Source organism: Oncorhynchus tshawytscha, linkage group LG21, assembly GCF_018296145.1.
Source record: "Oncorhynchus tshawytscha isolate Ot180627B linkage group LG21, Otsh_v2.0, whole genome shotgun sequence".
Classification (NCBI taxonomy): Eukaryota; Metazoa; Chordata; class Actinopteri; order Salmoniformes; family Salmonidae; genus Oncorhynchus; species Oncorhynchus tshawytscha.
Genome location: NC_056449.1, coordinates 12,539,328 through 12,591,073, shown reverse-complemented (window position 1 = coordinate 12,591,073; position 51,746 = coordinate 12,539,328). Strand labels below are relative to the sequence as shown.

Here is a 51,746-nt window from a genome sequence, read left to right as displayed (position 1 = left end):
TAGAGACAGTTGGGCGACAGCTATTCATCACAACTTTTCATCACTGTATTTCATGTGACACAGTTGGCGAATATGTGAATTGTATTTGTGTATGTGTGTGTGATAGGGCATTTTGCTAGCTTCGATCATAAGCTGTTATTCCTCTCCTCTGTAGCTGTAGGCTTACCTAAAGATTTGAGGGCAATAAAAAACAATGTAATATTTTATTTATTGATATTATATTTGGAGGCTCCAGAGTATGACGCAAAATGTGTTTAGGTCCAGCTAAGGAGGCTGTTTGGCTTTCTGTAACACATTTGTTGTTGTGTAAATATAGTCATCAATACAATGCTAAGAGTTTGCTGCACTTACTGTCAGGGTACAGAAGTTCAAGAGGCTATGCATTGGGGACAGGACAATACTTGAGTACTGTGTGTTTTCCCGTTCCCTGTTCACTGTAGTACACATAACACTAAAACACACACATGTACATATGTTGATAGTCACATGCTACAGTGAGGACACCATGAACCATGTCCAACCCTCCCAGCTATTTGGTCGATATTTGGCAGAATGTGTTTGTCCTGGAATAATATCAAACAAGGACACGCACACACACGCACACGCACGCAACGCACGCACACACACGCACGCACGCAGCACGCACGCACGCACGCACGCACGCACGCACGCACGCACGCACGCACGCACACACACACACACACACACACACACACACACACACACACACAGGAGAGCAGGTGCAGCAGAAGCCAAAAGCATGAGGCCCATCGTCACACCTCATCTCTGCATGGTCATATGGGGCATGTCTGTGTGTGTGTGTGTTTGTGCACTTAGTCATGCTGAATCTCTGCTCAGCCAGAGGGTTTTCATGGTTCAGGCGGTGAAACTGTAAACTGATCAAAGTGACAGAAGGCCATACAGCCCTGCAATCTGCCCCTGACAAACACACACATTTATCTTCTCTCTATACCAGGTGAACTCCTCAGTCTTTGTCTGTCTGTTTGCTATTCAAATGAAGTAATTTAATGCATCTGCAGTGAACTCATTGACAGGATGTAGTCTCCCATGACTGGAAATGGTTTGTCTGAGAACTAATGTGTGTGTGTGAGCCTGTGGGTCTGTATGTGGCATGCACAAGTGTGAGTGGTGAACTACAGTATTTTTTTTTATTTCACCTTTATTTAACCAGGTAGGCCAGTTGAGAACAAGTTCTCATTTGCAACTGCGACCTGGCCAAGATAAAGCATAGCAGTGTGAGCAGACAACACAGAGTTACACATGGAATAAACAATTAACAAGTCAATAACACAGTAGAAACAAAGGGGGGAGTCTATATACAATGTATGCAAAAGGCATGAGGAGGTAGGCGAATAATTACAATTTTGCAGATTAACACTGGAGTGATAAATGATCAGATGGTCATGTACAGGTAGAGATATTGGTGTGCAAAAGAGCAAGTAAATAAATAAAAACAGTATGGGGATGAGGTAGGTGAAAATGGGTGGGCTATTTACCAATAGACTATGTACAGCAGCAGCGATCGGTTAGCTGCTCAGATAGCTGATGTTTGAAGTTGGTGAGGGAGATAAAAGTCTCCAACTTCAGCGATTTTTGCAATTCGTTCCAGTCACAGGCAGCAGAGTACTGGAACGAAAGGCGGCCAAATGAGGTGTTGGCTTTAGGGATGATCAGTGAGATACACCTGCTGGAGCGCGTGCTACGGATGGGTGTTGCCATCGTGACCAGTGAACTGAGATAAGGCGGAGCTTTACCTAGCATGGACTTGTAGATGACCTGGAGCCAGTGGGTCTGGCGACGAATATGTAATGAGGGCCAGCCGACTAGAGCATACAGGTCGCAGTGGTGGGTGGTATAAGGTGCTTTAGTGACAAAACGGATGGCACTGTGATAGACTGCATCCAGTTTGCTGAGTAGAGTGTTGGAAGCCATTTTGTAGATGACATCGCCGAAGTCGAGGATCGGAAGGGCAGTCAGTTTTACTAGGGTAAGCTTGGCGGCGTGAGTGAAGGAGGCTTTGTTGCGGAATAGAAAGCCGACTTGATTTGATTTTCGATTGGAGATGTTTGATATGAGTCTGGAAGGAGAGTTTGCAGTCTAGCCAGACACCTAGGTACTTATAGATGTCCACATATTCAATGTCGGAACCATCCAGGGTGGTGATGCTAGTCGGGCATGCGGGTGCAGGCAGCGATCGGTTGAAAAGCATGCATTTGGTTTTACTAGCGTTTAAGAGCAGTTGGAGGCCACGGAAGGAGTGTTGTATGGCATTGAAGCTTGTTTGGAGGTTAGATAGCACAGTGTCCAATGACAGGCCGAAAGTATATAGAATGGTGTCGTCTGCGTAGAGGTGGATCAGGGAATCGCCCGCAGCAAGAGCAACGTCATTGATATATACAGAGAAAAGAGTCGGCCCGAGAATTGAACCCTGTGGCACCCCCATAGAGACTGCCAGAGGACCGGACAGCATGCCCTCCGATTTGACACACTGAACTCTGTCTGCAAAGTAATTGGTGAACCAGGCAAGGCAGTCATCCAAAAAACCGAGGCTACTGAGTCTGCCGATAAGAATATGGTGATTGACAGAGTCGAAAGCCTTGGCAAGGTCAATGAAGACGGCTGCACAGTACTGTCTTTTATCGATGGCGGTTATGATATCGTTTAGTACCTTGAGTGTTGCTGAGGTGCACCCGTGACCGGCTCGGAAACCAGATTGCACAGCGGAGAAGGTACGGTGGGATTCGAGATGGTCAGTGACCTGTTTGTTGACTTGGCTTTCGAAGACCTTAGATAGGCAGGGCAGGATGGATATAGGTCTGTAACAGTTTGGGTCCAGGGTGTCTCCCCCTTTGAAGAGGGGGATGACTGCGGCAGCTTTCAATCCTTGGGGATCTCAGACGATATGAAAGAGAGGTTGAATAGGCTGGTAATAGGGGTTGCGACAATGGCAGCGGAAAGTTTCAGAAATAGGGGTCCAGATTGTCAAGCCCAGCTGATTTGTACGGGTCCAGGTTTTGCAGCTCTTTCAGAACATCTGCTATCTGGATTTGGGTAAAGGAGAACCTGGAGAGGCTTGGGCGAGGAGCTGCCGGGGGGGCAGAGCTGTTGGCCGAGGTTGGAGTAGCCAGGCGGAAGGCATGGCCAGCCGTTGAGAAATGCTTATTGAAGTTTTCGATAATCATGGATTTATCGGTGGTGACCGTGTTACCTAGTATCTGTCTTGATTCTCTTTCTGAATGATTCTCTTTCTGTTTTTCAGTTGACCCCAGGGCATAAGTCTGAGGGGGAATTTAAAAAACTCTGTTTTCTTTCTTTCTTCCTCCCTTTCTCTCCTTCTCTGCTAATGAAGTGCCGATCCAGCGAGCAACAAACGTTCCCAGAACATTGCCTTCAGAGTCTCATTGGGTCATTATCTAACGTTTTCATGGGAATGTTCCTGTGATGTACAAGGACTGTTTCCAAGAGACCATTCCCTTAATGTCAAACAGAACGTCCCCAGAGTATGATTGCCATGTTCTCATTTAAGATGATAATGTTCTAGACATGTTTCATGGGAACGTTGCAAGAACATTCCATTGTCCAAAGACATTTAAAACATAGGACATTCTGTTATGGTCCCCTGGTGTTTTTTGTCTAGTTCTCAGCTTGTTCCGGGGACGTCCTTAAAGATGTTTTGAGGACGTTGCCAGACTTTTTTGTTGTTGTTGATTTTTTATTTTTTTAACTCAACAACTCTTATTACTGTTGCTGAGTCCATTGAGGCCCTGATTAGTGAACCACTGATCCATTCATAGCTCTTTGTCTTTGTCCCAATGCCAGGGACTCCCACACACACGAACAGTGCTTTCAACATGCAATATATTCAACTTATATATTTGACACACTTAGACATACATGATTACATTGTTCATGTTAAATGTATACAGTAATTACTATTCAGCATGTCTTCACCTGGGATTTAAACTCACGGCATTCCGACCTTCCTGCTACGCCACCATGTCTATGTCAGTTATCGGTCAATCTCACTATTTTCAAAATTGATTGGATTTACTTACACTGTATATACAAAAGCATGTGGACACCCATTCAAATGAGTGGATTCGGCTATTTCAGCCACACACGTTGCTGACAGGTGTTTAAAATCGAGCACACAGCCATGCAATCTCCATAGACAAACATTGGCAGTAGAATGGCCTTACTGAAGAGCTCTGTGATTTTCACTGTCATAGGATGCCACCTTCAACAAGTCAGTTCGTCAAAATGTCTGCCCTGCTAGATCTACCTCAGTTAACTGTAAGTGCTGTAATTGTGAAGTAGAAATGTTTAGTAGCAACAACGGCTCAGCCACGAAGTGGTAGGCCACACAAGCTCACAGAATGGGACAGCGTGTTGAAGCAACTCGTAAAAATCATCAGTCCTTGGTTGCAACACTCACTACCGAGTTCCGAACTGCCTCTGGAAGGAACATTTGTCAGGAGCTTAATGAAAAGGGTTTGCATGGCTGAGCAGCTGCACACAAGCCTAAGATCACCATGCGCAATGCCAAGCGTCGGCTGGAGTGGTTCGCCGCCATTGGACTCTGGAGCAGTGGAAACACGTTCTCTGGAGTGATTAATCACGCTTCACCATCTGGCAGTTAGATAAACTAATCTAGGTTTGGCGGATGCCAGGAGAACGCTACCTGCCCCAATGCATAGTGCCAACTGTAAAGTTTGGTGGAGGAGGAATCATGGTCTGGTACTTTTTCATGGTTTATGTTAGGCCCCTTAGTTCCTGTTTAGGGAAATCTCAATGCTACAGCATATAATGACATTCTAGACAATTCTGTGCTTCCAACTTTGTGGCAACAGTTTGGGCACTTTCCTGTTTCAGCATGACAATGCCACCATGCACAAAGCAAGGTCCATATGGAAATGGTTTGTCGAGATCGGTTTGGAAGAACCTGACTGGCCTGCACAGAGCCCTGATCTCAACCCTATCGAACACCTTTGGGATGAATTGGAAAGCCGACTACGAGTGGGGGTGTATGTTTCATGATTAACGACTCATGGTGCAATTGTAACAACATACAGGAACTCAAGTCCTTTTGTTCACCTGACCTAGAATTCCTCACATTCAAATGCCGACTGCATTATCTCCCAAGAGAATTCTCTTCGGTTATTGTCACAGCCGTGTATATCCCCCTCAAGCCGATACCACGACGGCTCTCAAGGAACTTCACTGGACTTTATACAAACTGGAAACCATATATCCTGAGGCTGCATTTATTGTAGCTGGAGATTTAAAAAAAAGCTCATTTGAGAAGAAGGCTCCCTAAATTCTCAGCATATTGATTGTTAGCATTTTGATTGTAGCACTGGCGTTGGAAAAACACTGGACATTTGTTACTCTAACTTCGGCGATGCATACAAGGCCCTCCCCCGCTCCATTTTGCTCCTACCTTCCTATAGGCAGAAACTCAAACAGGAATGAGGGGACTAAGCACACACCCCTGAGGGGTCCCTGTGTTGAGGGTCAGCACGGCAGAGGTGTTGTTGCCTACACTCACCACCTGGGGCTAGCCCATCAGGAAGTCCAGGATCCAGTTGCAGAGGGAGGTTTTCAGTCCCAGGGTCTTGAGATTTGTGATGAGATTGGAGGGGACTAAGGTATTGAATGCTGAGCAGTGGTATGAACAGCATTCTCATATAGTTATTTCCCCTCTTGTCCAGGTGGGAGAGAGCAGTTTGAAGTGCAATTGAAATTGCGTCATCTGTGGATCTATTGGGGCGGTATGCGAATTAGAGTGGGTCCAGGGTGTCTGGGATGATGGTGTTGATGTGTGTCATGACCAGCCTTCAAAGCAATTCATAATTACAGAAGTGAGTGCTATGGGACAATAGTAATTTAGGCAGGCTACCTTGGAGTTACTAGCAATAGGGATAATGGTGATCAGTTTGAAATATGTTGGGATTATAGACTGGGACAAGGAGAGATTGTCCATGAAGACACTTGCCAGCTGGTCTGCACATGCTCTGAGAACACGTTCTGGTATTTGCGGCCTTGCCAGTGTTAACCTGTTGAAAGGTTTTACTCACTTCGTCCACAGAGAGCGAGATCACACAGTCATCAGGAACAACAGGGGCTGCATGCAAGATTATGTGTTGTTTTCCTCGATGTGAGAGTGCATCACTGGGCATCTCATGGCTGGGTTTCTTGTATGCGTCCACGTCCATGTGCTGTTCCTGGTAAGCCGCCTTTAGCCCAGCACGGATACTGCCTGTAATCCATGGTTTTTGGTTTGGATACATTCATATTGGTCACTGTGTGGACGACGTCGTCTATGGACTTATTGATGAAGCCAGTAACTGATGTGGTAAACTCCTCAATGTTATTGGGTGAATCCCGGAACATATGTACTAGCAAAACAGTCTTGTAGTCTCTCGCCTGCTTCATCGGACCACTTCTGTTTTGAGCGAGTCACTGGTTCTCCCTGAGATTTTGTTTGTAAACAGGAAGCAGGAGGATAGAGTCATGGTAAGTTTACCCAAATGGATAGCGAGGGAGGGCCTTGTATGCATTTCTGTGGGTATAATAAAAGTAGTCTCGAATTGTAGCGTCCCTTGTGGAGCAGGAGACGTGTTGGTAGAAGACATAGAACGGGTTTAAGTCTCCCTGCGTTAAAGTCTCCGCCCAGAAGAAACGCTGCCTCTGGGTATGCGGTTTCTTGTCTGTTTATGGCTCCATACAGTTCGTTGAGTGCCAAAGTGGTATTGGCTTGTGATGGGATGTAGACAGCCGTGATAATTAAGGATGAGAACTCTCTTGGTAAATAAAAAATTCTGCAGCTTACCATGAGGTATTATATATCAGGTGAGCAAAAGCTAGAGATTTCCTTCACACTGCAAGCAGCATACCAGTTGTTGTTTATGAAGAGGATCACCCCTCCCCATTTGGACTTGTCTGAGGCAAATCCCAGGTGAGGACATGTTGAATAATAATTACTGTATAAATAAACATACACAATGTCATCATGTGTGCCAAAATGTTCCCAAATATATAACTTGAAAACACTGTATGTTGAAAGCGCTGTTTGTGTGTGTGAGTGTCCTTAAACTTGCCAACAGGCAAAGAGCTTTGAATGGATGTGTCACGTATACTCCCTCTCCGGCGCTCTAGGTCACCAGGCTGCTCGTTATTACGCACACCTGTCACCATCGTTACACGCACCAGCGCCTCATCAGACTCACCTGGACTTCGTCACCTTCCCGACGACCTTCTCTATATCTGTCACTCCCTTTGGTTCCTTCCCCAGGCATTATTGTTTCTGTTTCTAGTCTGTACACTGCTCGTGTTTCTTGTTTTGTCCATGTTCCTTTAGTTATTAAATACACTCCCTGAACTTGCTTCCCGACTCTCAGCATCTACGTTACAGGATGAGTGGCTCACCAATCAGGACCTTGAAGTACTTGTCAATAGTAACAAGGGATGATGTGCAATGAAACACATTACATCAGGCCGACGTCCTAAAAATGTCTTTAGGGACATCCCAGGAAAAAGCCGGGAAGTAGACAAAAACCTCCCGGGGTCCATGGCAGAATGTCCTATGTTTTAAACGTCCTTGGAACAGGAATATTCTTAAAACATTCCAATGAAACGTGTCTAGAACATTTACATCTTATATTCTGAGAACGTGGCAACCATGTTTTGTGTAAGTTCTGTTTGACAAGGCAATGTTCTCTTAACTTTAACCCCAAAACATGCTAAATAGGTTCTCAGGAGGTTTTTGCTAATGTACATAGAATCTTCCCCAACTAACGTAAAACTGGACACTCGAACGTCAGGGGAATATTACGGGTGTCATTACAAAAACGTTCTCTCTCCCTCGCTAGAACTGTTAGCCCGGGTATGCCTTTATGCTCATGTTCACTCATTTGAGTGAAGAACAAATTGGCTTTATCTTTATATCCGACCACTCTCACCCTCTTTCTGGGTATTTGGAATGTTCTGCCAGTGTTATCCGTAAGGAGCAGAAGAGTATACCGTAGACAGGGGATGAAGCGAAATCTGTGTGTGTGTACGTGTGTGTGTTGGGTTAAAATGCTGATTCACCGGTGTAATCGAGTGTAAATGAAGAGGAGGAGGATGAAGAGTAGAGCCAATCCTTATAACCGGGCTCATCAGCACTGAGCAGATATTCATAGCATAATGACAACATCAAAATAAAGGGGATACCACTTATATAAGTTAAATAACTTTCAACAATGTGGGAAGCCAACAATATAAATGTATAAAGCTCATTAACTTGACCTGGGGAATGGAGGCAGATTCTGAAATATTACAGTCTAGAATCCCGAATTGCATAAGGTACATACTGGAAGGATAAACTCAAAGTCTATGCAATAGCCAGTAAGTTGGCTGAGTGAGTTTATAGGAGATTTAATGGAGGTAATTCTTGAGAAACAGAATGAATAAATAATATTTGGAGAGAGCAAGACTGCTTCACAGTAAGGATTCAGCATGTAATGTTTCAGTCTCTCTCTCCCCCCCCTCTCTCTCTACTTTTAAACCTTTATCTGTATAACTTTCCCCCCCTCTCTCTCTCTACTTTTAAACCTTTATCTGTATAACTTTCCCCCCCTCTCTCTCTCTCTACTTTTAAACCTTTATCTGTATAACTTTCCCCCCCCCCCTCTCTCTCTCTCTACTTTTAAACCTTTATCTGTATAACTTTCCCCCCTCTCTCTCTCTACTTTTAAACCTTTATCTGTATAACTTTCCCCCCCCCTCTCTCTCTCTACTTTTAAACCTTTATCTGTATAACTTTCCCCCCCTCTCTCTCTACTTTTAAACCTTTATCTGTATAACTTTCCCCCCCTCTCTCTCTACTTTTAAACCTTTATCTGTATAACTTTCCCCCCTCTCTCTCTCTACTTTTAAACCTTTATCTGTATAACTTCCCCCCTCTCTCTACTTTTAAACCTTTATCTGTATAACTTTCCCCCCTCTCTCTCTCTCTACTTTTAAACCTTTATCTGTATAACTTTCCCCCCCTCTCTCTCTACTTTTAAACCTTTATCTGTATAACTTTCCCCCCCTCTCTCTCTACTTTTAAACCTTTATCTGTATAACTTTCCCCCCCTCTCTCTACTTTTAAACCTTTATCTGTATAACTTTCCCCCCCTCTCTCTCTCTACTTTTAAACCTTTATCTGTATAACTTTCCCCCCTCTCTCTCTACTTTTAAACCTTTATCTGTATAACTTTCCCCCCTCTCTCTACTTTTAAACCTTTATCTGTATAACTTTCCCCCCCCTCTCTCTCTACTTTTAAACCTTTATCTGTATAACTTTCCCCCCTCTCTCTCTACTTTTAAACCTTTATCTGTATAACTTCCCCCCCTCTCTCTCTCTCTACTTTTAAACCTTTATCTGTATAACTTTCCCCCTCTCTCTCTCTCTCTTTTAAACCTTTATCTGTATAACTTTCCCCCCTCTCTCTCTCTACTTTTAAACCTTTATCTGTATAACTTTCCCCCCCCTCTCTCTCTACTTTTAAACCTTTATCTGTATAACTTTCCCCCCTCTCTCTCTACTTTTAAACCTTTATCTGTATAACTTTCCCCCCTCTCTCTCTCTACTTTTAAACCTTTATCTGTATAACTTTCCCCCCTCTCTCTCTCTACTTTTAAACCTTTATCTGTATAACTTTCCCCCTCTCTCTCTCTCTACTTTTAAACCTTTATCTGTATAACTTTCCCCCCTCTCTCTACTTTTAAACCTTTATCTGTATAACTTTCCCCCCTCTCTCTCTACTTTTAAACCTTTATCTGTATAACTTTCCCCCCTCTCTCTCTCTACTTTTAAACCTTTATCTGTATAACTTTCCCCCCTCTCTCTCTCTCTACTTTTAAACCTTTATCTGTATAACTTTCCCCCTCTCTCTCTCTACTTTTAAACCTTTATCTGTATAACTTTCCCCCCCTCTCTCTCTCTACTTTTAAACCTTTATCTGTATAACTTTCCCCCCTCTCTCTCTCTACTTTTAAACCTTTATCTGTATAACTTTCCCCCCTCTCTCTCTACTTTTAAACCTTTATCTGTATAACTTTCCCCCTCTCTCTACTTTTAAACCTTTATCTGTATAACTTTCCCCCCTCTCTCTCTCTACTTTTAAACCTTTATCTGTATAACTTTCCCCCCCCTCTCTCTCTACTTTTAAACCTTTATCTGTATAACTTTCCCCCTCTCTCTCTCTACTTTTAAACCTTTATCTGTATAACTTTCCCCCCTCTCTCTCTCTACTTTTAAACCTTTATCTGTATAACTTCCCCCCTCCCCCCCTCTCTCTACTTTTAAACCTTTATCTGTATAACTTTCCCACCATCTCTACTCTCTCCTCCTGAGAATCCCTCATTTTTCTACCCATCTCACCCCCTCCTCTTTCATCCTTTTATCCCCTTTTCCTTTTCTCCTATTTTTGCTCTGTCTCATTGCTATTGTTCTCTGTGGCTTCGTTTCAAGTGTTAATGTGTTTATTTTATGTGCCCTTCCTGCACTCCTATTTCTATGATCTCTGGTTGTTTTCATCATATTGATCAGAATCTGTTTCCTTGTTCTTAATGGGCCTGTGCTGGGAAATGGGCATAGACATATAGACATAGTATTATCAGACTGGTCCAGTGGGACCAATAATAGTCAAGGTTTAAAAAACTTAAAGCCTTGAGCTTTACTTCTCAACTCAAGTCCAGCAGGGCCATCTCAGACTCTGAGCCAGATAGCCATCATTTTAACTTTAAGGGCAAAAACTTGTATGAACTTAATCAATTCTCTTTCACATTTAAATGAAACTGCTTTAGCCTCCCTCCCAAGTGCTCTGATGTTGAAAGGACCAACTTTTTTGTTAGTAATTTCAAATGGTCTTAATTTTAAAAAGAAGCTTCCAGGGTCTCCCAGTAGATGGATAGAGGAAAGGACACCATCAGAACACAAGCCTGGTGGAACAAGGACAAAGAACACACTGATTATTTTGGCCCTAATCCTATGTTTGTGTGTGTGTTTCTGTCTGTGTGTTTCTGTGTCTATGTGTCTGTCCGTGTGCATGTGTGTGTGTAGATAAGAGAAGGAGGCGGTTGTTGAGAGTTGAGAGGGAGGTGTTCTTGTTAGATGCAGTAGGGAGTATGAAGAGTGCCTGAAGGTAGGAGCAAAGTGGGAGATGTTCTTGGTAGATGCAATAGGGTGTATGAAGAGTGACTGTGAAGATGTTCTTGGTAGATGCAGTAGGGTGTTTGAAAAGTGACTGTGAAGGTAGGAGCAGAGTCACAGGATGCAGCCTTGTTTGTCTTTTTGTCCCGTCGGCTTTGATTCGCTCTAATTGGTCAGTTTGATCCCGGCCACAGTAAACAGGCATCTGTGGACGCCAGTGGCCTGTACTGTTCATAGTCTGTTAGAGAGATAAAAACAGAAACAACAGCAAGGATGATGGGAAAATGTAAAAATGTGAGGAAAGAAAAAGCAGAAGTCTCAGAGGAGACCTCAAAAATCATGACCATCTGTGTACTCGTTTGAGAGAGTCTGTAAGGACGGGTCACGCTGTGTGTGTGTGTGTCTGTGTGTCTAGCTGCAAATCGGTGTTTGTTGGCGCATTAGAAAGTCTGTTAGAGAAAGCTTGTGTTTGTGTTTTGTTTGAGATGGTGATTAAGGACAAGGTTTGTGTGTGTCTGCATGCGCCTGCGTGTGTGCCCATGCATGCGTGTGTTTGTGTGGGTATGTGCATATGTGTGTGTGTGTGTGTGTGTGTGTGTGTGTGTGTGTGTGTGTGTGTGTGTGTGTGTGTGTGTGTGTGTGTGTGTGTGTGTGTGTGTGTGTGTGTGTGTGTGTGTGTGTGTGGATGAAGTGTTGGCGCTGGGCTATGGTGCAGTCTGAGTCAGGTGTGTACTGTCTGGCTGGGGACACAGTACAGTACGAATCATGATGACATAATCCTGCTCCAGACGCACAGTCCTCTCTATAGGAGCCATCCCTATAGGAGCCATCAACAGACACACAGTCCTCCCTATAGGAGCCATCAACAGACACACAGTCCTCCCTATATGAGTCATCAACAGACACACAGTCCTCCCTATATGAGTCATCAACAGACACACAGTCCTCCCTATAGGAGTCAACAACAGACGCACAGTCCTCCCTATAGGAGCCATAAACAGACACACAGTCTCCCTATAGGAGTCATCAACAGACACACAGTCCTCCCTATAAGAGTCATCAACAGACACACAGTCCTCCCTATAGGAGTCCTCAACAGACACACAGTCCTCCCTATATGAGTCATAAACTGACACAAGGTCCTCCATATAGAAGTCATCAACAGACACACAGTTCTCCCTATATGAGTCATCAACAGACACACAGTTCTCCCTATATGAGTCATCAACAGACATCGTCCTCCCTAAAGGAGTCAACAACAGACACACAGTCCTCCATATAGGAGTGAACAACAGACACACAGTCCTCCCTATATGAGTCATCAACAGACAGAGTCCTCCTTATGGGAGTCAACAACTGTGTCGTGACTTTACTTTCATTAATCTGATGACTGTTATTTATCGAATCAACTAACTATGTTTAATTGTTACCCTGTTAAATTAATCATGTGACAATTAACTCATTAGGAATTTGGGGCACCACGAAAAGGTTGTTTAAAAGTTACCATCTCCCGAATTAAACTCTATAAAATCTATTACGTCGATAAGCAGTCTTCTTATTAACTTTACCTCATCATGTCATCATTCTAAACAGTCGTAACCTTTTGGATCTGCAAAAACCCCAGCCTTAGTCATGATTCAGTACTACAGAAATGTATTTAATTATTTATTTACTAGCTAACTAAATAATAACACAGAATAAACATACACACTTAAAACATGATAAAAAGTTCTCTAGCGGACTGACACAACATGCTGTCTTTTTATACAACAACATGGAAAGGGAGAGAGAGGAAACACTTTTCTTCTATACATTCCGAAACTATTCTCACAGTAATCATATACTTGCACACAAACCGCCCCCTGTTTGGAATAATAAATCATGAATGTATTTATGCGTGAATGTCTTTGTCCATTGTGAAGTCCTGAACAGAACTACGGAGTTCACTCTGTTCCACTCGGTCCTGAAGCTGCTTATTTGAAGATAGGCTAGCCAGACGTGCCGATGGCTGTGTTACTTCCGGCGCCGACAGAGATGGCCGCCTCGCTTCGCGTTCCTAGGAAACTATGCAGTTTTTTGTTTTTTTACGTGTTATTTCTTACACTAGTACCCCAGGTCATCTTAGGTTTCTTTACATACAGCCGAGAAGAACTACTGAATATAAGATCAGCGTCAACTCACCATCAGTACGACCAAGAATATGTTTTTCGCGATGCGGATCCTGTGTTCTGCCTTACAACCAGTGTAACCGAGTGATCACATGCAGCGACCCAAAAAAAAAAAACGACTCAGAAAAAGAGGGAAACGAAGCGGTCTTCTGGTCAGACTCCGGAGACGGGCACATCGTGCACCACTCCCTAGCATTCTTCTTGCCAATGTCCAGTCTCTTGACAACAAGGTTGATGAAATCCGAGCAAGGGTAGCATTCCAGAGGGACATCAGAGACTGTAACGTTCTTTGCTTCACGGAAACATGGCTAACTGGAGAGACGCAATCCGATCATGCGGTGCAGCCAACGGGTTTCTCCACGCATCGCGCCGACACACACACACGCACCAGCGACTCCTGTGGCGGGCCGGGCGCAGTGTGCGCTAACCAAGGTTGCCAGGTGCACGCACGGTGTACCCTCCGACACATTGGTGCGGCTGGCTTCCGGGTTGGATGCGCGCTGTGTTAAGAAGCAGTACGGCTGGTTGGGTTGTGTATCGGAGGACGCATGACTTTCAACCTTCGTCTCTCCCGAGCCCGTACGGGAGTTGTACAGAAAATAACCTCACACTCAACGGGGAGATGAGTGGACTGAGAGCCGGGGGGCAAAACCTGCCCTCCAGGACATTCAAGGCCATCAGCCACCCGATGCCCATGATCATCAAGGACATCAACCACCCAAGCCACTGCCTGTTCACCCCGCTGCCATCCAGAAGGCGAGGTCAGTACAGGTGCATCAAAGCTGGGACCGAGAGACTGAAAACAGCTTCTATCTCAAGAGACAAGATAGTAGCTACTACAACAATTGGATACCACGAAATTGGGGAGAAAAAGGGGTCAAATTTTAAAAAATTAAAAAATAAATAAATAAATCATAACAACAATATGTTCATCATTTTTTATATTTCATACACAACATTAAGAATGGAGACTTCATACCTGTGGTGTAAATACCTTTCAAGGTACAGTATTTCCTTCATAAGCTTTTTAATGACATCACAAAATAAAAACCAATATGACATTAGTTTTCTACAGATCATCTCTGACCATTCCCCATGGTCTTATGTTAGAAATATTGTTCCAGTATTCACTTTTTGAACGTGTTAGAGTTTTGGCGAGGAGAAGTCTGTTAACAAAGAACATTCCTTGGGTTAAATACTGGAGGGGGAGAGAAAGTGCCTTTCTCCTGTAATTTATGACAGGGTGTGAACTGTCAACCCTCTGTGGGTGAGAGAGTGCCTGGTTATTGTCATTCATTGCCAAGCTGATCTGATGCATTTAGATCCTCACAGGACAGTCATGACAACTGTGTGTCTGTTGTTGACTCCTACAGGGAGGACTGTGTGTCTGTTGTTGACTCCTATAGGGAGGACTGTGTGTCTTTTGTTGACTCCTTAGGGAGGACTGTGTGTCTATTGTTGACTCCTTAGGGAGGACTGTGTGTCTATTGTTGACTCCTATAGGGAGGACTGTGTGTCTATTGTTGACTCCTTAGGGATGACTGTGTCTATTGTTGACTCCTTAGGGATGACTGTGTCCATTGTTGACTCCTATAGGGAGGACTGTGTCCATTGTTGACTCCTATAGGGAAGAGGTGTAGGGAGGACTAGAGAAGAGGGCAAGGGGGAGATATACAGAGGAGAGAGAGGGGGGAAGGGAGATGGAGAAAAGGGAGAGGAGAGATGGAGAAAAGAGAGAGAGGGATATAATAAAAGAAGGGGAGAGAGAAAGGAGGAGAGTGAGGGAGAGAGGAGAACAATAGTAGAGGATTTGTCAGGGGAGGGGGACTACCAGTATGAGGTCCCGTCCAGAGACTGAGCCATCAGGGTGAGTTGTAGTCATCAGAGTAGGACAGTGTCTGGTTGTGACAGACCACCATTCTGGAATTAGGGAAATCCCTGTCTCTGCCTATCATATGGGAGCACAAATGTCCCACAGTCATATGAACTGATTATATTACACTTTCACCAACTGAATTTCAATGGGAAATGCCTCCTACATAATGGCATGGTCGATGAGCACTTGAAGGTAAAGAAACAGGATTTAAACCTACAAACAGGCCAATAGTGTGACAAAGGAATGAGTAGAGAAGTGTGGGATTCTCCCCAGAATGGAGTCTGGGAAGAAAAGAGTTATCTGAAGCTAGGAGAGGTGTGAGAGTTAGGGGTTTAGGAGTGTGGCAAGAGACAGGAAGGTAGATATTGCCAGGGTAGGTTGGTGGGGAATGTGTTGACAAGGCTGAGGAGAGAGTTGGCGCTGGTGTTGAAATACTACTTTAGGCGGTGTGTGGATAAGTAGTAATTAAACTGTCATTGCCACACGTCGGGGAGAAAAGTCATAGTTTCCATCTTGTGTCATTAATGCCGGTGTTTGGAGAGAGGAGGACAAAGTGCTATGGATATTCTGTTTTTTTTTGCTTGCTTGTTTGTTTTCTTGCTGTCGGAGGCTGCTCATCTCAGGGGCCTGGTCTCAGTCTCTCTTGGCACAGCCCTCAGTGAGCTCTAAGTAGCTCTGATTAGATTTATGCTGTTTCCACTCTCCCTCGGCCCTCCACCTCCCTCCACCCTCCACACACACACACACACACACACACACACACACACACACACACACACACACACACACACACACACACACACACACACACACACACACACACACACACACACACACACACACACACAGCTTTTACAAGCAGGCCTACTGGTCTGAGGGGTGGGGTGAGCGGGGCCAAGGGGGGCGTGTATGGGGTGATGGATGTTAATTTGATTAGGTCATCAGCAGAGATGTGGCTCTGTTATGGCATACCCACTTTAACGGGCAAGGTGGAACTGAGATATCCTGCTGTTAAGGTAACTGGATATCTATACTGTTATCCTGTGAATGTATGTGTTATGTTGGCAAGTGTGGAGTTAGGGTTGGAGTTGATGAGAGGAGAGTGGGTAGCTGTGTCTCCTCCCTCTCATCCCTCTCCTCCTCTCTCTATTTACCACCCCCTTTCTCTAGGAGAACCCCCCCTCCCCCCGCCTTCCTCCTCTTCCTTTGACTCCATCCCCCCAAACCCTCCATCCCTCCCCCCTCTTCCCTTCTGTCAACTTTACAGAAGTATCCCTGGGTAGTTAGCATGGGTCTCAGAGTGTAGCGCATTGGGAGGGGGAGGGGGGGGATTTGAACCGTTAATTAAGTTCACACAGAGTTAATTGCATAATCTCCCTCTGTAATTATTACGGAGCCCATGGTTACCAGCTGGGGCCGCCACGCGAGGCTGAGGTAGTTGTGTTTATTCTCAGGTAATGAAATGAAACACCTTGCATGGTTTCAGCATTGACCTATTTCCTTATTTCCCTATCCAGCATACTGCATACTCATACAGTCAGAGTCGTGCATGGGCCTGAGCTTCGTGTTATAGAGATGTTCACTACACTCACAATTGGCTTGACTCAAGTGGGCCTGCTCTTTCTGTGTAAAATGATATATTACATATGTATGTGTCACTGTAGGCCTATGCTCAGTGCTAAGGGCCACATTCACTTTTGGGATATACTACAACACAGACCTTGTCCAGAGTAAGGGTTGACCTTCAACCAGAGTAAGGGTTGACCTTCAACCAGACTGGGGGTTGACCTTTCAACCAGACTGGGACCAGAACACAGTGAGTCAACTTTTCAACAAGGACTCTAAATGGCCCCGTTTTGGGCCCTTGAATATCCACCTCAGTGAAGCGCCCATAAACGTTTAACCTGCTTATTTTTCTTAGATAACCATTCATTTATCAGACATCTCTGTTATGGGTTGAAGATTATTCCACACCCAAAGCCCTGCCCCATGATGCACACCTCTCCCCAACCAGCATCTCTCTTCAGGCTAGAGGGATGGGACTGCTCCATGTGGTGCATCGGGGTCTAATGTGTTTAATGCTGATAACTATGATATCATGCATCATGGCACCAGCATGGTTATTCTGCATGCGCTATCAATCTCTCTCTACTTAGATCTTTAAGGGCACGAGGTGTTTTTCTCTGCCATGATCATGTGTTATGGTGATGACTGCTTGTGAAGCCTGAAAAGTCAAGTTTATTATTTTATTTTTCACATTAAAAGCGTGTTTTGTTTTTGTTTTTGAGTGGAGACCCATTGGGTTTTACTTAAAAACAAAATGTGTTTTTCGAAGGATTAATCCCCATTCAATTAAAATAAGTAAATGCAGTCTATTAGAATAGCCGATCGCCTCGGGGATCTCTACTGTAATTGCTTCCTATTTGTTGTCACAAATAGCAACTGTGTAGGCTAGATCAAAACTGAGCGATAGAGACCGGAACCTTCCGCAGCCCGACGGAGAGCGCACCAGACTGGCATGCGCAAAGTGAGGACGACCGCTTTAATATTTTATCTACAGTAGGCAATGGCTGGACAGTCTACCATCAACGGGATTACTTTATCTCCCGTAACTCGCCATCCATCTTCATAGCCGCAACATTTTTGGAAAAATAACATTTTAATACTCAAGTGTAATTATGGACTCCGTTTCTGCACCCCCGGTTTGCCGTGCTCTTGCAGTTCCATGACTGGCGGGGATTGGACACGTAGCCCCACTCAGACGCGCTGTGACAGAAACAAGTCTCCTCATCTGGGAAGACTCAACAACCCTCGCCTAGTAACGAGATTTGAAGCCTCCCCCTTTATCAAACTAACGGGATCGTCGGATACCAATGACTTAAAATGACACCTTAAGTTACCCTCTTATTACGCGCTGGTGTGTGCTGTCTCTGGTATTATTTTTCATTTTCACAGTGGGAGCGAAAGAGCGGGGAAACAGGAAACTCGTCCATCTCCAAGTTTTTCGGATCTCAGGGGCGCAGTGGAGGGAGCGAGCGGCGATGGCAGCCCGGATGACAGCAGCGTTCGCTCTCCTGGTTCTCACAGTGGCAAGTGAGTAATCCTATACTTAGACAGGCCCATATAGCAATAGCCTACCATGGCTTCTCGATATTGTAATTTGACCGCGACACACCCTGCATGTCCATGATGCTTACAGTTGGAGAGTGAATCATACGTTCTTGTGAATTTGAACACCTAGAGGATACATAATGACAAATATTCTCATTCATGTCTGGATATAGGCTATGCGTAACGGGGGTTATGTGTATTATTGTTTCTATGATATTGTTGGAAGTGATTGTGATGTTGTAATTGTTTCCCTGGTTTGATAACATGATATATTTTCAACGGGCCATTATAGTCCAGTGAGGAAAGTCGTTTTCCGTGCGTCAGATTGTGTTAAGCACGTGATTTTTAACATGGCTCGATTAACTAACGTGCATTATTTTACACAACTAATGCACGCTGGCTGTTATGCACTACGCATAAATGTGCCATATACACACACAGGCTTAGAGAGAAGTCTCCGAATTTCACACAGGAGGCCTACAGTAGGCCTAGCCAACTTTATTAGGCCGAATTGATTAAATTATAAAACGTACTCACTTCACGTATCTTTGAAATCTTGTGACATTATATACATTTTATGACAGCCTTTTAATCGACAGGGAATTTCCATTTAGTGTCTAATTGAATTCTCACAATGCCAATTAAACATGCTTGATTAGGCTATTATGATTTCATTATGGCTAATTGTGCTTAATGGTTTGGTTTGCGCAAAGCCCACTGCTGCTGATGATGATGATTATTTTATTTTGAGTTATCCCTACAACATATATATGTACATATGTGCGTCAGTGTGTCACCTTTTTAGTTTCTTTATTGTCCCTAGGCCTTCTTTATCAAGCCCTTTCATTCTGCATTTGTCAGTCACGAGCTGGTCAGCTACTGTATAGCAACCTAGCGGTGTCAAAAGCCCTGGTCTGCCCTTGACTGACGCTATCCATGGTGCTGAATTAGGGCCCCCTTGACCGACACTATCCATGATGCTGAATTATGGCCCCCTTGACTGATGCTGTCCATGCTGCTGAATTAGAGCCCCTTGACTGACGCTGTCCATGGTGCTGAATTAGGGACCATTGACCTACACTGTTCATGGTGCCGAATTAGGGCCTCTTGACCAACGCTTTCCATGGTGCTGAATTAGGATACATTTCAGTATAGTCACGCTTTTCAGCTCAGCCTACTGGATTGTAGATTGTACCATGGTTTCAATTAATCTAGGATTAGAGCTAATCAAGGTTTTGTAAATCTAGGTTTGTAATTAATCAGAGATGTGTTGTACCAATTAATTTTAAATCTGGATCAGTAAATCTATGACTAACGGTTTTAAACTGTGATTAGTGACATGTTACACCAATTTATGAGGTATTTCATAAGTTGAAATGAAGTAGCTAGCCTACTTGACAAATGAGGCCACAAAGTTTCTGTTCCTTGATAAAATAATAACAACGTAACGTTAGAACTACTTCAACTCCATCTGAAAGGTTCTCATGTGTTGCCTGATTTGAAATAAAATCCGTTATTTGCCAGTACTAGACAGAAAACTAATTTGCTAGCTAACGTAGCTAGGTAGTTTATACATCAAGATAGCTAGCATACAATATTGTTTATTATAGTCGTTACTTAAAGTTATTTAGCAACTGTATTATTTGTCCTCTAGCCACCTGATCATGGCACGTCAAAGAAGTAAACATAATATTCCCGGAGCTGATGGAGAAATTTAGTAACGTACTGGAGGATAAAAAGAAAGACAACACGACTGTCAAAAAAGAAGGAAGACACCTGGGCCACTTTTTGCGACAAATGTAATAGATCAACACGGATTAAAGAGAAGAGGGACCCAAATCGGATGGGAAAAACTTCAAAGCGAAAGCCAAAAAGGATGCGGCAGAGGAGAGGCGGGGGCTATTTCAGACGGGAGCCTCTGTCCAAGGGAATTCATCCTATCACCCAGAAGATATGCGATATGATTATCCAGCAGTTTGCTCCTCTTCATAACCCATATGATGACGACGGACAATTTGACCCACCAATATTCAGTAAGCACAAATAATTGGTAAATATCAATGCCTATAATGTGTTAATGCTAACGTTACTTCACTACAATCAGGCCGTTATCAGGCCCGTTACAGCATGTTGCATAATCATTATCAGCTGAGGAACTCGTTTTGGTCTCTCCACAGTAGGTATGCTGCCATTTTATCAGTTAAACCACCTCAAGTGGCAGTTTAGAATTCATCTCCAATCTAAGTTTATATTCATTGAGCAAAAGGATTAACTTTAATCTATGTTCAACGTGAAAACTAAACTTAGATTAGTGGAAGGATTTCATTTAACTAGGATTTATTTAAAACTAGGTTTAAAATTTGGTGCAACAAGATTAATAGATAAACCTTGATTTAACCCAATTTCAGAGTTCATCCATGTTGGTGCAACCCACCCTGGGTCTTTTAAAATATACTATTTCAAATCAAATTGGATTTGATTAGTGTGTTTGGACCATGATAGTTTGTTGGTGATGTGGACACCAAGGAACTTGAAACTCTCAACCTGCTCCACTACAGCCCGGTCGATGAGAATGGGGGCGTGTTCGTCTTTTTCCTGGGCACAGAGACTATGGTGGTCTGCTTGAAACATGTTGGTATTACAGACTCAGTCAGGGACAGGTTGAAAATGTAAGTGAAGACAATTGCCAGTTGGTCAGAGCATGTTTATAGTACACGTCCTGGTAATCCATCTGGGCCTTGTGAAAGTTGACCTGTTTAAAGGTCTTACTCACGTCAACTACGAAGAGCGTGATCACACAGTCGTCCGGAACATCTGATGCTCTCATGCATGTTTCAGTGTTACTTGCCTCGAAGAGGGCATAGAAGTAATTTAGCTCATCTGGTAGGCTCATGTCACTGGGCAGCTCATGGCTGTGCTTCCCTTCGTAGTCTGTAATAGTTTGCAAGCCCTGCCACATCCGACAAACGTCGGAGCCGGTGTAGTGCGATTCAGTCTAGGTCCTGTATTGACGCTTTACCTGTTTGATGGTTCGTCAGAGGGCATAGCGGGATTTCTTTTAAGCTTCCGGGTTAGAGTCCTGCTCCTTGAAAGTGGCAGCTCTACCCTTTAGCTCAGTGCGGATGTTGCCTGTAATCCATGGCTTCTGGTTGGGAAATGTATGTACGGTCACTGTGGGGATGACATCATCAATGGGCTTATTGATGAAGCCAGTGACTGATGTGGTGTACTCCTCGTTGTTCTATCCTGCCGAAAAATCTTAAAACCCACCAGCTGTGTTATTCATGTCGTCGTTCAGCCACGACTCGGTGAAACATAAGATATTACAGTTTTTAATGTCCCGTTGGTAGGATATACGTGATCGTAGTTCATCTATTTTTATTTTCCATTGATTGTACGCTGGCTAATAGGACCAATGGTAAAGGGAGATTATCCGCTCGCCATCGGCTCCATACAAGGCACCAAGACCTTCGTCCCTGATATCTCTGTCTCTTTCTCATGCGAATGACAGGGATGAGGGCCTTGTCAGACATCTGAAGTAAATCCTTCGGTCCGACACGTTAAAGAAAAATATTTTCACCAGTGTGGGGTGAGTAGTTGCTGTCCTGATTATCTAGAAGCTCTTTTTGGTCATAAGACACTGTGACAGAAACATTATGCACAATATAATTTACGAATAACGCAAAAAAACACACACAATAGCACAATTGGTTAGGGGATCGTAAAACGGCAGCCATCTCCTCCGGCACCAGATGGTCACACCAAAAGCATATGTCTCCCAAGACTAGATACTTGGATTCTCAGGTAGGCCTAAAGAGTGGTCATCATGTCAGGTCAGGTGAGGTTGCATTGAAAAGTTGGTTTGTAACTCTTACATTTTCTTTGATAAAATGACATAAATATAAACTTTCATGACACATGGTGTCATTTTAAGGTGGGCTGGTAACACATGGTTGATATGAAGATGTAAAATGTCTAACTTCCAGTGCAGTAGGCTGCTTAATGTGTTTTTTCTAACGTGGCTAATCTTCCTCCTGCGGACGTGTAGTGAGCACCTGTAGACTAGGCACTCTGCCTGTCCTCTGAGAGCTGTCTAGGAAGACAACATAGAGTGACTGTGTCACTGTCACCTCTCGTCTCACTCTGTCTGGAAACAGCTAAATCTGACAACTGCCTCACTGGAGTTTAGCTTAATGTTCTCACTGTCTGGCACTCTATCTCAGTCTTTCTTCTGTCTAGATCTCTTGCTTTTTACCTGGCTGCTCAATGCTGGTCTGCTCAATGTTGGGCTGCTCAATTCTGGTCTGCTCAATGTTGGGCTGCTCAATGCTGGGGCTGCTCAATGCTGGGCTGCTCAATGCTGGGGCTGCTCAATGATGGGCTGCTCACTGCTGGGCTGCTCAATGCCCAGGAGTGCAGGAAGGGCAATCACATGCTAGCAGTCTTTAGCTTGCTGCACGCATGCAAATCAAGTCACATTTTATTTGTCACATGCGCAGAATACAACTCATGTAGACTTTACCATGAAATCTTTGCTTATGAGCCCTTCCCAACAATGCAGAGTTTAAAAATAATAATGCCAATAAAATATTAACACAAGAGGAATAAAATAAAATACACAGAATGGAGCTCTATACAGGATGTACCAGTACCAGATCAATGTGGAGCTCTATACAGGATGTACCAGTACCAGATCAATGTGGAGCTCTATACAGGATGTACCAGTACCAGATCAATGTGGAGCTCTATACAGGACGTACCAGTACCAGATCAATGTGGAGCTCTATACAGGATGTACCAGTACCAGATCAATGTGGAGCTCTATATAGGACGTACCAGTACCAGATCAATGTACAGAGGTACGAGATATTTGAGGTAGACATGTACTTGAAGGGTCAAGTGACTAGGCACCACGATAGAAAATAATAAGAGTAAAATAAAGAACAGAGTAGCAGCAGCAAATTATGAGTGTAGAAGTGTGTGTGTGAGAGTGTGCGTATGTGTGTGTTTGTGTTGTGTCAGTATGCATATGTGTGTTAAGTGTCTGTGTGCATATGTAGTGTACATTATGTGAATGTGTGTGGGTTTTGAGTGGGAGTGTCAATGTAGTGTGCATAGGGTAAGCGCAAGATAGTCAGCAGAGCTACTTTGGGTAGCATTAATTGACTATTTAGCAGTCTGCATCCCCACAACCCCCCACCCTCCCCCACATCCCGCCGGGCTATGGAAATCAGCTCTCTTTTGTGTTAAAAACATAGTTTGTGGGCCTTTGGAGCTGCGTAAGGCTTTTACGTTTTGTTGTGTGTTTGTTCTATTATGTGTGGCTGTTATTATGTTGATGTTTTCCACTTGACAAAGTCTACAGTGTAGACGTGCGTACTCACTGACAGGCAATGCTAGTGATTCAAATTAACATTGTAGGTGTCCTACAGTATCACTTGTTTGAATGTGTTATTTTTTAAAAGAGAATCGTTAGTGCATCACTGTGGTCTTGATCCCGTCCATTCCTGAGGTGATATTTTAAATATTTCAGAAACACTGTTTAGGAAAGAGTTGGCACAATACCTCAACGAATAATCTGGAGACCATATTCAGAAAGCAGAAGAAAATGCGATAGAGTGATCGAGAGGGAGAAAAAGGGGAGAGAGAGAGAGATAGAAAGTGAGAGATTATACTCTTTTCAGACAGAATATTTGGTATATTACCAGTAAAAAATATAATTCAATGTTTACATGACCTCCTTTCAAACAGCCCCTTATTTACATATCCGTGGGAAACTGGAAAATTGGGAGGGGTTGGGGGGTGTTGTTAAACCATGGGAGCTGTATTCATTTAAAAGGAGGGATGTGTTAAATATTGGAGGTATTCATGAATTTACCTGCAAAAAAGTAGTGAACCAGTCACACAGACCCGATACCTGTATTGTGGTTACAGGGTCTGTGAAAATGCAGGAATCATGACCAGGTCTTTAGGTGGCTTTTAATTTACAATGTTTTTTTTTTTTTACCGCCTACCCCTTTAAGATACACCAAAATGCTGGTATAAAAAAAGCAGGCATTGTAAATTATTGGGATTTTGGTCTCTTTGTGAAAGGGATAGACAGAAAGATAGAGAGAGAAAGAGAGAAAAGGAAAGAGAGAGAGACGTCGAGGGGTCTCTTATCTAGATGACGTTCTGTGAGAGCCAGCAGCAGGAGTTGAATCAGTTGGTTTTAGAAACCAGGCTCCGCTCCCTCTCCTGCTCCAGGCCACATTGGTTGATGTGAGAATGACACACAGGGAGAAGAGAACAGGAGAAAACCAGTCTCCCTCTCCTGCCTTCGCTCCGCTCGACCTGCACTTGTAACCTGTTACTGTCGCTGGAGAGGAGAGCGGAGCAGGGGAGGGAAAGGGAAGAGGAGAGGAAGGGAAGAGAAGAGATGTGGGAGGAGAGTAAGGGAAGGGAGGGGGAGTAGAGGAGAGGAGAGCAGAGGAAGGCAATGGAGGAGTGGAAAGGGGAGAAGAGAGCAAGGGAATAAAGGAGATGGGGGATGAGAGAGCAAAGGAAGAGAGGAGAGGAGGACAAAAGGGGAGAGGAGAGGGGGAGGAGAGCAAGGGAAGAGAAGAGAGAGAGGAGGGGGGGGTGAGGGGAAGAGAGGAGATGAGTAGGCTGGAGGAGGGCTGGGTATAGTTATTCTCAGCGTGGGAGTGTAATGTCGCCTGCAACACAAGTGCTACTGTCACAGCTGAGACTGGGAGCACACGCACACACACACACACACACACACACACACACACACACACACACACACACACACACACACACACACACACACACACACACACACACACACACACACACACACACACACACACACACACACACACACACACACACACGCACACAAACACACACACCACCACCACCAACAACAACAGTTCTAACACAACCTACCACAGCCTAGGACAGCCAGCGCAGGAAATTTACAAACTGCATAGTTATGGCAATGATCCCAGTCAACACAATTATCACCTTCACAAGAATCATGATCAGAGCAGACAAATCACACCCACAAAACAAGGTTAACAGTCAGAGCAGCCAAATCACAATGTTAACATTCCGATCAGCCAAAACACACCCACAAAACAAGGTTAACAGTCAGAGCAGCCAAATCACAATGCTAACATTCAGATCAGCCAAAACCCACCCACAAAACAAGGTTAACAGTCAGAGCAACCAAATCACACCTACAACACAAGGTTAACAGTCAGCACAGCCAAAACACACCCACAACACAAGGTTAACAGTCAGAGAAGACAAAACACACAGCTACAGTATCTGAGCTATCATAACCAGACCAATTTACAGAATATTTATATATATATATATTGTTTGTATATTATATATACAGTACCAGTCAAAAGTTTATTTGTTTTACTATTTTCTACATTGTAGAATAATAGTGAAATCATAAAACTATGAAATAACACATATAGAATCATGTAGTAACCAAAAAAGTGTTAAACATATCAAAATCTATTTTATATTTGAGATTCTTCAAAGTAGCTACCCTTTGCCTGGATGACAGCTTTACACACTCTTGGCATTCTCTCAACCAGCTTCATGAGGTAGTCATTTCAATTAACAGGTGTGCCTTGTTAAAAGTTCATTTGTGGAATTTCTTTCCTTCTTAATGCATTTGAGCCAATCAGTTGTGTTGTGACAAGGTAGGGGTGGTACACAGAACATTGCCCTATTTGGTAAAAGACCAAGTCCACATTATGGCAAGAACAGCTCAAATAAGAGAAACGACAGTCCATCATTACTTTAAGACATAAAGGTCAGTCAATCCGGAAAAGTTTCTTAAAGTGCAGATGCAAAAACCATCAAGCGCTATGATGAAACTGGCTCTCATGAGGACCGCCACAGGAAAGGAAAACCCAGAGTTACCTCTGCTGCAGAGGACAAGTTCAATAGAGTTAACTGCGACTCAGACTGCAGGCCTCAATAAATGCTTCACAGAGTTCAACCAACAGACACATCTCAACATCAACTGTTCAGAGGAGACTGTGTGAATCAGGCCTTCATTATCACGACTCAGGATATGACCCAGACACAGACACAGGAGGTTGATGGTTAAGTTCTCAGATCATTTATTATAACACAGGGGGCAGGCAAAGGGCAGGTCGAGGACAGGCAGAGGTTCGTAACCAGGTCAGAGTCCGACAGGTGCAGGACGGCAGGTAGGCTCAAGACAGGCTGGAAACAGGAGACAAAGGGCTGTGAGACAGAGGTTGGATCCTAGACACATGAAAAGTGGGATGTGTACGGAGGGTTTGGGGCAACAGAAGACAAACAGCAGAGGGGCTAAGAATCTTGGAGATGGGGAAGGTTTACTGGACTCCACCCAGAGGGGCAGATCCCGAGTGGTCAGCCATACCCTCTGCCTGAGACTATAGCGGGGAGCAGGAGTCTGGTGGCGGCTCGCCTGTTGCCGATAACTGGAGGTGGTCTTTGGAAGGGCGGACCGGGCTCTCTTCCAGGTACGGCTACAGTGGCGGACGAACATCTGGGCCGAGGGTATGCTGACCTCTTCCTCTTGCTCAGGAAAGAGTGGAGGCTGATATCCCAAAGAACACTCGAAAGGCGAGAGACCAGTGGCCGAGCAGGGATGGGTGTTGCGAGCATATTCCACCCATAAGAGTTGCTGGCTCCAGGTGGTGGGGTTGGCGGAGACGAGGCAGCAAAGAGCCGTCTCCAAGATTGGCTCGCTCTGACTGGCCGTTGGCCTGGGGTTGACGACCCATTGAGGGTGCAGAACGCATTCCAGAACTGGGACAAGAACTGAGGACCGTGATCAGAGACCATGTCCACTGGAAGACGTGCTGCACCATGAGCTGGGCCGACTACTTGGCTGAGGGTAACTTGGGAAGGGGAATGAAATGGGCGACCTTGGAAAACCTATCTACCACCGTAAGGATAGTGGTGTTGCCATCTGATGGAGGGAGACCTGTGATGAAGTCCAGGGATATATGGGACCTGGGGTGGTGAGGGACAAAGAGTAGTTGAAGGAAGCCAGCCGGAGCTTGCTGCGGGGTAGAATTCTGAGCACACACAGTGCAGGCGGCAACAAACGCGGAGACATCAGGAACCATGGTGTACCACCAGGATGGCAGGCCAGTCTGGAGGAATGAGACCATTTCAGGATTGGGGAATGAGTCCGGGACAAACATTGGGTTAGCCGGGCACTCCCCAGGGTCCAGATGAGAATGCTGTGCCTCACGGACCTGGTTCTCTATACCCCAGTTGAGTGCAGCCGCAAGACAAGAGATAGGGAGGATGGACTCGGGGTCCGACGGTGTAGCAGCGGGGCTATAGAGGTGTGAGAGCGCATCTGGCTTCACCTTCTTGGACCCCGGGTGGTAGGAGATGGTAAAGTTGAACCGAGTGAATAGCAGGTCCCATCGAGCTTGCCTAGAGTTGAGGTACTTGGCAGTGCAGAGACATTCCAGGTTTTTGTGATCAGACCACACTATGAATGGATGTTCTACCCCCTCTAACCAGTGCCTCCACTCCTTCAACACCATCTTCACTGCGAGTAGTTCTCGATTGCCCATGTAGTAGTTCCTCTCAGCGGGGTTAAGACAATTGGGAAAGGAAAGCGAAGGGATGCAGCCTTTGGTCCTGGGAAGAACGCTGGGACAGGATGGACCCAACTCAGATGCCCGAGGTGTGGACTTCCACCATAAACTGACGGGTCCAGATGGATTAAGATAGAAGCTGTAGTGAACTGATTCTTGAGGTGCGAGAATGCCCGGTCAGCTGCTGGAGACCAAGTGAATGGAACCTTGGGAGAGGTGAGTGCTGAGAGGGGGGAAGCTTGGGTGCTGTAACCCCGAATGAAGTGGCGGTAGAAATGAGCAAACCCCAGGAAACGTTGAAGCTGCAACTCTGGATGTGGGTTGAGGCCAATTTACCTCCGCTCTCACCTTGTCAGAGTCCATCGGAATATTTCCAGCAGCATTGACGTACCCTAGGAAGAAGATGGTGGAGCGATGGAATTCACCATTTTCTGCTTTAACAAAAAGCTGGAGACGTTGAATGATCTGTCGGACGTGAAGGACGTGTTCTTGAGCTGACTGGGAAAAAACGAGGATGTCGTCAAGGTAGACAAACACAAACCATTTCAACATGTCACGGAGCACACGTTGACCAGGGCCCGGAACACTGCGGGAGTGTTGGTCAGTCCAAATGGCATAACAAGGTACTTGTCGTGCCCGCTAGCCGTGTTAAAAAATGTTTTTATCATTTGTCTCCTTCCCATATCCGAACCAGATGGTAGGCAGTCCAACTTTGAGAAGATCGTCGTCCCCTGGAGAGGCTCGAAAGCCGAGGAGATGAGTGGCACTGTGACAAAACTGCACATTTTAAAGTGGCCTTTTATTGTCCCCAGCAGAAGGTGAACCTGTGTAATGATCATGCTGTTTATTCAGCTTCTTGATATGCCACACCTGTCACGTGGATGGATTCTCTTGGCAAATGAGTCTCACTAACAGGAATGTAAACACATAAGCTTTTTGGGATCTTTTAATTCAGCTCATGGAACATGGGACCGACACTTTACATGTTGCGTTTATATTTCTGTTCAGTAAAAATAGAGAGATGTCAATATATGGCTCTGGTCATAACTAAGACATAGGGTGCTGCTGCAGTACGTAGCTAAACCAGTTGAATGCTGGGAGATATAGGGGCAGGGAAGAGGCAGACGCAGCGGTAGTAGTTGGCCATGACAAGGCAAGGCCACCATACTGTAGATGGTGGGTCATTAAATAATTTACTGACTGGATACTTCTGCCCGTGAAGAAGTAGAATATGTGTTGGATGGTGTCTTTTCCCATAAGAAACCAAAATATGTTGCTCTGAGCATTTGTCTGAAGTCTAATCAAGTGTGTTTGTGCATTGTGGAAGAGACTGTTGTTGTTCCCGGTTGGAAATAAAAGCGTCAGAGTATAACCTTTGATTTTGTTTCATACTTTCTGCATGTGAGATGATGCTGTTTTTTAAAATTTGAGATCAGATTAATTATTGAAGCAGTTAGAGTGCAGTGGGTGGGAGGAAGAGGATGAAGAGGTGGAGAGGGATATTATGCATTGGTCTGAAACAAAGTCCTCATGCTCTTTGTCTGTCTCTGTTTCTGCTCTGCCATGCCTCTGCCTCTCAAAATGAAGACCTACAGTGTAAATCTTACATACTCCCACTTCTGTCAATCATTTTGTAAGCCAGTAGATCTTTGAAGTAGAGTCAAGAGCGCCCATAGGATTATAAGAATGATCAGTGTTAGAGAGCAGTGTGTCCTGTTCTGGGTTAAAGGGCTGTGTGTCCTGTTCTGGGTAAGAGATCTGTGTGTCCTGTTCTGTGTTAGAGAGCTGTGTGTTCTGTTCTGGGTTAGAGGGCTGTGTGTCCTGTTCTGGGTTATTGGGCTGTGTGTCCTGATCTTGGTTAGAAAGCTGTGTGTCCTGTTCTGGGTTAGAGAGCTGTGTGTCCTGTTATGGGTTAGAGAGCTGTGTGTCCTATTCTGGGTTAGAGAGCTGTGTGTCCTGTTCTGGGTTAGAGAGCTGTGTGTCCTGTTCTGGGTTAGAGAGCTGTGTGTCCTGTTCTGGGTTAGAGAGCTGTGTGTCCTGTTCTGGGTTAGAGAGCTGTGTGTCCTGTTTAGAGGTACAGACCTATATGTGTGTAAGAGTCAAGGATTTGATGTGTGGTCTGGATGAGAGGTGGGCTGCATCACAAATGGCACCTGATCGATTCCTATAGGCCCTGGTCAAAAGTAGTGCACTATATAGGGAATAGGGTGCCACTTTGGGAAGTAATAGTGGTGCCAGTCTCAGTGAGTGGGGGTTCATCAGTGGGGCATCTGAGGTGCCTGACCTTCAGGTGACATTCTTCCTGAGAATCGCTAACCAGCCAGACAACTTACTTCACTCCTTGAAGGTCTATATTATGTATGTTACTAACCACCACCACTCACTTCTTCTCTAAATGGACAAAAGGTTAACATGTTTCTATCCTGAATGATGTTCCTGGAAAGAGACTTGGTAAACAAAGACCTGATAATGCAACTCATACCATGGTATTGTTGATGACCTGTTTCTGATTAGCTTGAAGGGCATTCTAGAGAGTGCATTATTTCCCTATAATGTACATTATATTTGCACAGCAGAATTCAATGGCTATAGTTCATTTTTGCGTGTTCTATGTTTGAACTGCTTTTGAACGTGCATTTTTACCAGGAAAGTATTCAGACCCTTTCACTTTTTCCACATTTTGTTACATTACAGCCTTATTCTAAAATGTATTAAATTGTTTGTTTCCCTCACTTAGTCCCTCGTTTGATGCACCTTTGAAAGTGATTATAGCCTCGAGCCTTCTTGGGTATGACGCTACAAGCTTGGCACACGTGTATTTGGGGAGTTTCTCCCATTCTTCCAGGCAGATCCTCTCAAGCTCTGTTAGGTTGGATGGAGAGCGTTGCTGCACAGCTATTTTCAGGTTTCTCCAGAGATGTTAGAACGAGTTCAAGTCTGGGCTCTGGCTGGGCCACTCAAGGACATTCAGAGATTTATCCTGAAGCCACTCCTGCATTGTCTTGGCTGTGTGCTTAGGGTCGTTGATCTGTTGTAAGGTGAACCTTCACCCCAGTCTGAGGTCCTGAGCACTCTGAAGCAGGTTTTCATCAAGGATCTCTCTGTACATCGCTCCTTTCATCTTTCCCTCGATCCTGACTAGTCTCCCAGTTCCTGCCGCTGAAAAACATCCCCATAGCATGATGTTTCCACCACCATGCTTTACCGTATGGCGCTGTTTCATCAGACCAGAGAATCTTGTTTCTCATGGTCTGGGAGTCTTTAGGTTACTTTTGGCAAACTCCAAGCGGGCCGTCGTGTCCGTTTTACTGAGGAGTGGCTTCTGTCTGGCCACTACGATAAAGGCCTGATTGTTGGAGTGCTGCAGAGATGGTTATCCTTCTGGAAGGTTCTCCCATCTCCACAGAGGAACTCTAGAGCTTTGTCAGAGTGACCATCGGGTTCTTGGTCACCTCCCTGAACAAGGCCCTTCTCTGCCGATAGCTCAGTTTTGCCGGGCAGCCAGCTCTAGGAAGAGTCTTGGTGGTTCCAAATATCTTCCATTTAAGAATGATGGAGGACACTGTGTTTTTGTGGACCTTCAATGCCTCAGAAATATTCTGGTACCCTTCCCCTGATCTGTGCCTCAACACAATCCTGTCTCTGAACTCTTCGGACAATTCCTTCGACCTAATGGCTTGGTTTTTGCTCTGACACTCACTGTCAACTGTAGGACCTTATATAGACAGGCCTTTCCAAACTATGTCCAATCAATAGAATTTACTACATTTGTAGAAACAATTTAATTTAACATTTCTAAAAACCTGTTTCTATTTGTCATTATGGGGTATTGTGTGCAGATTGATGAGGATAGTTCTATATTTAATCCATTTAAGAATAAGACTGTAAACGTAGCAAAATGTGGAAAACGTCAAGGGGTCTGAATACTTTCTGATAGCACTGTATAGGCTACTAACACCATTGCCTTTCTGGCACTCACACTCACACTTGTCTTTTCTTAGTAGCACTGACTTTGCTGATAGCTGCTTTATTTGAGCGAAAATGTGCTTCCTATGATTGTGATATGTGTTTGTCTGTAAGTCACTCTGGATAATAATGTCTGCTACGGTGGAGGCTCTGAAAGCCATCCAGTTAACCCCTGGTGGCATCGTTTGGAGTGCATTACACGGGTGAGAACATCCTAATGGAAGGGAATGTGTGAGTGGTACAATGAGCTGATCTGAACCATGTGACTAATCCAGTTAACTGGAGATAATCATCACATCAGCTCCCTGTCATACAGCAGCCCCTGGACTGTGGGGCTTTAGACTGTGTGTGTGTGAGTAAATGTGTAGTGTGTGTATACAGTATATACATGCAGTATGTTTAAGTGATAATGCCCTCAAAGCCGGTGTTTTGGAGGATATATTGGCACGGTGTTGTTAATCTCGGGCCGGCAAACCGTGCCAATATATCCTCCAAACACCGGCTTTGAGGGCATTATCACTTTTATACAACGGGTTACCAACATATTCAAATAATGATTGACATGTTTTCATTGAAAACATTATTTGGATTAATTTATTCATACATTTTATCCTTCCACAATATATAATTCTGACACAAATCTAGAGTTGCTACCCAAGCCGGCTGGTCGTTCGTTCTATCGGTTCGGTTGCCAGAGACGCAGTCGTTAATTATTTTTGCTCTAAATCTATGGACCCATTTGGTTCGTTCTAAATGTTCCGTTGCCATGATGGCTGCAACATTCTCATCCCTTCCTTGTTAGCTATCCAACTACGGCTAACACAGTCCCTTCAACCAGTGCAGCCAGAATAACAGCAAGGTAGCTGCTTTTGTTTAAGCGTTTTTTTTCTTCGTGATTTCTTTTTTATAGATACATCCATAACAATGAGCTAATGATGCGTGATTTCCAGGACACTGTTCAGAGGAGCTAGCCAACTACACAACTAACAACAATAACTTCAAACAGAAGCTGGAACGACAGCAAATGATTCATGATTTCGACTGGTTGAGAACAGCTGCCAGCGTGTCTGTCTCATCCTGACTCCCGACACGTTCATTATGGGACATCTGGAGATCAAATGTCAATATTGAAACAATGTTGCAAATGTCGGAGAGACAGACAGCAAGGTGAATACAAATCTCCACTGTTGAAAACCAAACGCCAGTCTAAACAAAATGGGATATAAAGTCTAAATTATTTTTACAGTGGAGATCAACTTTATAAATTGCTTGGCTTGGTTGATGAGACAGTGGATTGCGCAGTCAGAGGGATCACTGAATAGGCATTTTAACTTCATAGTCTTAGCTGGTGGTAATTTGTGGAATAGACACCGGCTGGAACACGGTTTTAACTAATCAGCCTCCAGGATTAGACCCACTCGTTGTATAAGTAAGGGATAATCAACGAGGGGCTATGCGTTCTATGGAACATAGTGTATGACGTGTAAGGTGTGTTCTGCAACGCGTTAGCAGAGGGGAACAAGCCTTCCATTAATTGCTTTATTTTCCAGAGAACACATAGAGCCATGAGTTGATTATCCCTTTTATACCATGCCTATAACATATTTGCCGCTAGAAATGTATTCATTTTCCAGTATAAATGTGACAACATCCACTGAAGTAGCTACTAGCTAGAGATAGCCACAGTAGCTGCCTTGGTAACCAAACAAACAGACGTACTATTTTAGCTAACCAAACTATCATTCTAGCTTGCTATTATGAAAATCAATAACGTTGTCAATTCGACTTTTGCTTTCAAAAGCAGCTACAAAATAGAACATATAAGAATGAACTTCATAGCCATTGAATTATACAGTGCAATTATACTGAGCTTTATAGGGAAATAATGCACGCATTAGAATTCCCTTCAAGCCAATCAAAAATGAATATTCAACAATGCCATTGTATAAGTATGTAAATACTGTATGTGTGTGTGGATGCGTGTATTGGACCGTCAGTAAAGACACAATCACATCACAACTGTTTGTCAGATCAGAGACTATATAATGTTCGTACACACCCACACATACACACACATTCTATCTGGAGAGATTTTGCACATTGCATTCTCATTGCAGCGGCAACAGGCGATGAGAACATCCCACGACCCTGCAGTCCAGATTAGAAGGACCTTCGCTCAGCACGAGATTTAAACCTCGCTCCACTAAACACTGCCCTCTCTGTGTGTGTGTGTGTGTGTCCACTAATCAACCTTTCAATTATGCTAATCAAGAAGCAGTTAGATCATAATAATCCCCATTAAAAGCAATGCACTGAGTCAACTGTGGTCTGAAAGGTCTGATGTTGGTCTGATGTGCCTCACTTGCTCTGCTACATGACAGTCCTTTATAATGGATGGCTTACACACGCTCTGTTATGCTGAGTTATGTAAATATATGCACAGTGAGGATGATACCAGGGCATGATGAATACGGCCATGGTGATATGAAATGGCAGGGTAATTGTAGAGTACAGTGTGTACTAGATAAGAGTGTTTAAAGTTCAATATAAATATAAGTGATGAGTATGAATATGAAGTAGAAGGGTTCATTTTAGTTCTATATGAATATATACTGAAACGGTTATGAGACTTTAGTATAAATAGAGAGGTGATTAGTTCTATATGAATATATACTGAAACGGGTATGAGACTTTAGTATAAATAGAGAGGTGATTAGTTCTATATGAATATATACTGAAACGGTTATGAGACTTTAGTATAAATAGAGAGGTGATTAGTTCTATATGAATATGTACTGAAACGGTTATGAGACTTTAGTATAAATAGAGAGGTGATTAGTTCTATCTGAATATGTACCGGATGTCACGCCCTGGTCTTAGTATTTTGTGTTTTCTTTATTATTTTGGTCAGGCCAGGGTGCGACATGGGTGATTATGTGTTTTTCTCTTGTCTAGGGGTTTTGTAGATTAATGGGGTTGTGTTTAGTAGCGTAGTCTAGGTAAGTCTATGGTTGCCTAGAGTGGTTCTCAATCAGAGGCAGGTGTTTATCGTTGTCTCTGATTGGGAACCATATTTAGGCAGCCATATTCTTTGAGTGTTTCGTGGGTGATTGTTCCTGTCTCTGTGTTTGTTGCACCAGATAGGGCTGTGTCGGGTTTTCACGTTTCTTGTTTTGTATATTGTTCATATTTTTCATCTTTTATTAAAGATGTATAAAGATAACCACGCTGCATTTTGGTCCTCCTCTCTTTCGACTGAAGAAAACTGTAACAGAATCACCCACCACAACAGGACCAAGCGGCGTGGTGACAGGCAGCGGCAGCAGGAGCAGCGCAAGGAGGAATGGACATGGGATGATGTGTTGGACGGTAAGGATTGCTACACTTGGGAGGAGATCCTGGCTGGAAGAGATCGCCTCCCATTGGAACAGGTGGAGGCACTTAGGAGAGCAGAGGCAGCCGGAGAGAGGAGCTGGCGATATGAGGGAACACTGTTGGCAAGGAAGCCCGAGAGTCAGCCCCAAAAATGTATTGGGGGGGCACACAGGGAGTATGGCGAAGCCAGGTAGGAGACCTGCGCCAACTTCCTGTGCTTACCGGGGGGCTAGAGAGACCGGGCAGGCACCGTGTTATGCTGTGGAGCGCACGGTGTCTCCAGTGCGGGTGCATAGCCCGGTGTGGTACATACCAGCTCCTCGTAACGGCCGGACTAGAGTGGGCATCGAGCCAAGTGTCATGAAGCCAGCTCTACGCATCTGGTCTCCAGTGCGTCTCCTTGGGCCGGCTTACATGGCACCAGCCTTGCGCACGGTGTCCCCGGTTCGCCTGCATAGCCCAGTGCGGGCTATTCCACCTCGCAGCACTGGCAGGGCGACCGGGAGCATTCAACCAGGTAAGGTTGGGCAGGCTCGGTGCTCAAGAGCTCCAGTGCGCCTGCACGGTCCGGTCTATCCAGTACCACCTCCACGCACCAGCCCTCCGGTGGCAGCTAACCACACCAGGCTTCCTGTGCGTGTCCTCGGCCCAGTACCACTAGTGCCAGCACCACGCATCAGGCCTAAAGTGCGCCTCGCCTGTCCAGCGCTGCCAGAGCCTTCCTCCTCGCCAGCGCTGCCAAATTCTCCCATATGTCATGAGCCGCCAGATTCTCCCGTCTGTCATGAGCTGCCAGAGTCTCCCGCCAGTCTACAAGGAGCCGCCAGAGCCGCCAGTCTGCAAGGAGCCGCCAGAGCCGCCAGTCTGCAAGGAGCCGCCAGAGCCGGCAGTCTGCAAGGAGCCGCCAGAGCCGCCAGTCTGCAAGGAGCCGCCAGAGCCGCCAGTCTGCAAGGAGCCGCCAGAGCCGCCAGTCTGCAAGGAGCCGCCAGTCTGCAAGGAGCCGCCAGTCTGCATGGAGCAGCCAGAGCCGCCAGTCTGCATGGAGCCGCCAGTCTGCATGGAGCAGCCAGTCAGCATGGAGCCGCCAGTCTGCCAGGATCCGCCAGTCTGCCAGGATCCGCCAGTCTGCCAGGATCCGCCAGGATCCGCCAGCCGCCGGTCTGCCAGGATCCGCCAGAGCCGCCGGTCTGCCAGGATCCGCCAGAGCCGCCGGTCTCTGCAAGGAGCCGCCAGAGCCGCCAGTCTGCAAGGAGCCGCCAGAGCCGCCAGTCTGCAAGGAGCCGCCAGAGCCGCCAGTCTGCAAGGAGCCGCCAGAGCCGCCAGTCTGCAAGGAGCCGCCAGAGTCGCCAGTCTGCAAGGAGCCGCCAGAGCCGCGAGTCAGCATGGAGCAGCCAGTCATGGATCCGCCAGTCTGCCAGGATCCGCCAGTCTGCCAGGATCCGCCAGTCTGCCAGGATCCGCCAGTCTGCCAGGATCTTCCAGAGCCGCCAGTCTGCCAGGATCTTCCAGAGCCGCCAGTCTGCCAGGATCTTCCAGAGCCGCCAGTCAGCCAGGATCCGCCATTCAGCCAGGATCCGCCATTCAGCCAGGATCCGCCAGTCAGCCAGGATCTGCCAGAGCCGCCAGTCAGCCAGGATCTGCCAGAGCCGACAGTCAGCCAGGATCTGCCAGAACCACCAGTCAGCCAGGATCTGCCAGAGCCATCAACCTGCCTGAGCTTCCTCTCAGTCCCGAGCTACCCCTCAGTCCCGAGCTACCCCTCAGTCCCGAGCTGTCCCTCAGTCCGGAGCTGCCCCTCAGTCCAGTGGGGCCCTTTGTTAGGGTTACTAGGCCAAGGTCGGCGGCGAGGGTCGCCAATCTAAGGACGCGGAGTAAGCGGACTATGTTGGAGTGGGGTCCACGTCCCGCGCCAGAGCCGCCACCGTGGACAGACGCCCACCCAGACCCTCCCTTATGGGTTTAGGTGCGCGGCCGGGGTTTTGTAGATTAATGGGGTTGTTTAGTAGAGTAGTCTAGGTAAGTCTATGGTTGCCTAGAGTGGTTCTCAGAGGCAGGTGTTTATCGTTGTCTCTGATTGGGAACCATATTTAGGCAGCCATATTCCTTGAGTGTTTCATGGGTGATTGTTCCTGTCTCTGTGTTTGTTGCACCAGATAGGGCTGTTTCGGGTTTTCATGGTTCTTGTTTTGTATATTGTTCGTATTTTTCATCTTTTATTAAAGATGTATAAAGATAACCACGCTGCATTTTGGTCCGCCTCTCTTTCACCTGAAAACTGTAACACTGGAAGGGTCATAGAGTATATTGCACACATTCCCACTGTACTGCGATGATGACATTAGGCCAGTCTGAATATGTACAATCAGGGTGTTTTTGGTTGCTCCTGTTTACGTATTTGGCTTGGAGTCCACTTTGAAAGTTCACACAGTGGTCAAAGATTAGTGCACTTGAATCGCTGAGGATCAAATGCGGCTGTGGGTCAACATGGCATGTTGTCTTGAAAGTTAGTTTAAAACTCCTTTTGGGGATGTTTTTTGTGTATGTACGCCTTTTCTGCCAGTTACATAACTGTATCCCTCTCCCTCTGTCTGTGTGTTTGTGCCTGTGTGTGTGTGTGTGTAGCTGCCTTGGGTGCGGAGATAGAGGAGCGACTGGTGACCTACCTGCTGTCTCCAGAGCGCTACAACAAACTGATTAGACCTGCTGTCAACAAGAGCCAACAGGTCACCATCCATATACAGGTGTCCCTGGCCCAGCTCATTAGTGTGGTGAGTACACACACACACACACACACACACACACACACGCACACATGCACACATTCGCTCTCATGCTTCTCTCTGTCTGTCTGCCTGTTGCAGAATGAGAGAGAACAGATCATGACCACCAACTGCTGGCTGACTCAGGTATGGAATGACTACAGGTTGATGTGGGACCCAGAGGAGTATGAGGGCATTAAGAAGGTCCGCCTCCCGTCTCAACACATCTGGCTGCCTGACATCGTCCTCTACAACAAGTGAGTGAGCTGTGTGTGTGTTTGTGTGTGTGTGTTATGTGTAAATATAAACTGGATGGTTCAAGCCTTGAATGCTGATTGACTGAAAGCCGTGGTATGTATTTGTGTGTATACCACGGGTATGACAAAACATTTATTTTACTCTTCTAATTACGTTGGTAACCAGTTTTTAAAGCAATAAGGCACCTCTGGGGTTTGTGGTATGTATATATGATGGCTAAGGGCTGTATCCAGGCACTCCGTGTTGCGTCGTGCTTAAATACCAGCCCTTAGCTGTGGTCTATTGGCCACACACCACACCCCCTCGAGCCTTATTGCTGAAATATAATCCATGTTTATATATCAGGCACTATGTGTTATAAATGTATGCAGTAAAAAGTACATACTTTTCTTTGAGACTGTAGTAAAGTAAAAGTAGTAAAAAAATATATATAGTAAAGTAGATACCCCAAAAAACTACTTAAGTAGTACATTCAAGTATTTTTACTTAAGTACTTTACACCACTGAAATACTGTATGTTGACTGTGTAAATTTCTCTGTCTGTATTCTGTCTGTACATTTGTCTATTGCTGGCAGCACTAATTCACAGGTTGCCATTTATTGACATGAATTTTGCCCTGTTGGCAGCTCTGCAGAGTGGTCCCTAGCTGGCAAAGCCACAAAGTCATAAAGTCATTGATCCCTAAGCTTAACCCTAAACGTAACCACACTGCTAACCATAAGGCATAACCCTAAACTTAACCACACTGCTAACCATAATGCATAACCCTAAACGTAACCACACTGCTAACCATAAGGCATAACCCTAAACGTAACCACACTGCTAACCATAATGCATAACCCTAAACTTAACCACACTGCTAACCATAATGCATAACCCTAAACGTAACCACACTGCTAACCATAATGCATAACCCTAACCATAATGCATAACCCTAAACTTAACCACACTGCTAACCATAATGCATAACCCTAAACGTAACCACACTGCTAACCATAATAACCCTAAACGTAACCACACTGCTAACCATAATGCATAACCCTAAACTTAACCACACTGCTGCATAACCCTAAACGTAACCACACTGCTAACCATAATGCATAACCCTAACCATAATGCATAACCCTAAACGTAACCACACTGCTAACCATAATGCATAACCCTAAACGTAACCACACTGCTAACCATAATGCATAACCCTAACCATAATGCATAACCCTAAACTTAACCACACTGCTAACCATAATGCATAACCCTAACCATAATGCATAACCCTAAACGTAACCACACTGCTAACCATAATGCATAACCCTAAACGTAACCACACTGCTAACCATAATGCATAACCCTAACCATAAATGAAGACTAAACAGCTTCTATTAGTTTTCATTCATTTTTACAATACAGCCAATTTTGATTTTGTAGCTGGCCCATCTTGCAGAAATCGCTAAATCTTATTCTTGGTATGTGTCAATGTACTTGGCAACTAATAGTGATTCTGGTTCTAATCTGAGCCTCAGCTAACCTAAGGTCTTCAGGACAGGAGGGAGGGCTAAAGTCAAGATGTGATTACTGTAATAATTTGGAGGGAGGGATCAGGAGACAGCGGTGAGGGCTTAGAGAGAGAGGGGATAGATGAGCACTGTTAAATCTGCAGAGAGGAGATTTGGATTATGAAACTCCTGTGATGTGTTTAATCAGAGGCCAAGCCAGGTCAGGTGGCTGTGTGATGTGTGTAATCAGAGGCCAGGCCAGGTCAGGTGGCTGTGTGATGTGTGTAATCAGAGGCCAAGCCAGGTCAGGTGGCTGTGTGATGTGTGTAATCAGAGGCCAGGTCAGGTGGCTGTGTGATGTGTGTAATCAGAGGCCAGGTCAGGTGGCTGTGTGATGTGTGTCAATCAGAGGCCAGGTCAGGTGGCTGTGTGATGTGTGTAATCAGAGGCCAGGTCAGGTGGCTGTGTGATGTGTTTAATCAGAGGCCAGGTCAGGTGGCTGTGTGATGTGTTTAATCAGAGGCCAGGTCAGGTGGCTGTGTGATGTGTGTAATCAGAGGCCAGGTCAGGTGGCTGTGTGATGTGTTTAATCAGAGGCCAGGTCAGGTGGCTGTGTGATGTGTTTAATCAGAGGCCAGGTCAGGTGGCTGTGTGATGTGTTTAATCAGAGGCCAGGTCAGGTGGCTGTGTGTAATCAGAGGCCAGGTCAGGTGGCTGTGTGATGTGTTTAATCAGAGGCCAGGTCAGGTGGCTGTGTGATGTGTGTAATCAGAGGCCAGGTCAGGTGGCTGTGTGATGTGTTTAATCAGAGGCCAGGTCAGGTGGCTGTGTGTATGACAGAAAGGCTCTCGCCCTCACCTGTTTCACACTCCTGGTACTCAACACCACCACCATGGGAGTTCTGTCCCGATCTAGTCTTTCTGGACTTTTATAGTGGAAATAAGGCAAATTATTTTAGTTGTGAAGAATCATGTGAAATATGGAAGTGCAATAGAATTTCTATTTGATTATATTGGGCTGACTTGTCAAAGTGTGACATGGTGAGGTTGGAACCAGGTGCAGAGAAGAGACCAGATGAGGAATCAGTGGTTAAGGATAAACATAAATACGTTACTGCGAAACAGTAGCTGCAGAATCACAGTACACTGGGGAAAAACAACCAACACTAAGTCTCAAAAACGCACGCACGCACGCACGCACGCACGCACGCACGCACTGATCGTACACGGTAAACAATTCAAGCTTCTGCAAAGGACCACAGAAACACACCTCTTTTAACAGGGACACAATCATGAAATAAGACACACCTGACTGAGTTCAATAAAAGTGCCAGGAGGAACCATGACACAAAGTGAAAATAAATTATTTCATTTTTTCATGCATGAATGTGTTTAGTTGACAAATGTTTGATTGACTATGAAGTTATTATATTTATTTGGATAAATATAATCAAGGTATAGCTGTACTGTAGTTGTTTGGGTCAGAGTCACAGCCAAACCTTTACATCTCAATGTGTTGGAAACCTGGTCTGGTCTGCGGGTTGATAGTTACAGTTGTTTGGGTATGGAGGTAGTTGTTTGGGTATAGAGCTATAGTTGTTTGGGTGTTGAGCTATAGTTGTTTGGGTGTTGAGCTATAGTTGTTTGGGTGTTGAGCTATAGTTGTTTGGGTGTTGAGCTATAGTTGTTTGGGTGTTGAGCTATAGTTGTTTGGGTATTCAGCTATAGTTGTTTGGGTATTCAGCTATAGTTGTTTGGGTGTTGAGCTATAGTTGTTTGGGTGTTGAGCTATAGTTGTTTGGGTGTTGAGCTATAGTTGTTTGGGTGTTGAGCTATAGTTGTTTGGGTGTTGAGCTATAGTTGTTTGGGTATTCAGCTATAGTTGTTTGGGTGTTGAGCTATAGTTGTTTGGGTGTTGAGCTATAGTTGTTTGAGTGTGGAAGTAGTAGTTTGGGTATAGAGCTGTAAAGAGACTTTTAACCAGCTGCATATTTCGAACAGGAGTATATTTATTACGTAGAGCAGCGTGTCTGTGTGTGTGTTTGTGCTTAGGAGCAGAGCAATGTGATGGCTGGATTCCTCCTTCCCTGCTCTATAATTGATAACACGTTTATGTATAATGTATAACACCTGCGGCCTGGTGAGAATCTAAAATCGAAATCTCAGCAGATTCATACATGTCCTGTGACAGGGGTGTCTGATGTAGTTTCCCCCATCCCTGTCCCTGGTCCCCAAGCACAACAACCCAAATGCCCAGTCAACAACACCAGCTACCATATCTTCCTCTGTCTTCTCTTCACCTAATGCTAACAGCCACCTCTCACCAATTTCTCTTCCCTGTGTGTTTATTTGTATGTATTTATCTCCTTCTTCTATGTGTTTCTCTTCTTCTTCTATGTATTTATCTCCTATGTATTTATCTCCTTCTATGTGTTTATCTCCTTCTATGTGTTTATCTCCTTCTATGTGTTTCTCTTCTTCTTCTATGTATTTATCTCCTTCTATGTATTTATCTCCTATGTGTTTATCTCCTTCTTCTATGTGTTTATCTCCTTCTATGTGTTTATCTCCTTCTATGTGTTTATCTCCTTCTATGTGTTTATCTCCTTCTATGTGTTTCTCTTCTTCTTCTATGTATTTATCTCCTTCTATGTATTTATCTCCTATGTGTTTATCTCCTTCTTCTATGTGTTTATCTCCTTCTTCTATGTGTTTATCTCCTTCTTCTATGTGTTTATCTCCTTCTTCTATGTGTTTATCTCCTTCTTCTATGTGTTTATCTCCTTCTTCTATGTGTTTATCTCCTTCTTCTATGTGTTTATCTCCTTCTTCTATGTGTTTATCTCCTTCTATGCGTTTCTCTTCTATGTGTTTCTCTTCTTCTTCTATGTATTTATCTTCTATGTATTTATCTTCTATGTATTTATCTGTGTGGTATCTCTGACTCCTCCTCTCTCTCTCCACCCATGGTGTCCTGTCTCTCAATGCCGATAGGAACTATGAGGTCTCCTTCTAATATTTATCCTATCTGTGTATGTGTGCTGGTTCTGACTCCTTTCTGTCTTGTCTTCACCTCAGTGCGGATGGGAACTATGAGGTCTCATTCTACTCCAACACTGTGGTCTCCAACAATGGAGAGGTGAACTGGCTGCCCCCCGCCATCTACAAGTCGGCCTGCAAGATCGAAGTCCGCGACTTCCCCTTCGACCAGCAGAACTGCACACTCAAGTTCCGATCCTGGACCTACGACCACACGGAGATCGACCTGATCCTGCTCAGCGACTTCGCCAGCCGCGACGACTTCAAGCCCAGCGGCGAGTGGGACATCGTGTCTCTGCCAGGACGGAAGAACGAAGACCCCTCTGACATCACCTACCTGGACATCACCTATGACTTCATCATCAAGCGCAAGCCACTGTTCTACACCATCAACCTCATCATTCCCTGTGTCCTCATCACCTCTCTGGCCATCCTGGTTTTCTACCTGCCCTCTGACTGTGGAGAGAAGATGACTCTCTGTATATCAGTCCTCCTGGCCCTCACTGTGTTCCTGCTGCTGATCTCCAAGATCGTCCCACCTACGTCTCTAGCTGTCCCTCTCATAGGGAAGTATCTGATGTTTGCCATGGTGCTGGTCACCTTCTCCATCGTCACCAGTGTCTGTGTGCTCAACGTGCACCATCGCACGCCCTCCACACACACCATGCCCCCCTGGGTCAAACGTCTCTTCCTGCACCGCCTCCCCTCCTTCCTGTTCATGCGTCGGCCGGCCAGCTCCAACATCCGAGAGAGGTTCCGCCAGAAGCACCAGCGGCCCTCCTACTCCGACCTGAAGCTGAGAGACGGGGCAGTGGCAGTGGCCCCGGCCGCGGGGGGAATGGGGGTGGCAGAGGGGTCTGGGATAGGCAGGGCCGACTCCTTCTATGTGAATGAGGAGTCGGCCAAGCGGTACGGCTGGAAGATCAGCGACCTGTCGGAGAACACAGAGTTCAGAAAGAGGATGACAGTGAAGTGTCACGCAGACGTTGAGGAGGCTGTGGACGGGGTGCGCTATGTCGCCGAGAAGATGAAGAGTGAGGACAACGATGAGGGGGTGAGTGTGTGTGTGTGTGTGTGTGTGGTGGAAGGACAGCCTTGAGATGATATGAGCAGAAACCGCATACACAACAGATACATCAAATCAAATCAAATCAAATTTATTTATATAGCCCTTCGTACATCAGCTGATACCTCAAAGTGCTGTACAGAAACCCAGCCTAAAACCCCAAACAGCAAGCAATGCAGGTGTAGAAGCTCGGTGGCTAGGAAAAACTCCCTAGAAAGGCCAAAACCTAGGAAGAAACCTAGAGAGGAACCAGGCTATGTGGGGTGGCCAGTCCTCTTCTGGCTGTGCCGGGTGGAGATTATAACAGAACATGGCCAAGATGTTCAAATGTTCATAAATGACCAGCATGGTCGAATAATAATAAGGCAGAACAGTTGAAACTGGAGCAGCAGCACAGTCAGGTGGAAGTTGAAACTAGAGCAGCAGCATGGCCAGGTGGACTGGGGACAGCAAGGAGTCATCATGTCAGGTAGTCCTGGGGCATGGTCCTAGGGCTCAGGTCAGTTGAAACTGGAACAGCAGCATGGCCAGGTGGACTGGGGACAGCAAGGAGTCATCATGTCAGGTAGTCCTGGAGCTCAGGTCCTAGGGCTCAGGTCCTCCGAGAGAGAGAAAGAAAGAGAGAAGGAGAGAATTAGAGAACGCACACTTAGATTCACACAGGACACCGAATAGGACAGGAGAAGTACTCCAGATATAACAAACTGACCCCAGCCCCCCGACACATAAACTACTGCAGCATAAATACTGGAGGCTCACATTTTCAGTTTCTTACAGTTTGTATGTCTTTTCACTCAGAGCCCTTTTAATAGTTTGGAGCCGACAGTATTGTGCTTCTATTGTCAAAATATTATTAATCGTGTATCGCTGTTTTTGTATCCTGCCACAGGTCATCGAGGACTGGAAGTATGTTGCCATGGTGATTGACCGGCTCTTCCTGTGGATATTTGTGTTTGTGTGCATTACTGGGACTTTGGGGCTGTTCATGCAGCCCCTCTTCCAGAGCTACAACACACCCACCGCAGACGACCTGGAGCAGAACTGACCTATGACCTATGACCTTTGACCCGAAACCTGACCCTGACGCCCCCCAACACCCCCATGAGGAACAACCGCCGCGAGTAAAACAGCTACTTACCAACACCTTGAAACAGAACTGTGTTATTTTGACACACTCACATACTGTACGCACACAGCACACCGGCTGCCACCACATCAACCAATGCCCCTCAACCTCCCCTCTTAACATCTTGTATGGAACAGAGCAACCCCACCAACCAATGCCCCTCAACCTCCCCTCTTAACATCTTGTATGGAACAGAGCAACCCCACCAACCCTAGAAAATGGGTCTGTTGTTTTTAATTTTATTTCTGCATTTAGTTTGAAAAGGGGAACCAATCTTTTCTGCAGAGTTCCAGAATAATTTGCTGAGCCCAAAGATCCACACACACACACGACGAGCCCGACCCTGGCCAGAAGACGAGGACAGAGCCTCCAGTCTCTGCTACAGAGAAGGACAGCTCCTCCGTGTGTCCTCGTCCAGTGAAGCACAGACGCACACGACGAGCCCGACCCTGGCCAGAAGACGAGGACAGAGCCTCCAGTCTCTGCTACAGAGAAGGACAGCTCCTCCGTGTGTCCTCGTCCAGTGAAGCACAGACACACACGACGAGCCCGACCCTGGCCAGAAGACGAGGACAGAGCCTCCAGTCTCTGCTACAGAGAAGGACAGCTCCTCCGTGTGTCCTCGTCCAGTGAAGCACACACACACAGACATAACTCTTGCCTTCAGACGAAGAGGGAGAGACGCATTTCTTTAGACAGGAATGCCAGCAGGCTTGTTGTTTTGCTGTGAAAGGGGAAGCCTTGACTGTCTCCCCTCACGCTACAGTGTGTTGACTGAGTACTACTGTACAGTATTCGGGACTGCTTCTGGCCCCAGGTGGTCAGTCACCTGATGGTCTTTCAATGCGTTAACATGAGCGTTTTTAGCCTACCGGGTTATGTGTGTAATTTTACGTTCAAAATGGTTGTTCTTATGTGTTCAAAGAGGGTGGGACCAACGGGAAGCTAGCTGTTGAGTAAATACAAAATGACCATCAAACTGTTGTCACTCACCTTTGCTTCTCTTAAAGGTACAGTACGCCGGTGTAAGAAGTGTTCATTCTCACAAGGTTTTCCAGGTAACCAGCAGCTGTACACAAACTCCATAAGCAAACCGGTCAAACTGAACAGCATTTGGCTCTGCACTAGCAATCTTCCAGGCGGTATAAACACTGCTCAGTATTTTTTCAGAAATCTTTAACCTAAGTCTGTGTTCAACTTATTTATTGTGACTGTCATATATGCACTCTGTCACTGCTATAAATGCTAGCCAAGGGAAGGCATACTGTACACATTTCAAGTGAAGAGTTTTGTTCTCATCTCATGTATTTATTTTTATCAGTGTGAAGGGGACATGTGTTTTTCTTCCGCTGGCCAGTTATGTGACCTGTTTTGGTTTGTCGTCCTGGACTGATGTATTCTGGGTAGCGGTCAGAATTACAGGAGGTAACAATGCTGATGTCATGTCAAAGAAGTCAATAAAAGGAAACAACAACGGGATGAGGTTCTAGAATGTGGTCCTGTGTGGCTCAGGAGCGTGGGTTTGATTCCCACCAATACGAAAACATCTGCATGCATGATTACGAGTTTGGCTAAAAGCGTCTGCTAAATGGCGGATATTATTCTGTTTTACATAATACATACTCCTGTTGATACTTTTCTCACCAGGGTTTTTTACACAACATTATGAATGAAGATTATCGGACCCTGCGTTGTACCCTCGTTATAAGAGCTGACTGACCATATGACAAACCATATCCTCGAGCTCTTTGTTTTTCTGAAATGAACCTCACAGATTGTTCAGTGCGCTTTGTTTCCGGATAATGTTGACTCACAGAATTAAGCAGCTTCTCCGAGCGGTTGGAGTCTTTGTTACCGTCGGACGAAAGGCAAGACGTTTCAGGAATGCGTAGCTATGGGCGGTTTTGTGTCTCGTCTGAATTGTCTGGCGCTCAGGCTAAATGTTAGTCAGTTGATGAAGAGGTCATTAGAAAGCGCTCTGAAGTCAGAACCCTTCATGTTCGGGTTAAGATGGCAGAGATGAGACGCTCTGCCTAACTCATGCTGACACACACACACACACACACACACGTGCGTGCGTGCCCACAAAATGAAAATGTGCACACGCTGGTCTGGAAGTAGCAAAATGAGGAGAGGCAGCTGGTATAACATTAGCCTTCATCAACTTGGATCTGTCTATGTTCATCTGTTCTGGAGAGGAAGTCTTAAATCATAACCTAACTTTCAGTGTTTAACATTCTAGATAACATTTGTATGTGGGCCTGTATATGTCTCTGTATGAAGTTGGTCTGGTTCCATCAACATAGCCTTTATGGTTGGGTTATGTGGATAAACAGACTGTTTGAGATACCCCACTACTCCCCATATGCATGTAGGTATGATCCATACATTAAATATAGTGACATCTACATCAACTTCCATTAACAGAGTGGGTGGGGGGGTTGTTTACATATTTTTATATATCCTTCTCCAAATATTTTAATCAGTTATTTTGTGCATTAGCTTACAGTAAGTCTGCCATTTTAAAACCTGAACCTATTCAAAACTATATATACAATATATCAGAATTTGATTAGTCAATTCAGTTCCTCGTTATCTAGTTATTTAGTGCTAGCAAACGGATGGGTTACACACACACACACACACACACACTTTATGGCCTTGAGCCTAGAGATGAGCAGACCGTGTGAGGCAGAGATGAGAGGAGTCATATCGAGTCAGATCTGAATGATGAATCTCAGTCATGAAGACTAGACGCCGTTGGCCCACTGCATCTCCAACCAACCTGACTCACTGAACTTCACAGGGCATTTCACTCTGCTCAGAGATCAATACCCCACATCTCTAGTTTCATAAACACACATGCACACACTTTATCAGGCACACTCTTATTCTATGGTACAGTATTTTATTTGGTTCTGTCCATTCTATTTGTGCAGACGTAGTTCTCTTATTTTGTCGCCAAAGTGCCCTGTCTTGAACTCTGTAAAGAGTAAGTCAGAGACACCATGATGAGCCCCCATAACCTCAGTTGCACTCTGCATCCTCTGCTAGACATGGTTGGCGAATTTATATCCACCATTCTGTCTCCAGTCGATATTTATGAAGTACATTACTGCATGTGTAACTGCTGAGTGGCTGGGACCATAGCGCATCACTCTACCTCTGCCTTCCTGCCACCTCCCATCACAGTGAGACCTGGGGAGAGAGGGAGAGAGTGATGGACCCATGGCCTCAGACACAAAGACATTTTTATTGCTGGTAAGGCTTGTTCTATTAAATCATACAGCACTCATCAAATATATATAGGGTGCTCTTTGATTTTGTGTGAGATTGAACATCTACTACTGCCAACTAGTGGCCACATCAGTCATGACATGATCCCGGAGGTGAGACTGGAGGACACTAAGAGGACACACAACACACCATGAGAGAATGAGGAGGAGAGAAGGAGGGGGAGAGAAGGAGGGGGAGAGGAGGAGGAGGAGAGAAGGAGGGGGAGAGAAGGAAGGGGAGAGAAGGAGGAGGAGGGAGGGGGAGAGGGGGAAGGAGGGGGAGAGATGGAGGGGGAGAGAGGAGGAAGGAGGAGAGAAGAAGGGGAGAGAAGGAGGAGAGAGAGGAGGGGGAGAGAGGAGGGGGAGAGAAGGAGGGGGAAAGAAGGGGGGAGGAGAGAAGGAGGGAGGGGGGGGGAAAGAGAGAAGGAGGGGGAGAGAAGGAGGGGGAGAGAAGGAGGAGAAGGAGAGAAGGAGGGGGAGAGAAGGAGGAGTAGAGAAGGAGGGGGAGAGGAGGGGGAGAGAAGGAGGAGAAGAGAAGGAGGGGGAGAGAAGGAGGGGGCAAGAAGGAGGAGGAGAGAAGGAGGAGGAGAGTAGGAGGAGGAGAGAAGGAGGAGGAGAGAAGGGGGAGAAGGAGGGGCGAGAAGGAGAGGGAGAGTAGGAGGAGGAGAGAAGGAGGAGGAGAGTAGGAGGAGGAGAGAAGGAGGAGGAGGAGAGTAGGAGGAGGAGAGGAGGAGGAGGAGAGAAGGATGAGGAGAGAGAGGAGGAGGGGAGAAGGAGGAGGGGAGAAGGAGGAGGAGAGAAGGAGGAGGAGAGAAGGAGGAGGAGAGAAAGAGGGGGAGAGAAGGAGGAGGGGAGAAGGAGGGGGAGAGAAGGGGGAGGGGAGAAGGAGGAGGAGAGAAGGAGGAGGAGAGTAGGGGGAGAAGGAGGGGGCGAGAAGGAGAGGGAGAGAAGGAGGAAGTAGGAGGAGGAGAGAAGGAGGAGGAGAGAAGGAGGAGGAGAGAAGAAGGAGGAGAGTAGGAGGAGGAGAGAAGGAGGAGGAGAGTAGGAGGAGGAGAGAAGGAGGGGGAGAGAAGGAGGAGGGGAGAAGGAGGAGGGGAGAAGGAGGAGGAGAGAAGGAGGAGGAGAGTAGGAGGAGGAGAGAAGGAGGAGGAGAGAGGAGGAGGAGAGAAGGAGGGGGAGAGAAGGAGGAGGGGAGAAGGAGGAGGAGAGAAGGAGGAGGAGAGAAGGGGGAGAAGAGAAGGAGGAGGAGAGAAGGGAAGAGCCATGAAGGGAAGAGCCATGAAGGGAAGAGCCATGAAGGGACAGGTAAATACAGGCTGGAGGAGATGTGGTCCTGTGTGGCTCAGTTAGTAGAAAAAGAGAGAGGCAACTGAAAGAGGAAAGCAGAAAGGAGAAAGGTGCGAGGGAAGTGCAGGAGGGTTGTGTGTGAGAAAGGAGAGAAAAACACAGTTTAATTAGCAGTGATGGTTTTAATCAGATAACTCTGGTTTGAGCAGCCAGGGACTTTAATTGGTTGCTGGCGGCAACAGGCAGGCCACATGGCAGCATGACTAATTTTCAAAAGCATTATAACTGGGGAGTAAACATCGGTCTCTGGTCTGCATGTGAGTGACAGGCTGCCTGGGCTGTGGGGTGGCAGGAGAGGCCAGGGGGAGGGAAGGAGAGGAGAGGAGGAGGAGAAGATGGAGGAGGGGGAGAGTGGTTAGGGGAGGTTAAGAAGGTTCTGGAGAAAAGCTGTGTGTGATTGAACCAAAAGCCATATGATCTTACTACAGGATACAAAAATATAAAGAGGAAAATTGCACCATTCGAGAGTTAGCAGTGTGTTACAGTATGTGAGGGTTGATACTGTGCAGACTCTCTTTTAGTCTATTCAGAGAGTAAGTAATATGCTGTGTGAGGGTTGTTGACTGCAACAAACTGTGCCCCCAAATGTCCCACTGCCCACAAATATGGCAATGCGCTGTCCTTTCAGCACCTCGGAGTGACTACCACCACGTACCTGTCAGACTAACGCTGTCCATTCAGTGGTGCTGATGGTTCCTGGTGAACACACGCGCTAGAACATCATCTGTACTTCCTCATTTTGCCATTGTTTGGTCGGTTTGCTTTGTTTGCGATGCGTCCTTGTTGAATGTAACCAACATCATACCTGATTTATGCCTTCTATTTCAATGCATTCGTTTGATTAATCTGTCATCGCTTGCGTTTACGGGTCAGCTGTCTAGTGTACCAATTGCTTTCCTTTTGAAGTCGGCCTTGTTGTAACAGGATGGCCTTTTTACTTTACTGGCTTTAATACATGCACATGTATGTAGCGTCTTTGGAGTGTGATTAGAGCAGACCCTAGCTGGATCCCAGCAGCATTAGGGTGTAGATATTAGTAATATCCTAGCAGGCTGTAGATAGTTACAACGTTCTAGAGATGGAGGGGTATTTTTGGAGAGAAGCGACCTGGAAACATATCTCCGGGCAACTAGCTTTCCCCCTGGTTACCGCCTTATTTAGGCATGAGTCTAAGTTTAGCCGACACTGGGCTTGGAGGCGAGGCAGGACCAGAAGGAAAGTGTGTGTGTATGTGCACCTGGGAATAGAAAAGATTACCCATTCAAGATTATAGGGAAACTGTTGAACATTTCAGCTGCAGGGGAACGCTCCTCACCCCTCTTCTTACCGTCGTCTATCACTTCTTCTCCTTTGTATTCTCTGCCCTCCTTTCTTTTCTTGTTTGCTCCACTCATCCATCTCTTTGTTGTCCTCTCATTGTGTATGATAAAGTCATGAGTTTTGAGGTTCCCTGTTGTCTCCTTCTGTTGTCTACTTCTAGGGTCGTGACAGGGGAACTGCAGTGGGTCGCCAAAATGTATTTTATATACAGTAGATATATATAAATATATATATACTGTATATACAAAAATGAAGAGTACATATTCATTTATGGGACAATATTCAACGTTTTAGACAAAGATAATTAGAAATATACAATGTTATTGAGTAAATGTAGAGATGAAAATCCAATGAATTCAAGGTTATTTGTGGATGTACAAATCTATATTTACCGACTTTGAGGTTGTGTCATTAGATTTGTGGTGGGATTGCAAGAAATTCTTTGGGGGGGAAAAATGTGGGTCCCCAGAAATTGTGGCAGAAAAAATTCTGGCTGAAAAAATGTGAATAGCACTGTTCTAGAGGATAAACATGGAGACCATTTTCCTGTGTAGGACAGGGATGTCCCAAAACCCCAGACAGAGCGAGGGAAAGAGGCAAAGAGAGAGAGGGGGATACGAAAAAGCATTCAAATATATGCACTTACTGTTGTGGATAAGAGCGTATGCTAAATGACTAAAATGTCAATGTAAAGAACAGAGAGCCGAGAGAGAGGGTAAGAGAGAGAACGAAAGAAAGGAGACA

At 45.4% G+C, this 51,746-nt stretch overlaps 1 protein-coding gene across 1 annotated transcript; it reads left to right on the top strand.

The window, feature by feature from the left end:
• The first annotated feature begins 17,621 nt into the window (after window positions 1-17,621).
• Window positions 17,622-47,029, top strand: LOC112220947 (neuronal acetylcholine receptor subunit beta-2-like). Its single transcript, XM_024382946.2, has 5 exons — window positions 17,622-18,340; window positions 37,942-38,087; window positions 38,181-38,335; window positions 42,908-43,922; window positions 44,824-47,029. The coding sequence occupies exons 1-5, from the start codon at window positions 18,289-18,291 to the stop codon at window positions 44,977-44,979; spliced, it is 1,524 nt and encodes a 507-aa protein (XP_024238714.1). The 5' UTR covers window positions 17,622-18,288; the 3' UTR covers window positions 44,980-47,029.
• The last annotated feature ends 4,717 nt before the right edge of the window (window positions 47,030-51,746 follow it).

What these genes read in the sequence shown, in the direction of transcription:
- LOC112220947 (XM_024382946.2), top strand. Translation starts at nt 18,289, where the DNA reads ATGGCAGCCCGGATGACAGCAGCGTTCGCTCTCCTGGTTCTCACAGTG. An exon ending in CCTGGTTCTCACAGTGGCAA is followed by an intron (nt 18,341 to 37,941) that starts GTGAGTAATCCT and finishes GTGTGTGTGTAG; the next exon opens with CTGCCTTGGGTGCGGAGATA. An exon ending in TGGCCCAGCTCATTAGTGTG is followed by an intron (nt 38,088 to 38,180) that starts GTGAGTACACAC and finishes TGCCTGTTGCAG; the next exon opens with AATGAGAGAGAACAGATCAT.